This window comes from Podarcis gaigeae (assembly GCF_964106915.1).
Source record: "Podarcis gaigeae genome assembly, chromosome: 12".
NCBI lineage: Eukaryota > Metazoa > Chordata > Lepidosauria > Squamata > Lacertidae > Podarcis > Podarcis gaigeae.
The window spans coordinates 24,899,876-24,955,401 of NC_139688.1; the positions used below are offsets into that span (position 1 = coordinate 24,899,876).

Sequence of the window (55,526 nt, forward strand, 5' to 3'; positions counted from 1 at the left end):
GTGAGGGAGAGAGAAAGAACGCGCACTGGTGATCCATGCAGCGATTCCCGGACTGTCCACAGGCCAGTTCCAGAAGACAATTGGGCCTGATCTGGCCCGCGCACCTTAGTTTGCTGACCCATGGTGTGTAGATGGACAGGGTGTTCACACCAGCCCCGTCCCCAGTGTTCCATGTGCACAGGCTTTCCTCTCTGTTCTAGGGGTTCCTCTGATCCTCCAGAGCAGATCTGAAGAGGATGCAGGCAGAGGGAGGCAGGGAAGTTCCATTGCGCAAGCAGAAATCATGAAGCAGAATGAAGCAAGTTGCTTCCACTCACTTCCTTTCTCCATGGGTGGAGTTTGGTACAGTCGTAACTCAAGGTGAATGTGCTTCGGGTTGAGTGCATTCGAGTTGCGCTCCGTGGCAACCCGGAAGTAACGGAGCACGTTACTTCCAGGTTTCGCCGCTAAATCCACCTCTGTCCACTACACACCCCTTAGAATCATAGAATCATAGAGTTGGAAGAGACCACAAGGGCCATCGAGTCCAACCCCCTGCCAAGCAGGAAACACCATCAGAGCACTCCTGACATATGGTTGTCAAGCCTCTGCTTAAAGACCTCCAAAGAAGGAGACTCCACCACACTCCTTGGCAGCAAATTCCACTGTCGAACAGCTCTTACTGTCAGGAAGTTCTTCCTAATGTTTAGGTGGAACCTTCCACTCCTGCCTCCCACCCCACCCTGCCCATCAACCTCCGCTCTTGTTGCTGCATTTCCCTTTCTCAGGGAAGAGAGGTAGCTAATGGAAAGGGCACTCAAAACCACCAGCCTCCTCCTCCTCCTCTGCTGTGTGCCTGCTGCCCTGTTTCCTGTTACTGCAGCAGCCCATCAAGTGGTGAAGGAGCTGCAGCATCTTGTTCACATTATAACACGTATTCTTCCATGTGCTGGGGCGGTTGGGAAAGACATGGGAATATACTTTATCTTCTTATTATTTCTATTCTCTCCCCTCCTTATCTCTGACATAAATCAATTAAAATTGGTGGAGAGGTCAGGCACACACACACCACACACACACTGTCCTTTTTTTTTGGAAATGGGAGTCTTTGCTATGACTGCACAATTTAAATGGCAAGTTCACAAGATAAGCACTTTGAAGTATAGCTTGCTTATAACATGTTTCTATGTTTGCAAGAATGCATGTGCCTAAGGCTCGGGTCTAGAGGACAACATACATGTTTACGTCATGTGAATACATAAAGAGGACACTGCTGCATACAATCAGCTACAAAAACAGCTTTATGTTTATACTGAAAATGTCTGCACCCAATGAAGGCAATGATGAATACAAAACACTTTGTATTTATCCCTTATTTCAAAGGAAAATGTCACCAATCCACTTCAAATTCTTTAACTGCAATGGTTCAATATCCTGCATTTTTTTAATGGAGCATGTGGAGTGTTTATTCCTTTATTGCAAATTGATCCTTACACTGCCAGCCTCTCTGAGTTTAATGGAGCTTATTCCCATGTAACTGGGTAAAAAAAATGCAGCCTTACACAACAACCCTAAGCATTTTTGCTCAGAAATTACCGTATTTTTCTTACCATAGGGCGCACCTGACCATAGGGCGCACCTAGTTTTTAGAGGAGGAAAACACACAAAAAAATATTCTGAATCAAATGTTGCACTAAACTATTTAAAGCACAAAGCAGGCGGCTCCTGTCTGCTTTGCGCTTTGCTGCTTTAAATCGAGCCTCAGAGGAGGGTAGGAAGGGGAACCATGGCTTATCTAAGTCCAGTTAATAATGCTGAGCCTGACTTATGGCCATTGAGATTAGCCTGGCCGTCTCAGTGGAAATCTGGGGAAGCTGAGGCTTTCCAGTGGTCAAAGTGTGGTTGTGTCTTCCTGCCCGGCATCTATTTCCTGCCCTCTTTCCCCCCTGCACCCTCGCACCCTGCTTTGAGGGAAGGAAGCGGAGCCATGGATCCTCTGCTCACAACTGCAGTGGATTCTCTCCACTTTGTAAGCTGCTCCCCTCCCACTTTGCTGCTTCAAAGGGAGTCCAGGAGGAAGGAATCCATGGTCCCCTTCCTTCCCTCCTCCGTAGTTGCTTTGAAGCAGGAAAGTGGGAGAGGAGCTGCTTACAGGAGTGTAAGCTGCTCCCCTCCCACTTTGCTGCTTCAAAGGGAGCCGGGGAGGAGGGAATCCGCTGCAGCCACGAGCAGTGGAGGATCCATGGTCCCCATCCTTCCCTCTTCCGTGATTGCTTTGAAGCAGGAAAGTGGGAGAGGAGCTGCTTACACAAGTGAGCCGGGGAGGAGGGAATCCGCTGCAGCTTCCCCCACCTCCCGGAGAGCCCGCAGAAGCCGTGAGCCCTTTAAAGGGGCTGCGCGTCTTCTCCTGGCTTTTCTGGGACGTGGGGGGGATTCCCCCATCTCCCGCAAAACCGGCAGAAGCCACCAGTTCTTTAAAGGGGCTGCGCGGCTTCTCCTGGCTTTTCTGGGAGGTGGGAGAAGGGACTGATGCAGCTAGTCAGTCCCTTCTCTTTCCTGGGGAAAAGTCTGCAAGAGCGCACGAAGCTTATGTGCGGCTCTTGGGGGCTTTTCCCGCCTGCCTCCCCCCCCCCCTGCATTCGCTCCATAGGACACACACAAATTTTCCCTTGCTTTTTAGGAGGGAAAAAGTGCGTCCTATGGTGCGAAAAATACGGTAAGTCCCACTGAGTTCAGTAGGACTTATTTTTATTATTACTATGTTTACTTAGATTCCACCTTTTTCCCTGACAGGGATTCAACGTGGCTTGCAGCTAAAATAGAAATAGCTGGGTGGGGGGAGCAATCATTAAAGACGATCTATCTATCTATCTATCTATCTATCTCAACATACAAAGCATTGCAATAGAAATATCACAGCACCAGCCCTTTCTTTAATAAGTCAATTCTTAAAAGCCTGTTGGAACAAGAAAGTCTTTAACTGTTGGTGGAAAGATAGCAAGGAAGGAGGGAGTCAGTTTAATTTTAAGAGACTTAATTAGAAATGAAAAGTCACTGCGGTTTACAATACCCCGAAAGCAAGAAATCCTGCTATTAAAGATTTTTTTTTGTCCTTCAAGGGGGAAGTTCTGTGAAGATATTTCATAATAGCTGGTTCTCAATTTTTTAAAGAAATGGTGCAATAGCTCTATCTTTGGAAGAGACTGACTAATATTGTGTTGCAATTACATCTTTAAAAGATTTAATTTAAAAAATGTGCATTCATATTCACAGACTTGAATCTGAACATCAGGAATTGCAATTAGATCAGCTTTTGCCCAGATTTAGAGCTGAACTAATTCAGTAGACAATACTGGGCTGGTTTTCTATATGCTTAACTTGAACCCTTAGAAATCACTGAAACTTAGTGAATACCATGACCTATGGATAGCTCAGTTAGAGTGTGGTGCTGGTAATGCCAAGGTTGCAGGTTCAATCCCCGCATGGGACAGCTACATATTCCTGCATCACAGAGGGTAGGACTAGATGATCCTTAGAGTCCCTTCCAAATCTACAATTCTATGGTTCTGAGATTGATTTCAGTGGAACCCAAGTTCACTAACTTGATCTGGTTCTAGCTCATAGTATTTTACATTGGGTGGGGGCACTGCAAGCAAGATTTGTACATAAAGAAATGAGTTTTATTTCAAGAACAGGACTCCTGAATTATGCAATCCTGAATCCAATTCTACTTTAAAGCACTTAATCCCCTAATTGCCATTTATATGCTGCTGAAGACCACTAGCTAGATCTTCATCTGAAGATCACTGAATCACTACTCAACATCAATACTGACCATAGTTTTATTATGCAGTTTCAGAATAACAATAGCATTTTGCAAATGTGTTTAACATTTTGCATTTTAGACATTGGTTGTTGTTTAGTAAACTGCGATAGTAAACCCAAGTAAAAATGTTTTTATTATATATTGCAATAAATTGTCACTCCTGACAATTTGTACCATGCAAGACCAGTATTTCCTGCTCCAGATGGCAGTGGCTCAGAGGTCTCTGGTGCAAGTCTTTCCTAGCTCTTCTACTTGAGTTCCGTAGCCAAAAATGTTTACAAGTGATTTATGGGTCTTCCATCTTGCTGTATTTAGTAGATATTCTCCCAAGAGTCATCAGGCAGGTGTCCTCATCACTATTCTCCTCCAAGAGTCCTTGCCCACCTCAGGCAGAGCAGATGGTAGGGGTACTGCTAAGTTGTGGGTAGACTGAACACACAGGAAGACTATGTCATTGACAAAGGATCACGACTGCTGTTTTTCTGAGGATAAGAGACAATCCATGGGGTTTACTTGTTCCACATATAAACATAGACCATCACTGAGGAAAGATGAGTTAGACAACAGTTTGGCAGAAGCTCCAAAGCTCTATCTGAAGTGATATGATGGACCTAGAAGTTTATCATTAGTAATCCATTGAAAAACAGGCAGCAAGGAACTGTAAGTGAACATTTTTTGAAATGCAAGACAGACACATATGGACTTTCTAAAGATCTGTACTGGAATCAGTGCTAATTAACTTGTTCCTAAGTGAACTGGAATTAGGGGGGAAATAGACAAGCTTGCACATGACACCAGTTTAGAATGGTGAAAAACAAAGCTGACTGCACAGAGCTCCAAAAGGGCATCTCCAAAACGGGGAAATGGGCAGTAATAAGGCAAGTGAAGTTAAATATAAATGAAGTTGTGCATACTGCAGCAAACAAGCTGCATGTGGCTGTATGTACAGGCTAATAGGGTCTGAAAGATCTTTGGGTCATGATGAATAGCTCAATGAAAATAAGTGGGCAGCAACTGTAAGATTATTAAAATAAAACAGACCATATTGTAATGACCAGTGGTACAACTGCATTTGGAAAATGCGACCAAAAAAAGGCAACCAGAATGATCATACGATTGAAGCAGATTCCAGATGAAGCCAAAATGGTGTTTGGGGCTTTTCAGTTTTGAAAAATACACTGGGGAGGTTGAGATTATTATTTGCATGAGAAGAACATGATTATTTTTTTTTGTTCCTCGCTCGTAATACCAGGTGTTGGAAGTAATTGGCAGGATTCAGGATGGACAAAATAAAGCACATCACATAATTAAGGAACAGATTGTCCTAGATGTGATGACCACTAGGCTTAAAATAGCATAAAAGAGGGAAGACAAACTAATGGAGGATCATTTTATGAGCCATGCTCGCTACATCCAAACTCCAGGGGCAAGAGAATATGCCACTGAATATCAGTTGCTTGAGGATAGCAATGGGGAAAGGTTTTGCCTTCCCACCCTACTTTTCGCTTCTCTAGAGGCATCCGATTTGTGACTCTAAGAAACAGGTTATTTGACTAGATGGACCTTTGGTTCATTCAGCAAGGCTCTTAAGGTCTACCTAGTAATGGGAAGCTTGCAGTCCTCCAGTTGCTGCTAAACCACAGCTCCCGTCATTCCTGACCTCTGGCCATGCTGACTGAGGCTATTGTGAACTGGAGTCTGACAACATCTGGAGGGCCATAGGTTAGCCACCCCTGGCCTGCACTTATATGAGAATCGCACTTGGAGGGATAAGGTAACAGTCTACTTTAGAGCCAGTGTGGTGTAGTGGTTAAGAGCGGCAGTCACATAATCTGGGGAACCGGGTTTGTGTCTCCGCTCCTCCACATGCAGCTGCTGGGTGACTTTGGGCCAGTCACACTTCTGTGAAGTCTTTCAGCCCCACTCACCTCACAGAGTGTTTGTTGTGGGGGAGGAAGGGAAAGGAGGTTGTTAGCCACTTTGAGACTCCTGAAGGGGAGTGAAAGGCGGGATATCAAATCCAAACTCTTCTTCCTCTTCTTCTTTATTCAACGCTAGGACCATACAACACAGTGGAGGGTACACATCAAGAGCAGGAGTAAAGAGCTTTGGAACAAAAGAAGTGGGTATCATAGCAGTCAACAGTGACCTTGGAATCCCCACTGTAGATACCAAGAAAGAGCCAGCTGTTGGATCAGCCAGAATTGGAAGAAATGTTGTGCAATTCTATTATATAAAGGCAAGTCACTCAAGTTCAGTGTTGGTTATTCTCAATGCTGCATCTCTGCAAGGTAAGCAGGAAAATGGTGATGCTTTAGAGGACCAATCCTACTCAACATTTTTGGGATCTTGCTCTTCCCAAGCCACTAATGCTATTGCAGATGTGACAGAATGATCTGAATGCTGATTCAGCATTCCAATTGTGTCTGAAATTTGGATTTGTGGTCCCAAGAGCTAAGAGGAGTGGCAAAGCTCAGAGGTTCCCAAACTGTGGTCCACAAGCTTCATTCAGGTGGTCCGTGGCATGTCTATAATTAAAAATCACACAGCACTTAGCACAGCACATTCTAATTGCTAGAACAGACAGAAAATCCGCAAGGACTCTCAGCAATGTTCAAATGGTCAGAGTAGGTGGAAGAGTTTGGGAACCACTGACTTAAACAATATCAGGCAAAACAGAGTCATAGGTGTTGGGATACTGCCAGGGAGATATGGCCCATCATGGCCCCCACGTCGCCTCTGGACACCCATCGACCTCCCGTAGAAACGCAATATCAGCAATTAGCGACACTAGCTCCAGAAAATAGCTTGCCACATTCCAGAACTGATGCAAGCTCTATCAGCAGAATTCGCACAGCGAAAGTTGAACGCAGGAGAGCATTATTGAGAAGTTTATTCAGCGTTGGTCAGAACAAAAGAAAAATCATGACTGCCTGCTTGCGTGTTCAGGCACAGAGAGAGACGAAAGCATAGACACAACAGAAACATCCTGTGAACAGGAAATACGCAGACTCTGTGACTCACAAAGCCTGCTCCCTTTTAAGGTGGAACGGAAATATCCTAACAATAGGTGCCTCTGGCTGAGAGAAGGCAGAAGCATTCCCAGCATTCTCCTTGAAGACCAAGATGAGCACATGGACTTATCCAAAGTCATCCTGTGGTCCGGGGAGGAATTCAAAGAGGTATATAAGTTACTGTCCTCCATCCTGTGTGTAGGTTTCTGGTTAGTCTGAAGGTCATTAACAATCTTTATTTATCGCCTATTAGATATTGCTTTACTGAGGCAAACTTAGAAACCCAAACCCAAAGCAGCTATCATGCTGGCGTCAGAAGCAGATACAACAGCAAAAGGGATAGCAGAAACAGATGTGGTGGGTACCACAACAGGCACCAAATGAGCCAATAGTGGGCAGATTATCTCCTCTGTCCTCACAGATTGAAGATCCATTGTTTGATCTGATCTCATAATGCCCAATATTGTGTCCTGCAAGGTGGGAAATTCTTAAATGCATACCAGGCACTACTTCTAAAAAGCTATGCCCTAAGTGTGCAGTGAAAGACAGAGATAAATACCTGCAGGGAAATAGCAATACCTGCAGGTAGAAAGAAATAAGTGGAATTAAAAACAAAAGAAAACAGAGAAAGAGGTACCCACTATTCTATGTTCAGATAAATGCTAAAGTTCGCTGATGAATTCTACAGAAAATGTTTCCCAAGCTGCTGCGAAGAGAGAACTAAGCTTGCTCCACCGCTCAAGGCACGAACAGTTAATCAGAAGTCTCCCCATGAAAACAGAGGGCATAAACACCATTTCCATGGCTAGAGCTTCTGGATGTAGTTGGGAGATGATCTGCATTAGGTGCAGTAGACATACTCTGGAACTACACAGAGACTATGAAGAATAAAAAGGCTACCAATATTTTAACACCATACACATAACGAAGCAATCTGACAATTATGGCAGTCCTTAACAAGACTTTAATAAATGTAGTGTTTCTTCTTGTTCCAGTTTAAAAATGCCACTCACTCACATCCAAAGTGCCCCCTCTCTGTCTTTGGTGTGATCTCCACCAACGTACACAGAATATAACTATTCAGCATTCAGGTGACACAAAACTAGCATGAAAATGTAAGTTACATAATTTAAACAATAAAAGATAAAATGGTTCAGATGTGTTTCATGGTCCCATATGTTTAGCAGCTTGCAAGTTATTATTTTGAAACCATTATTCATAAAAGCAGAATCTTTTCTGAATGCAGAGTGACTGAAGTTCTAGACCCCTTACTTTGGTAGACAGTGTCATCTAGTAGCACCCAAAGGCTACAGGAAGGAAGGACACACTCACATTCAATGTACAATTAATGAAAAAACTAGGCAATTCAGTTTCAAGAGCATATCCATAGCCAGTAAGTATTTGTGATATGCAGGTTAGAGCCTTCTCCTACACTCTGAACAAACATCCTTATAAAATCCATGAACATGTTCCATCTGTTCATGATTAATAAAACAGTAAATTATTTTAACACTGTGTTATATATTCACATGATCACCATAGTAATTCAAAACGGCCACTAACACAAACACACTATATGTACATAAACATATATGCCACAACAGTTTGCCAAGTTGACTCGTCACAAACTAGCCAGTTTCAGCAGACATAAATAACCTTGTACCAATTTTAGGCATTTTTAAAGGAATTAAATGTCCTCTAAGTATTTTAATTCCTTTGCAAATTAAAAAAATAATAATCCTAAAAAGTCAGTGCAAATAGAATCATTATACTTGTTCACCAAGAAAGATTCCTATTAAGCCGAGGATAACCCACGTTTAAGATATTAAAGGAATAAACTCATAACATTGTAAACTGCCGTCAGCAGAGGTTAGAGTAGATTAGGAATCAGAAGTCCTCTATCCTATAGTAGTGCCTTCTGGGAATAAGTGTTTTGTTGTGATGATGGAGGTTGTTGCTGTGGTGGTGGTGGTTGGCTGCCTGGTGGCTGCGGCAGGGATGAGGCAACTAAGTTATAGTTTGGCACCTGAGATATAGTTCCAGAATTCTGGTAAGCAGCAACATCAGCAGTAGCAGCAGTTGGTGGTGGGCTGTAGACTGAAGCTTGGCTAGAATATGTGCTTCCTGGAACAGAACCAACCATTGTGCTAGAGGTAAGGGTGAGAGGGGGGAAAAAAGAGTAAGTAGACTGAAAAGAGGTACAAAACAAAACAAAATGGAAATTGGATCCTTCATCTTAAAAAACAAACAGGTCTCCCCACCCCACTGCATGCCTTGAGCCTGTTTTGCAAACCTAAGGAAAGCAGAGGTTTCTGTAACCTGATACAGAATGTCCAATCCAAACATACTGCAGGTGTCACAAAGATAGCTTTAGTGATCAAGTTGTCAATTATTATTTCCCTTAAGCATTTCTAGCTAACATTACATGCAAGTTTTGGATATTTGAAGTTTCACAATTACTTTGTGTAAGATGTCTGAACTGGCTGACTAGGTAATCCAGAGCTTGCTGCTGGAGTAATTGTGCCTTGATTCAGAGGTGGTAGCTGCTCGGATGGAAGACTGTAGCCTTGAAGATGGCCCATTGGTGCATTTCCTGCCACCAAATATGCATTGCTTTGAGGTTGTCCTGGATAAACCTAAACACACACATCGGGAAGAGATAAGCACAGGAATAAGCTAATGTCAACTGACGCTTATTATTTTGTTCCACTTAAAGCCATAAAAACAGGATTTGAAACCATCTTAATAGTCACCGCTTTAAAGGCTAGTTTATGTAAACTGTGCTAACCAATGACTCTGTCCCGCCCCCAATTGTGAGCACCCCCCCACCACTGTGCTTAACCCCACCCCTACAAACTCCAGAAGCCTGGATCAGTTCCTCCCAGAATGCATGGAAGTTGCAGTTTCTTGTGTCTCTTGATCATATACAATGAATTGGGAGGCATAGTAAATGATGTTTTGTGAAATCTGTTAAATAATATAACCTCATTATATTTGGGTGCAGGAGCCCTCACAAGTTATAGGCCTCACAAGTTACTAATTTATAAATGTTAATGTTGAAGGGTTCAACTATACGTAACTGGCTTTATCACTTGAATTATGCATTATCCACCAGTTTCTTGGATCAATGCCACAACACAATTATCTACCTCAGATCTTTACAGCCTCCAAATACATACCTGAGAGCCAGAAACACCGGACTGAGCCATATAATATTGTTGGTTTTGTATTTTTGAGTACATTGAATACATTGGATCCTCATTCATCAACTTGGTATATAATGAGAGTGCCTCCATCACTTTCACATTGAGCTCTGACAGCTCAGAATGTTTCCTGAATGAAACATTTCAATATCAATGAACATTATTTTACACAAAACAGATACTAGCTTTATAGTTTATCATAGGGTGGCTGGACCTCCAGATCCTTTTGGAATACAACTCCCATCAGCCCCAGACAGTCTAGCTAATGATCAGGGATGATGAAAACTGTAGCCCAACATTGGGATGGCCACAGGCTCCCCAATCTTGACTTATCCACTGAAAGAGGCATCATTTTACTGCAAATGGAGGAAGGGTAAAGTTGCAGTCAGAGTTTTTAAAAGAGAAAGAGCGCTCTCATGCTTTTTGACAGCAGCAACTAAGGGAACTTTCATCCTCTTCCTCCAACCTCCTAAAGAACCGAAGTGCTACACAGAGACAGCGGATGTTTCAATTTATGCAAGGGAACCTGCAAGGGAGCCTGCCCTAAAGTAGACACACACACTCAAAGGTAACTAACAGATAGCTGCCAGGGAAGCCATCCATACCTCCTACTATGAGAAAATGACCACAATTTTGGGGGGGGGGGGACAGGGGGGTTGGAGACAGGGAATTGTGATCCTTACCATGAAGAATTAGTACAGGATATAAAGAAAGTTGCCTATGTACAAATACTAGTCAAATGTCTGGTCCATAACTTTAAAAAGCTGCATTAGCTGTCATTACTGAAAATGCACAAGACCTTCTGTTTTGAAATAGCTACCCTCTCTATAAAGATAAACCCATCTCATTTTAAAGTTATTTATTTAATTTAAAGGGTTTTTTTATCCCATTGTTAATCCAAAAAGGATTCAAGAGTAGCTTACGAAGTTCAGAAGTAAGACACATAAGTGGTTAAAACAAAACAATTGCTGCTTTGCAATATCAGGTGTTTCTCTCTTGATATCTGTTCTTACCTGTCAATATCTTCTAGCTTTTCATCAATGAGAGGTCCCATTTGATGGCACATTGCTAGAAACACAATGAAAATAGAAAAACTATAAATCTCAAAAAAAAATAATAATAATGAACATCAAGCTAGCTAAGAAAAAGTTATACTAAAAGAGAAGACTTTCCACAAAACAAACAAGATGACTTGAGATAATCAAGTAGATATTTTAGAGAAATGATGAAGTTAGCATCCTGTAGCCCTTAGGTGGGAACTTGTTTGTGACTATGAGGACAGAACAGGGGGAAAGAAAGCTTACTTTCAAGGTGGATCAGCTCTGGGAGGTCTGGCTGATCATCACCTGGATCTGCACTTTGCAGCATCTGCAACAGTTGGTCCATTTTATCCTAGAATAGGACACACACATTATTTATTTGGGTTCAGATCTATGAGCAGCCCATAATTTATGTTTCAAAGAATTACTTTAGGCACTCCCAGCAACTTGAGCACACGCAATGACTTCAGCACAACCAATAGCATTAAAAAAAAAAATCCAACAGCAGACCTCCGTGACATATCAGAAAGTGCTTTCAAAAGATCAGAAACTTTTAATTCTAAAAGTTGTCTGGCATGTAGCATGTGGGTGGCTGCTGAATCGGAAATATTAAGTCCAGGGTCCACTTCAGCATGAGAAACTATTTGCATTTTTCTACGGGCACAGTTGAAGTGTTACAATAGTTCTAATAAAAACATTACATGCACCGTTTATTAGCTGTTAACGTTCTGTCGTTCTATGAGAGAAACAGTGCCAGCACTGACAATACATTCTACAAGCAGGTTTGACAATAGGCATGTTTTCCTCTCAAGGTCTTAACAATAAGGATGTCCCTTCTATGAACAGCCTTGCCTTAATGCACACCTGGTGGAAGTTTTAAACTAATTTTTTTATAATGCATATACTGTACTGTAGTCACCCAAACAAATAATCTAAAATTATACGGACCTCAAAAACTTTAATTCACTAAACTGCGTAGCATTATAGTTCTGAAGGGGCAAAAACACTTTATTTTTAAAATGCTGCAAGAAGCATTCCCTCTTCAAAGATGCTGCCTCTCATCCACGGTTTTTGTAAGTTCGTACAATAATAAATAAATGAGTCAATTAATTGGAGACTTTTCTAAATATTTTAAATTGATTAGTTAACTGGAATACAATAGAAATACCATTCTCTGGAAACTGCACATCTACTAACATGGTTATTAGCAACTTTTTATATGCAAGTCTTTTGATATACAAGTAAATAATAATACACCCACATGCACAACACACTGTGCAAGAAGTTTATCCTTCAAACACATAAGCTGTTTTCAACTGTCACTCTATAAGAATTTCTGAAATGGAATGCCAGTAGTTAATGTTACTCATACAGTACGAGCATCACTGCCACCTAGTGGTGCAACTGCAAATATTTATGAATGTGACAAGGATTTTTTTTCCCTGGCAGAAATATCCCAGGATATGATCTGAAGACACATGAAGCCACTACCTTGCTGAAACTAAGCAGATCTGGGTCTGGCCAATGCCTAGATGGGTGACCAAATGTGGGAACCAACTTGGCTTCCATGACAAAAGAGAGGCAGGATACAAAAATAAGAAAATAAAAATAGAAAATACACAAAACAGAACACAGCCATTCAAGCTCATAATCCAGAAGGCAAACACTTCACAAAAGACAAGAATTTGACATGAATACACTATGAGAGTAAGCTGGGCCTCATTTAATAAAACAAATACAGAAACACTGTTTTAAAAAAAAAGGTAAAGGTAAAGGACCCCTGGATGATTAAGTCCAGTCAAAGGCAACTATGGGGTTGTGGCGCTCATCTTGCTTTCAGGCCGAAGGAACCGGCGTTTGTCCATAAACAGCTTTCTGTGTCCTGTGGCCAGCATGACTAAACCGCTTCTGGCACAATGGAACACCGTGATAAAAACCAGTATCAGGTATTCAGCATGTAATATTTGGTGGTCTCTGCTAAGAAATGTTTCAACAGAGTTCAAGATATAGGTGTTTTCCTTTCTTTTTTCAAAAATATTTATGCAGAAAAGTAACACGCTGGACTTTTAAGATTTATAATCTTCCCTTTTTTTGTACTTCACCTGTGCAACACTACAAAGGTTTACCTGAAGTAAGTCTTGCCATTCAATGGGAATTGTTCAGAAATAAATGTGTTTAGTATTTCTAATAAAGGGTGTGTCTGTGTCCAACTAAGTTCTACTCAGAATGCACCCATGGAAATGTTAGCCATGACATCCATTTCAATGGGTCCACTGCAAGTATGACTAATGCTGAACACAATTCAGGAGAACTGGTTACTGAATACAGGAGAAGTCAGAACAAGACAGTTTAAGGAAGTCCAGACAGTAGTGTGGACTACTTCTTTAAATTAAGACAGAAAGTGAAGCACAAAGATGGGGAGACACAAGAAAGCCATTATATTCTGCTTCAAACTAAAAATATTTGAAGTTATTATAATAATCTAATCACATTTTAAAAATGAAGGAAAGCATTAGTATTTGTGTAAGTTGAAAAAGGTGCTTCCAAGTCTCAAACTGAAAAGTTTTATAAATATTATCATATACCCCTTGTTGGCCTACATTTTTGTACTTACTTCATCAATATAAACTGGTTCAGGCTCCGGTTCAATTGTTTCAACTTGAACTTCATCACTAAATTGCACGGTTTTCTTCTCGGTTTTTACTGCGGAAATATAAGTTGACAGAATACTGAACAGAAACACACAGTTTTAGACTGAGGAAAAAAAATGTAATCGAGGCATTTTGTTTATAAGGTAAAGGGTAAAGGGACCCCTGACCATTAGGTCCAGTCGTGGCCAACTCTGGGGTTGCGGTGCTCATCTCACATTATTGGCCAAGGGAGCTGGCGTACAGCTTCCGGGTCATGTGGCCAGCATGACTAAGCCGCTTCTGGCGAACCAGAGCAGCGCATGGAAACACCGTTTACCTTCCTGCCAGGCCGGTACCTATTTATCTACTTGCACTTTGACGTGCTTTCGAACTGCTAGGTGGGCAGGAGCAGGGACTGAGCAATGGGAGCTCTCCCCGTCTCGGGCAGATTCAAACGGGCAACCTTCTGATCGGCAAGTCCTAGGCTCTGTGGTTTAACCCACAGTGCCACCTGCGTCCCTATTTTGTTTATAGTTTATAAACTATTTGTTTATAGTTCATGACCTAAAGGTATTTGGTCTCAATATGATTCTGTGGGAAAGATCCTACATCATCACCAGCAAGTGGAAAACACTGTTCACACATGGTGGCAAGAACAACATTTATTTCTGACAGTCACCTCTTATGGTGCCACTCTGAAAGGACCTCAAACCCTGGGTGGGTGTGACTTTGGGAGTATAATAAATGGGACGAGTGCATGAGTGCAGCAGTCACTCAGGATCCAGATTCTAGTCTATAGATATTTGTTTATATGTTTCTGTGTTTTTTAACAAATTATCATCACCATCTTAACATTTGCAAGGTACTATCAAGTATTCGTAGCACTTCACATGCATTCTTATAATTGTCATAGCAGTCTTGTAACTTTAAATCGCTATTGCTATCTCCTGCATTGCAGATGGGGAGATAGGCTCAGAGGGAGTGTGCTGGGTTAACCAACTAGGGCATGGCAGATTTAAGATTCAGGCCAGTGAGTTGTAACTCAAATCTCTTCACCGTTATGCTAATATTGAAGTTTTCAATAACTGGAATCTTCCAAATGGAAAAAAAGAAGAATGAGGGGATCGTTTTCAAAAACGTATTTCATGTACAGATGTACAATATTGAAATTACATGCAGTACTGCCTCAACGCACATTTAAAATTAAACAAAGGAAAGTAGAAGTACCCACCTAACACACACACCAGTAAAGCCAATGGGGCAAAATAAGATTGAAGATAAAATGGGTCATCGTCACATAAGTTTAGACATTCATGTTTTATTCATATTATACTCAGACTAGGAAGGACTCATGTTTTGGATATCTAGGCATTCTAAACCAAGGGTTGTAGACAACTAAGTCCTACTCACAGCAGACCCAATGAAATTACTGGCCTTAAGTTTGTTGCGAATAATAATTTCCGTGGGTCTACCCAGAGTAAAACTTACACTGAATACAACCCTAACTTGCCTTTGGACTGGCTCTTGGGCAGAATGCTAATGTAATAAGATTAAGTGAATGGTGGAAGGAGGAGCCTTTTACAAAACCTGTCTGACTTTGCAAGATGGCAAATACGATCAGAGATTCCCACACTAAAAAAGTTACAGAATACTTTTCTTTGATACTTCCATTTCCCCCTGCATCAAGGGATCGGTAAAGGGAATAGGCCATATCTAGCATAACCCAGGGTATTCTCTTCGAGACAAAAGGCATCCTCTTTACCTATCTGCATTTGTAACAATAATAGAAAATACACAGAGGCGGGAATCAAGCTTTTTATTACATGAGTTAGCTTCAGAACTCTCACATAACTAGTCCTTCTGAGAGGGCTAAATTATGAAATTATAAATTATTCTAAGAGGACAAAATTATGAAAAGTTCCTATCAAATAATAAAGCTAACAATTCAAGAAATAACTATTAAGACTGTTTATAAAATGATATAATCTATGTAGAGGGGGTGTAAAACAGGGACTTGCATTTGATGTATTAAGCTTTAATGTGCTAAAATCCCTGCACTTTTCTATGTGAACATTACATTACTCACTCATTTCTGGTTCAGCAGTAAGATCAGCAGTTACAAAATTAGAAGGAAATAATCCTGTCCCTTGATGCGTTTCACCTTTCCACCAGTTTGGATCACTATAGGTTAGAAATAAAAGAATTAGACATGAAAGATCGGAAAACATGAGCCTCATAATCTCAGGGTTGTGGGTTCGAGCCCCACATTGGCCAAAAGGATTCCTGCATTGCAGGGGGTTGGACTAGATGATCTTCATGGTCTCTTCCAACTCTACAAGTCTATGAGTCTATGCATGTGAGAGGAAGAGTTCAATGGTCAAAAACATTAGGCCAATTCCATCTCTATCCACCCTGAAGGGCAAATTTCAAGAGGCCCTTTCATTATTCTAGCAACCATTTGGGCCTTTGATTTTTCTTCTGGTTCATTACAGTATGGAAAGAAAGACAAGACAGGATCCACTTTTATAGGAATGACAACATACTCTCGATCCAATCCAATGAAGTTAAGATCTAAAACTCCTGGGTCTCTTTGGAAGTAAGCATGCAAAAAGGGCTTCAAGATTTATATCACAATCCTGTACGGTTGACAAAATAGAAGCGCTAGTAAATGGAGCTTGCAAGTGTGTCAACTGTGAATTGCAGCTTCACAAGTCTGCCTGCCCCAAATGTCTACTGTGCAAATGTGATTTGTGGACTCCAGCAGATTTACCTGTCATCAAGTACAGTGATAAGTTCTCCAGCTTTAAATGTTAGTTCATTATCTTCGGCAGCTTCAAAGTCATAAATAGCCCGAACCTTTCGGCCCTCATGCTTGTGATTAGTTAAGAGGCTTGAGGTGCTTGGATAAAGAGTGGAAAGAGGCGTTTGTTGTTGTCTTTGTTCCTTAAGTGACAATTCAATAGCTGGAAAAAAGTAATAAATCCAACTTAAGTGTAAGCAAAACAAAATAAGGATTTCTCTCTGAATTTATTCACACGAGGGAAGCCTATGGAACAGCATTGAGGGGATGCTGAAAGCTGCAAAGGACAGGGGGAACCTGCCATAATACCTTCCTCTTCCGTCTCTATCAGAATGATACTGTTCTATTCACAGTATGTGGATCCAGCCCATGGGGAGAGGGGTTGAAATCTGGAGCCCCAATCATGAGCTGTGATCATCTGAAGATTCTGATCAAGCAATAACCAACCTTTAGCTAGATCCTCTTCCTCCTTCTTGTTGGCTACTATCCCAGGATCTTTGGCTACTAGAGCTGGGCTTGCTTTCGCTTGTTCTGCAGCCTTACAGGAGCAAAGAGGGTAGATGTTATTTGAAAATTCAATGCAATATATTAAATCCAGCATTTGTGGCCATATCAGAAATATATTAGTAAAAAAAAAATCAGCTTCTTTTGAGGAAGGGGCGGGGGAAGCTGACCTTTTAAGAGTTCACCTCGCAGTAATGCTTAGTGGTTGCATCAGCGCACGCAAATGAAAAACCTTCCTCAAAATGAGCCAGGTAACTCATCTCATGTTACATCTGAATTGGCAACTAGAAATCATAGGTAAATTACTGTTACAGCATTTTCTTGACAGGTCATAGAACATTTTGTGAATGGTCCGTTAAATTAGCAAGGTGGTATTAGGACAGGGAATGGGGAACCTCTGGCTTGTGGGTTCCCCATCTGGTTCAACAGCCTTTTCTGTGGCCCTTTTACTTCTCTCCTTGGACACATTGCTCCCAGATGCTGTAATCTCTGATCAGTGAAGACGTGGAGGGGGGCAATCATGGAGAAGCTTACTACACAAGTTTTAGACATCTGAAGGCAGCCCTGTGTCAGGAAGTTTTCAATGTTTGATATTTTATTATGTTTTTATATTCTGCTGGAAGCCGCCCAGAGTGGACAGGGTATTATTATTATTATTATTCCACATTCCTCTTCTCCCAGGTCTGTGGCTAATTAAACAATCTGTGGCCTTTTAAACTTAGAGGGGGGGGGGTCCTGTTTTGTCTGTTATCTATTTCTTTGTTTTTATATTGTGAATTATATTTTATATTCAGCCCTTGGCTGAATTCAATTATTTGGCAAGCAAGCAAGCAAACAAACAAACAAACAGATTTACTTACTTATTTTAAGCTGTAGTCCCCCAGATAGTGCCAGACTACAACTCCCCTACCATTGGATATACTGAATGGGGTTGATGGGAATTGCAGGCCAACGACATTGGAAGGCTACAAATTGCCTACCACTGCTTTACAAACACATCCCCTTGCCATGAAAATAAGCAAGAAAACATGGACTAGTAGCGTGCATCATTATTGCCTTCCAAGATGTAGGCTTGAGCCATTTTCAGATAACAATTTAAACAATTACAAAGGATATGAACTTGGAAGCCACGTGGATGTTCTTCATAATGACGGGTAGGGATGACATTTCCATCACTCAAAAATTGAGACTATATGTACTTTCAGAATCATGTTGCCCACCCATATATTAAATTAATGAGCTCAAACTTATTTCAGTGAAAGCCTTTGACATATCAAAGCTCTCATCTTCACTCATGTAAATTAAGGCTGTAATCTAGCAACACCATTTTGGCACACAAAAGTCTTTGGACCTTCTTCTCTAACTTTTGCATGGCCACCAAGTTGATCTGGCATTGTAAGGGTCTGCATCAGAAGGCGAAAGTTTTAAAATGAAAAAGAGATGCTTCATTGAGAGCAATGACTTGGTGTGCATTTTTATGAACAGTGACATGGGAAAGAATCAACAACAGCTATATTCAGGAAGCAAAACAGCAGACTGATAATTCGTAGACCTTCTTAGTATTACATCTCACATTAACTACAGTTTTTGCAAATTAGCACTTTACCTGTGAACCAATAACTGGAAACATAACACCCTGTTCCTTAAGGTTCTTTATCATTGCAGATATCAGACTAAGCTGGGGATCATTCTTGAATTCGTCTGTCCATTCCACCATGAGTGCTTTCAATTTTTCACAGACTTTTGGATGACCCTGTAAAGAGGATAATGCTAATATAGTTTACAAAAATATTTATCTGTAAGCAGTCATTTATTTATAAGCAGCCAGTCTGGACTATGTCCACTGAATGAGGTAAACAAAATACAAGTATAAAAATAATGTAATAAAATCTGAACATAAAAAATTGAAAAACCCCTCAAAAAATCAATCAGCAAAAAACCATTTCCAGAGCCATAGCAACAAAACTAGTCCATGTTAACTGCACTAGTCCATGTTAACTGCACTTGGGTCCCACTTAAATCAGTTTGATGTAACTTATAATGACTAACTTTTCACACTGATTTCAGTGCTGTTTACTATAACCCTCAAAAAGAAGCACAAACTGTTTTGCTATGTTTGTTCATATCAACCCCAAACCAGTTTAAAATTTATCCCCCACCTCAAATCATTAAGCACTCCTTTAAAATATAAATAGAGCCACCATGTGAAATCAATACTGGGATATGTATTTAAGTTAGCAGCTTTCAGGATGTTCAAAAGGCTTCCCATTTATTTACAGAACAAACTAGCTCTAGAATGGCTCAGATTTCCCAAGCCATAGGTGTGGCCTGCTTCCCTAAAATCTGAGAGTCCTCTTAGTCTTAATCCTCAGCCGTCTAAGCACTGTATTCAGATGAAAAGAGGAAAAAGAGATGTCCTGACAAGTATGAGATTCTGTCTCTGGGAGATCACTGAAAGCCCACCTAACACTAGTTTGGGCCAGCAATTGACAACAAGAAGTTAAATCAGAAGAAAGAAGGATCTTCTGATTATCTTGAGGCAGAGGAAGGGTTATAGATTAACAACTTTATCTCAGAATCCACTCTAAAGTTACAAGCAAGAGCCCTGTGGTAACTTAAAGGCTTAACAAATTTATGGCACAAGCTTTTGTGGACTGAAGGGCCACAAAATGCTTCTTGTTTTTGTAACAACAGACTAACAAGACTATCCCTCATTTCATCCACATGTATATGACTCCATTGCCCAAATGTATTTCACCCCACTTCAGGAATCATTTAACTTGACATAACCAAATTGAAGAGACTCAAAATAGAATACCTTATTTAGCACGTTGCTTACTTCACTAGCAAAATCTCTTGAACATACTTCTAAATGAAATATTTTACCGCAGTTTGAGACACATGCTCCTAAAAGCTAGAGAGAGAGAGAGAGAGAGAGAGAGAGAGAGAGAGAGATTAAAACTAAAGTATTTTATAGTAGAACATGAAAATTAAGCAAAGTTTTTTTTTCAAAGGCCACGTACGGTCAGCGCTTGCATAGCAACATGGGGATCCTTGTGGTTCACTCTCTTCATAATAGACCGAAGACAGTCCTTAGGCCTGATAAATAAGATAAGCAGTTTTTTAAATATACTGGCATAAACAACAATATGCATTACAACGAAAGGGATGGACACACACAACAAGAGAGCAAGAGCAAGCTTTTGATTCAGCTACTTGGGAGGTAGCAAACCCTCTCTTACAAGCTAGCAGCTAAGGAAAATGTGTTTGAAAATGACTGAGACACTCCATAACACAATTTGCCTGCTTTTCAGTGGCAAGAGTCCCTGTAGCACACCCTCAATGCAATGATCCCCTTTCTCAAGGGAAAAAAACAACAACTGTGCCAAGAAAATACAGTACTCATTTCTCTCAATGAGATTTTTCCGCTTCCTGACACAAGATTAACCCAGTGAAAAAGGCAACGGCAAGTAGCTAGTCTTGGTTGCTGGAGACCACAAATAATGACTGGTTCAATGCACTAAGCCAAAATTGGTGTACTTCTATCCTATGTATATCCACCTATGACATCTCAGTCCAGGGAATTTTTGTAGCGTGACTTTCCATAACAAATCCTTCAATTTTCTCTAGGCAAGATAAACAGTTCAATTCTGTATCAAAGTTAGCTCCCTGTAGAACTTGGGATGATTTGCTAGAATCTGGAGTTTCTCAGCACACATAGTGCACCACCTAACTGAAAAATAGCAAGAGATCAGTCGTTTACTGGCCCAACATCAACAGCAAAGGGCTTGAATGACAAACAACTCAAACCGAAGGATGGATAAACTTAAGATTCAGAGGTTAGGTACAAATGCCAATGTTCTAGCCATCCCAGACAGCAGCCTATTTACAGAGGTTTCAGCATCTGATAAAGTATGAGAAGACACAGGTCACTGGAGAAGACCAGAAGCTAACAGACTGCATTACTGTCAGTCAGAGTGTAACTAACTGCTACCAAGAGATATTTTGTATATGAAGGAAACAGATACTGTATTTCTTGAAGTATAGAGTTGCAATTATACATGCCATGTTTTAGTGAGAAACAGGAGAGTAAATGTGGCCCATCTTCGCTACATAATAGAATCTGCTTTATCAAAAGACTCCAGTGAGGAAATTTAGCTGTTTCACACAATATTGACTAATGTGACAAATAGCAGCTAACATTTAGATTTCTATCTTTAAGAGATTACTTTTTTAAAAAATGTTTGCAGCTTTTTTGGGGGTGAATTCATGATTTCATTTTAACATAAAGCACTGATACCCAGCCACATAAAGGAAGCTGTAGTTTAAGTTACACTGCAGCTTTGAGTAATCTATATTTGGTGGTGTCTGTTTTACAAACCACTGCTTCATACTTAACACTACTAATTATAGAAAATGCTGTGACATAGCATGGTCACTTCACTCTGTACAAAACTGTGAACTTGTCTTATTCCAAGAAGCAGCTGCTGTCAAGTTTTCTATCAAAATAATTAGGAGGAAACTTCAACAAAACTTAAAATACTTATCAATATAACCACAATCAATCAATCAGTTTATTAGGGCCATAGACCAGCAGTTTATAATCACAATCTGTTAAGGTAGCACTAAAAACTAGCATTTATGGTGATACTTTAATTAAAATATATGCTCTATTCCATAAGCAGCACATATTTCATTTTCTTGCAGTCAGCAAACCTGTTGAGTCTTCAGTTATAAAAATAATACGACATTCAAGGCCTTATATTTAAAGAGTTTATTATCAACCGGAGTCTCATATGGCTGTATTTATATGTTTGAAGCTGTCTTGCGTTTGACCCTAAAAGGCAATCTAATAATATATTAAATGAGATAAACTCTCATGCTGTAAGGCAAAGTTGATTCATGGAGTGACAAGATTTGAAGGGATCTGTTTGCCATCTGTCCAATCTGTAAGCTAAAGGATAATTCTCATCCGTCCTTCTTCCCCAACTCCCAGATTGATTCAAATTGCTCAGGTTTAAGTGCACTAAGTAGAACTAAGTCCACAGAACACTTGCAGATAAGAAAAAGTTGATAATTATTGGCTGAAGGGAAATTAGACAGATCATAAGTGTCAGGGGCTCACTAAAACTCCATATAGGGAGACAGTTGCACAGCATTTTAAGGGAGGAATTAGGCAAATCAATCTTCATTTTTAGCATTTGTTTCTTTGAATAAGGGAGACACTAGACTTAGAATTAATTAATTTAGGGCAATTTAATCATGTCAGTAATGATGGGTTTGAGTTACATCCCAAACATTTTGTTTAAAAACTCCTACAATACAGAACTGCAAAAAAGTTTCAGAACCAAGTTGTAAAGCGCACCTCACTCTTACACATGCCGATACTATGACACATTAGTATAGGGGAGAGGAAAATGAGTTGATAAACTACATCATTCAACCAAATGGTTCTGCTAAGATGAGGTGTGTGCTCTAAGCTCTCTTTCTAAAGTGCTTTTAAATGGTATGAGAAATTAATTTTTAAAAAAACACTTTATTCAACAGGTGACAGTATTTAGATAACTCAGAGGAAAAATTAGATGGTAGACTGCTTGATCATTTCAGAAAGAAGATTCAAGAAGAGGGAACTTAATTTCTCCCAAAAAAATGTGATGAAACAAGATTTCAATATCAAACTGATTTCAGCAGTGCATTACCCAAATACAGCAAAACACAACATAAAGTCTCTAACGATTTTTTTTTTAGAAAATACTATGCATTAGTCACATAAGCAATTCTGCTGAAAGCACTCTCCAAATTTCCAGTGCCTTTCAAAAATTCTAGGGCTATGAATGCAGTGTATGTACATAACTTGGCATTAACACATTTGGTTTTCTAGTTTTCCCAGCAGGTGTCATGCAGTTTGATCTTATCTAGTTTTATTTATGCTTCTTCCAAATATAATAACGAAGTGTTTCAAACAAGAAATGTATACTTACCCAGTTCGTGACTGTCCAACTTTATCACAAATATCTAAGATGAGCCCCCAGTCTTCAGCAGTATTCATTTCACTAGTTGCTTTTTCTAAGTGACACAAAAATGCTTGGAGTGAACTTTACCAAGTAAGTGAAACTTCAGTATCAACTCTAAATAGAAATGCATCAAAACGGATATGGTCATCCTACTCTGAATTATGTTGACACATTCCTAGATGCAGCCCTAATGTAGCATTGTATAAAATTCAGGATGAAACAAAGCAATATATGAACTCTGAAGAAAACATAGCACACTTGTAGTTCTGAGGGTGTGAACATGTTCAACAGCGGCATCTCATTACTCAAGACATTAGCACATTGGTTTGTCAAGTCAACACATTTCTGCTGCAGCCGCTCCAGTAGATCCTGCAAGCCAATAATAATCATCTACACTATCACGTACTTGCTTGAACTTTGCCTTGAAATGTAGCTCAAAAACACCATTCCTCTGACTTATAGTCAGACCCAAAGGTGGGGCTAGGAAGATTTGAAACAAGTTAGAACAGGCCAATTCAGATTGGGCTTTACCACCTCACCACCCACTGTGTAATACCTCTGCTGCTACCAGCCCTTCCTTCTTTCCAGATCTAACCTTTACAACAGAGTTGAAGGACCTGTGGCCCTCCAGATGTTGGGACTCCCACCATTTCTGGCTCAGGCTTATGAGAATTAAGTCGTCAACATCTTAATTAAGGGGTCTCCATCACTGCCTTACAAGCAGGGACAGAAATGGGGAGCAGCTCTCAGCATTGGAGGCCTCAGGCAAGGCTTGAAACTCTCTACTTCCAGGAGTCCTCCATACTGTCATTCTCTTTCCTAAGGATATGTTTGGAGAAAGGGGAAGGAGAATGACAAATCAATCATCTTTCATATCAGTCCTGCAATGGGGGAATGGACTTGGTTCCAGAGGCAGTAGCAATGAGCAAAACCTTCAGTTCACGGTTTCATTCCTGTTTCTGAAATTCAGTAGTATCACTACTCCCAGCTGCTTCAACATTTTATAACTGATTGGATAATCCCGTGCTATTGTTAGCTGGCCAGTTTGCTAATTCAGCCTCTAAATACATAGAGTTCTGGGGGGGGGGGGGGAGAAAACAGTTTTCCTCCAAGTCACAACACTTGGCTGTACATAATGAACTTAAGCCCTTAAAGATTCCTCAGGTGTTCTGCAATACATATGCTATGGCATCCCACATAGCTACAAGTGGAATGAAACTACCAAAAATAAACCATTTGCTGTATGTCCTGGGGTAGCGTTAAGTTGTAAAACCTAAGTTTGTTATATACCCAATATACAATCCTAAATATGCATTAAAAACAGAATTAAGGTGATAATAGCTAATGTAAAGGTTTGATTTGCATAATAAACTCAAGCTTTCATGTCTTTCTACAAAGAAATCAAAGATCTGGCATCAGTATAATGTTAGTGCTGCTTCTGCAATGAGCAATACTATTTTTATGAATTCATTGACAGATTTATTTTTTTGTAATGTCAGCTGGCTAGAATGCTTTCCAAACCATCTTGTACACAATCTTATATGGCTCTGGTTCTTCAAGAAACCTCTGGTTGACAGCTATGCACACACATAATATTTTCCTTTCCAAACCAATTCCTTCCTACTAGCACACAGCCAGATGAAGCTACATCTCTACTAAAAATTAGACTACACCCCCATCCACCCCACCCAAAAAAAAATCTGGGAAGAAGTCAGAAAGCTGTCTTAGAACTTCCAAGGCTGATAATCTGAAGAATGTATTACAGTTTGTCGCCTGCCTTATTTCCAAGATATAGAGCAGACTGAACAGTATTATAGGCACAAGAGACATGTGGGGTCTTGGCAGGGGCTGGGTTGAATTAGACTGCTTTCTTATCATTACTGTTCCTTCCCTTGAAAGTCTGCTGAGGCAGCTGAGACTGTTCTGCACATCCTGCTCTGCCAGGAAACCAGCAATTCAGCACTATGGCAGTTGGGCACATGCTTTCATTCTCATGTATCTTTCACAAGGTTACCATTCTTTTGCTTAATCTGTCAATATAATATTTCACACACAACAAAGTTAAAAATATTTTAAATAAATAATTATTAGTACAGGAATTATTAAAATAAACCATTTTGTACTGTGTGCTAGGGTCTTTGATAACTTTAATATCCAATACAGCTTTTGCATCTAAATATCATCATGGCTTGCCCAAAGACAGACATTATCGCCATTTAAGTTAAAGTAAATACTCACTAAACAAAAATGCTTACCTCCCTCAACCAGGACTAATGACAGAAAACAGCATTTCTGCCTTTGAAACTTTCCAGACTATAGTAAACCTGCAAGATGCTAATACTGCTATCAGCCCAGACCGGCTCACTCCTCTAGTAGGAGAGGAAGAACAAAGCACTGTCCTGTCTACCAACACTAATACATATCCAACAGTAATTAGGTCAAGCACCAGCTGTCCACAATAAACAAACCTGTAACAAAATAAATCTTTGCAATAAAAAGCCACCTTAAGTATTCTAACTGCAAGTTAAAACCTATACATTTTTTTAAAATGTAAGATAGCATTCAAGGACCCAGGAACAAGGCATGTGAGCCTTGTGGATTTAATAGCATTTGACTGCCATCGCAGGCCTGAAGTGCTTGAACACCAAAAAAGGCCAGAAGCCCAATGGTGGTATAACTAAAAATATGTAACACTGCATTATTTCTATAATCCCTGGTATTAGTAATTTAAAAAATAAGAAATGCTGTATAATATGGTAACACCAACACATTATTCAAAGCAGCACTAAATTAATTTGTGGCTTTATTTTATTTAATTAAAATAATTACATTTAAAAGCATCAAACTGCCCACAGGCTTGTGATGTAAACTAGAGCTGGCAAGACTTCAGGCCTGTTGGATCTACTTTGTTTGTTTTACTTCCACACAAGGATCTACCAGTGCCACATGCAAAATATATACAGTGATAATGAAATAACAGGGTGCATTTCTGAATACCTTTTGGGCTTTGAACTTTATTTTCACTACCAGAACTGAACTCCCAGTCCTTTCATATGAAACCCCAATCCCAGTCAACTTTCTTTATTAAAGCAGCCTAATATAGGTGGAAAAGACATTTTGTTGTTGCAGTTAACAACCAAGTATGGAATCCTTGCCAATCTATTGCAAATCCTGATCTACTTTCTGCCCTCTTCTAACCTAAACAACTGTATTTTATTCACTGATCAGATTTCCTGGTTTAGCCCAGTTCGCAAACAGCAACTTTCTCTGGTAAGAAAGCAATGGCTACCGCACGGCCACCACCACAATGCTATTTCAGTTGAAGAAAGAAAAAGATAGTCATATTGAAGCTACATGACTTCTCTTCGAGCTCCTCCATGGAATTCATTCTCAGGAATACAATCTGCAGTGTTGCTTCCCAAACAAAATTAAATACTTATTATTAATGAAAGATGCAGCCTTTTACCATGAATGTTTACTCAAAAGTAAGGTCCACCATGTGTACTAGAACACACACAAATGTGTGTGTATTCAGCTGCAACCCAAGTTTTGACAGTGCTGCAGTTAGCTTTTTAAGTTCAGTGACTGTGCTCGCAAAGTAATGTTAAAAACTATGGTGGAAATGAAGTATCCTTTTCAAAGAATGTTGGCTTGTCACGTTGTTTGAACAAGGAATGCTGACAGGTTAATTACATAAGTCACCTTTGCAACTAATGGTTTGAAGCTGGCTTGTTTTAGAAACTTACTAGAGTTTATCATAAACTGTGTTTTCTAGCATGTGTAACAGAACAAGCAAAAATTATCTGAAAGGGAAACAAATCTCTGAAAAGTGATATGAAAGCTTGTAGGCCCAGTGCTTTGCTTGGACACTGCAGTTCATCCATACAGCACTACACAGTGTGGGACAGAGGGAGAGAAGGAATTCAATGAAGCACTGTGTAAGCTCTGATAAAAACAAACATTATGTTTTTACATGTCATCAGTTTCTTCTACCTTCAATTCAAACATACTAGAGTGCTGGACAACTTCATTAGTGAGCTACATCAGATATACTAAACAAATCCAATGCATTTTATGGTAGTGCACAATCCTTCATTGCAATCCATGATGAATCAGACATTACATCCATCACACCTCATTTCTGAGGTTTGCAGCAGCATCTGGTTGACCACTTCTTGGGCCTATCTGGACATCCCTTTGACACATATTGTGAAACTAGAAGGTCTCAAGGCTTGTGCAAACATATTCACTCCCTCTACCTGCTTCTCTGTACTGTGGGAGAAATAAACATTTGAACCTTAAAATTCCAGTTCTTTTAACACAGGAGCTCCCTTGATGCTGGCACATTAATCTTCCCCTGTGGGAGGAAAGTGCAGGACAGGCAGGAAAGTTCTCCTATGAAAGTTCTCTATGAACTTGTCTGTTCCCAATCTTTCCCCGGGGAAATCTTGATACAAAAATAACATCTGAATAAGACTGTGTGCTCAGCTATCCAGTGGCCCCCTTTGGTGTGACAGAACAAGGAAGTTCTTATTTGCTGGACATTCAGTCTCTTCTGAAACAACCGTTTCCCCAGGATTTCTGCATCTAAAGACATAATACAAAAGCTGCATTTTGCATTCATACTTTGTTTCAGCTCCCCTCAGACTATCCCACATTAACAGGTGTGGCCTTGTGACAAATATCCACATGTTTTTTTATGAATCACTGATGACTCTACATAAATAATGAAGTCAGCCAGTCATGAGCTGAATGAATTCCAACTTACAACTGACAACAATCTTGCTAAAGCTCTGTTGTCATCAAACTACGACTGCTAAAGCTGCTACCTCTCTACATATTAATGTCAATAGTGTTAAGTTCTGTGTAGGATTGACCCTATCTATCCCAAGCCTTTTGATCTTTAGTTCCCCTTTCTCTTACCAAAAAGCAAAGATGTTTTAGAGATAAGCCAAATATGAATGGGTAACAATTCAGAGTATGTGGCTCATTTTAAACAATTCCTACAATGAAGACACTGTAGGAAAGATTATGAATGTACCATACAGACCATAACATACAATGATCCTGTGTATGTGGGAAAGGGAGCTGGCCATATATATACAGTATACACACTGGTAGGTCACAGATGGCTGTAACTTCCAGGTGCATAGCCAACCCTATCCATGACAAGTAATTTTAATCAGGTGGTAAGGATTTTATAACCCACAATACCTTCTACAAAACAGTTTACAAGAGCAAATACCACCTGGCAAACCACTAGAACTGGAAGCTGCACACAGTTAAAGCCCATTCCTTCCCCTTTGGCGGACCTTGGGAACCATGGTTTGTTGAGAATCCTGGGAACTGCACCTGTGAATGAAGAAAACTGCAGTTCCCAGGATTCTCCCCTCTCCCAGGAGGGGCATCAGGGCTTTAAATGTATGATGTGTATGCAGCCTATCTAAAAATCACATCTGTCTTATTACAGGAATTCTGCTTCAGGAACAACAACGAAAAGTTACTTGATAGGCACTCAATGAGGAATTATTTTAGTGTGAGATAGAAAGAGCTGACAGCTACCAAGTGTAACCAATTTATGTAAAGAAAGAACACGTAACTTGTGAATGTACTTATCTTTGGGCAAGTCACACTCTGTCAACGTAAGCTACCTCCTAAGATATGCTGCAGCGATAAAAAGAGAACCAACATACACATTTCCTGAGCTCTGGGGCGGATTTTAACATTAATTTTTTAAAAAAACAACACCTGGAAAATAAAGATGTGTGGCGTGGTGGGGTGGGGAAGAGACCCCCTGTCCTCTCTTAGCTCCTAACAGCTTTAAAAGATGGAAATAAAGGCGATGGAAAGACACATGACGCGCCCTTCAAGCCCCACCCCGCCTGACATATGGGAAAGGGAACTTGACAAAGGCGAGGCGGGACCCTCGTGCAGGGAGAAGAAAGGCAGGTGGGAGGCGGGCCGACCCCCGAGGGGAGATGGGGAGGGGGTCGCACCCAGGACGGAGGAGGGAAGGAAGGGCTGGCGATGGGGCAGGAGAGCGAGGGGGAATCTGTGGGTCGGGCCCAGACTGAGGCGGCTGACTGCCCGGGCCTCCTCCCTGACTCACCCACATCCTGGTCGAAGGGGTTGCTGGTGAAGAGCGGCATCTTCCCAGGGCGGCGCGGGGGGAGACCGGCGGCGGCGGCTGAGCGAGGCGAGCTTCCCTGCCGCCCCTCCTGGGCGGAAAACAACAAACAGCCACAGACGCCTCAGCGCAGCGACTGACGGAGCGAGGCCCCGCGGCGGCTTAGGCTCCGCCCCCCCCACTCCCCCTCCTCCTCTTCCTCGCGCTCCCTCTGTCCGCTTGGTTCTCCTCAGTCGCCGACGCTTCCGGGCGCGCGGTGCATGACGGGGAGCGGCGGAGAAAAAGAGGTGTCTACCACACTTGCCTGACGGCGAGGCGAGCACGGCGAGGCTTCCCGACGGGAAGCGCCTGGGGGAAGGCGGTCTTTTTTCTCTCTCCCCCCCCCCCGCCCCAAGTTTCCCAACCCTGCTTCTGATTGTCAGACAGGGTTGTGTGGATGTGTCAATGGAGTAAAAGGCCCTTCAGGCGCGCTTAGGAAAGCCCCTTGCGTCCCCCTCCAATGAGATCTCCTGGGTTCTAGGTGTGTAAGGATGCCTGGTCTGCCAGGTGAGGATGCGGAGGCTGGACGAGGCAAGTGGGACCTGAATCAATGCATAGCAAACCTGTATGCACACACGCTCTCTCTCAACAATCAGGAGAAACTATGACATCAGGGACAGCCATCACTCGCAAAGAAAATGGGCTAAATGAATATATGATATGATATTTCACTATTGGGCAAACTCTGGCTGGGCTAGGCAAGAAGGAAGCATGGAAACTCCATTTCCCGCCTCCGTCCCTGGCACAAGCTAGTGGCCAGCAGATTGAAAGCTGCAGCACCTGACATTTCTGGGAGCTGTCCAGCATGCCTGAGCTTCAGGGATATGGCCAGACAGCAGTTTACATTGTTGCCCACAGTGCTGCTGGATCATGGACCAAGTAACGGGTGAGAGACACTGTGGCCTTGCTGTTATAGGATATTGAGAGGGAGGGCATAACTCTCGCATGGAGGTCACAGCTGACTTGGGTTCAGCTTACTCAGGACGGAACAGGTATATCCTTCTCCTCCCTCTTTCTCTTTACTTTAGCAGTGGGTACTGTGGCAAATTGTCACACTCACTCTTCAGGCTTTGGCGTAGTTAGGGATCCTATACTCTCATAATTAAGGTGTGTGCTGAATGATTTGCTGTCTGCCCTTCTTATTGGGCATAAGCTTAAGGGCAGAAACACATGTTCAATGAGACAGAAGAGTGCCAATTTCATTTTTCAGCTAGGATGTCCTAATGTTCACTCCTGGAAATACTATAGGAAAGAAACTTTAGGATGAGCCAGAAACAAAATTTCATGAATCTGTTTTATATTAGAATTGCTTTGCACATTAAAAAAGAATATTTGACACATGTTCAGTCTCTCTGGGTGCACATGTATTCCCCAGCTGTGTTCCCTTATCTTAATTCATGTGGTCTGCAGCATGCTGATATTATATTAATTTATAAATGGATTTGTATTGCTTTTTTATTTCTCATATTGCATTTTATTGTATTACAATTTGAATTCTAATCTAAACCTGAGACAATAAAATGTAAGAAATAGAAGAAGCAACAAAAATACAGTTAAAAATCATACAGCACCTAGCCCAGCACATTACAATTGCAGAAGAACCAGTGAGTGGTCTGCCAAGACCATCAAGCAATTTTCAAGAGGTCCATGGGGGGAAATGGTTTGGCAACCATTGCATTAGGAATAGAGGAAGGGTCCTGCTGGTCCAACCAAAGGCCTGTCCTATATGTTGCATTCTCACAGTGGCCAACCATATGCATGTGAAAAACCTTGATATTTCATATGGGTTAATAATTTATAAATATTGTGTGTTTGGGAGATTCCATTGTTGAAGGAGCCAGGCAAGTTTCTTGGTGAGTTAATCACCCTAAGTAGTGGTCCTTAGTATAAGAAAGGAAGTTGCTTTCTACTGGGTGGCTGATGGGTGGCTGGTAGTGAGAAGGACAAAAGCCAGAGTTGAGTTCAGTGAGAAAGCTAGGCTATAGACAGGCCAGTGAGAGCCATGCCTGATTTCTGCTTGAATCCAAAGCTGTGACTATGGGAGAAGCAAGACCTTCTGGGATGTTAATGCTGTGAACCATGGCAAGTTGTATGCATGTGTAAATAAACCATATACCCTATACATGTGTAAATAAACCATATACCCTAAAGACAACACAGTCTCTACTGTCCCTCACTGCAAGGAAGCCAAACGCTGGGCGTGCAACAATATGTTTTATTTTAAAAAATAATTAAAAATAAAATAAATGCATATTTCCACCACACTTGTCAAGGAAGATGGTCCAAGAGGATGGTCCTGTTCGAGTGAAAGAGCAACGTGGCGCGGGAAGGGTGCGGACGAGTCCCAGGTTGAGAGGCGAGTCTCGTCATCCTGGCGCAGAGGCGGCCGGGTCTCTGGTATCCTCCGGAGCCCCTGCGCGGCCGGGAGGGGGCCGGGCGAAGCCTCCGAGCAGCTGTCCAAGCAGCAGCTGCCGCCGGGCTCAGCGAAGACGGATGGGGCGAGCGCCAGAGCCAGCTGCCTGCCTGCCTGCCTGCGCGCCCGACTCCGCCTCCGCCTCGCCTCCGCCTCCTCCGGCCGCCCCCCACGTGTGTCCGTCTGTCTCCGCCTGGCCTCCGGGGAGGGAAAGCATGGCGTCCAGCGAAGAGGACGGCGGAGCCGGCAACGGCTCGCTGGAGGAGAAGGAGAGCGGCAAGGCGGCCGCCCCTCGGCGCCGCGGCTCCGTCACCACCGCCTGGCTCATCTTCTACAACATCACCATGACGGCGGGGTGAGTGAGGGAGAGCGCGCGCCCGGCGGAGCTGGCCGAGCGGCGGGGCCGGGGCTCTGTCGCCGGCTGCTCTCTCGCCCACTCGCCCGGGGAGGAGAGAGGGGCAGCCGGGGAGCCCTCGGACCAGGGGGGCGGCGGGCGGCGCAGAAGGGCGGCGGCCGCGGGGGGCGAAGCTCTGGCTTGCCTGCATTTCCTAATACGGTGCAGCCTTCCAGCAAGGCGAGCACGTCATGCCTCTAACCCGCCGCAGAGGTTAAGTATAGCCCCAGCCCGGAATGCCGGGCGGGGGTGCACTGGGGCGGCTGCATGGGGCAGACTGCTTCCCTCGGCATAATTTACGGCGGCTGCCGCGCAAGACGCATCCCCGCTCGGCCACTGGCGGCCGCTTGCTTCCCCTGGCGAGCGAGCCGCGCTCCCCTCCCACTCCCGCAGGAGCGCAGGCTGCTGGGCCCTCCGGAGAACACCTGCCCGCCGTGCCAGAAGCTGAGCAGGGACAGACTGCGGGTTACGCCACAAGCCAGCCCCTCAGCCACCCTCCAAAACAGAAGAGCCTTGTGCCACCTTGAAGTGTGCTGCCCAGCTTTCGACGTGGACTCAAATCAAAGAGCAGAGAGGCGGCAAAGCTCTCTTGTTCTATGGGCAGCTTCTTCCCGAGCCAACTAGACGTGGCTGCTGCACTAAGGATTTTGTTGCACCCCCTCCCCCCATGCTGGCCGTGTTAAATGTAAAGATATACATTAACACCGTTGTGGTAGAGTGGTTAAGGATTGGGACCTTGGAGAGCCCGGTTCAACCACAAGCAGCGCACTGGGCGACCCTGAGTCCCTGTCCCTCAGTCTAACCTAACCTGCCTCACAAGGTTGTTGCAGTCATAAAATGGGAAGGGTGATCTCCTGGGAAGGAAAAGAGGGATATAAATAAGTGGAATAATAAATGCATGGCTGGTCTGGCACTTCCACAAGCCATGCATATGCTAAACGTGTCTTGCATGAGACACCAACACAGGGGTTCACAGTATGCATTTTTTTTCCTACTTGAAAGTGCTCTTAATATACTGTAGGAAATGTGGCATGAAATTATTGAAAGTGTGGTTTTTCAGTATGTGTGTATTGTGAGGAGTTTCAAAGGATCTGAGTGAATAGGCATTAAAATTGCAAATGTTGTTGTTTAGTCCTTTAGTCGTGTCCGACTCTTCGTGACCCCATGGACCAGAGCACGCCAGGCACTCCTGTCTTCCACTGCCTCCCGCAGTTTGGTCAGGCTCATGTTTGTAGCTTCGAGAACACTGTCCAACCATCTCATCCTCTGATGTCCCCTTGTGCCCTCCACCTTTCCCACATTAGGGTCTTTTCCAGGGAGTCTTCTCTTCTTATGAGGTGGCCAAAGTATTGGAACCTCAACTTCACGATCTGTCCTTCCAGTGAGCACTTAGGGCTGATTTCCTTAAGAATGGATACTTTTGATCTTCCTGCAGTCCATGGGACTCTCAAAATTGCACAAATTTGGACAAAATTGCAAATGTCCAAACAAATTTGGACAAAATTGCAAATGTGGCTTAATGCAAGTAAATGTAAAGTGATGCACGTAGGGACAAAAATAAACAAATCCGTACTTTGCATCATAATGGATTCTGAACTGGTGGTGACTAACCACCAGAAAAAAGAACCTGGGGTGGAGGGTTCTTAGCAAATAGTGTGATGAAAATGCCAGCCCTTTGCAGCTGTGAATAAGGTGAATTATGTGTTGCAGATCATTAGGAAAGCAATTGATAGGGGCAGTAGGAAACTACCAATAACATAATACTGTTATACAAATCTGTGGTGCAACTACACATGAAATACTTTATGCAGTTCTAATCCCTGCACCTCAGAAACAATAGAGTTGACCTGGGGAAGGTACGGAAAAAGGTAACCAAAATGACCAATGAAGAAATGTTATGACCTTTGGGGCTTTTTAAGTTTAAGGGGAAAACAGTGAGTGAATGAAAGGCTAGATAGAGGTGTTTAAAATTATGCATGGTATGGGGTGAACTAGACATAGTTTTTCTCTCACTTTCCCATTGGGCCATCCAATGAATCCGAATATTGGAATATTCAGGATAGACGAAAGGAGGTAAAATACCTAGTTAAACTATGGAATTCACTGACTGAGGGTGTAGTGATGGCCACCAACTTAGCTGGCTTTAAAAGGGATTAGACAAATTCATGAGTGATAAGGCTATCACTGACAACTAGTCATGATGGCTAAGGACCAACGTCAGTATCCAAGGTAGTATGCCTCTGAAAACCAGTTGCCAATGGTCACAAGTGGGAGAGGGCTCTAGTGCTCATGTCCTACTTCTTGGCTTCCTGTAGGCATCTGATTGTCCACTGTGAGACCAGAATGCAGGATGAGTCTCTCTGGGCTCTTCTTTCGTTCTTTTGTAACCAGGAGGACTAGGGGAACATGCTGGTGCCTTTCGCCTAGCACATCTTCAGTGTCTGTAGGAGCTGGTCCATCTGTGCTATGTCAGCTAGTAAGCAACAGCATTCTCAGAAGCGCCTCCCACATGCAGATCACAAGACCAAGAGGGCTGTGTATGTGAAATTTCAGCCTGAAGAGGAACTACAGGAGCTGCAGAATCCAGGGTAGTTGGTATAGAAGTGCCATAGACATTCATCATTATGGAACAAGGCATCTTGTATTTGCTTTTTGTTTTGATCATGGACCTTCTGAATGCACACCACAGTCCTGATAAACAACAGCTGCCTTAGCAGGATGGAACTTGAAATCCTATTGCATGCTTATCATAGGAAAGTTGAATTGGAAGAGTGGCTCTTTGTGTTGGATTGGCCATGGGAATTTGAGCAAACCCTGGCCTCAACATCTTGTATTCCAGAACTAGAGTAAAAAGCCCTGGTTGGACTTTGTCCTGGGGTTGAGACCATGGTTTCTAGATGTTTCGCAAGGAAACCTACATGTGGAATGAATGCCTTTTTTAAATGGTGGCAAATACGATAGCACTTTTTGGGTGTCCAGATGAGCACATTTAAGTCTAAAGGATGGGGAGTTACACTCACAAGCCTCACCGCTCAATGTCCACACATGTTCTAGCTCTGCTTTCAGTATGTGAAGGTCTGAAGGGGGATTTCAGATGCTTTGGGTGCTTAGAATCCTCATTGGGATCAGGAATTCTGCAGTCAGGCTTCCCCATTCAAGGGTGGGTTCTAACCATATTCAGCAAAGCACAGGTCAGGAGAGGTGTGGCCAGGGCTGGTACGCACATAGATGTCCAGCGCAGACCCAGTACAACCTCCTACATGTCTGAGCTCTCACACATTCCTTTGAACACCTAAGGGGTCTTATATCAGTTATGGAAGGAATTTCTAATTAAAGTATATATTGTTACATTTATATCCCACCTTTCATTCAGTAGTGCAAAGCAACATAAATTATTCAACAAACCTGTGAGATAGGTGAGCCTAGGGCTTTTTCCCCAGGACAAACTACAGGAACTCAGTTCCGGCACCTCTCAGGTGGGTGCCATTGCCATTCTAAGAGAATGAGAGAGGTGTTCATGGTGAGTTTTGGCACCTCTTTTTTCGAGAAAAATAGCACTGGGTGAGGCTAAGAGAGTATGTCCAGTGAGCTCTATAGCTGATCTCCCTTTCTGCAGCCCTCCTCTTCTGCAGCCCTCCTTTTCGCAGACGCCCTCCATGGTAACCTCTTACATTTCTGCAGCCCTCCTTTTCGCAGACGCCCTCCATGGTAACCTCTTACATTTTCCTCCTATGACACATTGCAACAACTAAACACCCTTTTCGTCTTCTGTCCAATTATAAAGCCACTGATCCCTCCTATTCTGCAGCCCCTTTTGTACCCCTGCTTTCATCTCTGCCTCCCTTTTCATGCTTCCTGCTCCCTCCTTTTTGCAGCTGCCTTTGCACCCCCCCATTTTCATTTTTACTTTCTGTTTTCTCCATCCTGCCTTTTCTCAACTCCCTCCCTCTTGCCTACAGACCACGCTCCCCGCTATTTCCATGCCTCTTCCTCTCTTCCATTATACAGTCTCCTTTGCATACCCACCCAGTGTTATGTTACTGTATCTTTAAGATGAATACAATCGTAAGAGCAAGAGTTAGAGATGGAGAAAGTTCAGTTTAGTTGACGGATGCTGTACATATACAGGTGCTTGCTTGGTAGTAATTTCTACATTGAATCTGGAACTTCCTGTTGGACAACACATGGTATTGGGTATGAAAGTACTATGGAATAGTTGAGGGTTCTTAATCCTTTATCTCCCTCATGTGACGCAACTGAGGAATGGAAGTTTGAGTACAGTAAAAAGGAAGTAACACTGAAATAATCCCCTTTATTTTTTTTCCAGTGTCCCCTTTCATTCCTACACAGCATTGCACATGTCCCTTTTAATTCAATTCACTTCCATCTGCCCCCTCTCCAATTTTGTGTCTCCCGTTTTCTTCCCCCCCCCATCACCAAAGCCTTAAAACTCTCTTCTCTCACACCTCCCTCCCCTATTATCCCACTTTCCTCCAAATGCCATGTTTACCTCCACTCTGTTCTACCTGCCCCTGCTCCAATTCCTCCTTTCTCTTCTCCCAGTGACCAGAGGTATAAAACTGCCACACACAGACACTCTTTCCCCCACAAGGCATTCTCTTCACCCCTGCATCAAACCATTTACTACAGACATGAGTACACACCTTTTTCTTCCTGCTGCTCCTTCTTCTCCTGCCTCTACTTTCGATCCTTGAGAAGCAGTGAATAAAAGCAGTGTGATGACAGACCAGTGTAAATACAGTATAGAAAGAAAGAATTTTGCTGAACAGAGTTCTTGAATCCACCCCCCCCCCCCAATTCTTCTGAGGCACATTGGGGTTCTAATCCTACCACAAACTATGCAGATGAGCCTAAGTATCTGTGAGGAAACTTTTGTAATTGCAGCAGTTCTATTAAATGTGGTAAATGTCAGCTGAGGTAGATGAGATTTTGTGTCAAGGGTGCAGTGAGGTAATTTACGCTCTGAGCTTAGTGGAGTTTATAGGGGAGCTGCTGTTTCGATGGCAACATATTTTATGTCATTTACTTCAAAATGCGGTAAGCCAAAAAGTTTGGGAGGCCATTCTGCTCATGTTTTGGAATGGGGTGCTGGACTCCTGCCTCAAGGGCCTGACTGGAAAGTAGTGCTGCTTGGTAGTAGGTCTGGTAAGAAATAAGTTAACTGCACGAATTCATTATTCCATTAAGAATACTGCTTCTCCTCTTTCTAGGTGGCTGGTTTTGGCTATTGCCATGGTGCGGTTTTACATGGAAAAAGGAACACACAAAGGCTTATACAAAAACATTCAAAAGACACTTAAATTTTTCCAGACTTTTGCTTTGCTTGAGGTAAGTTTTTTAAGCAATGCATTTTTTTTTTAATGGGACAGTGGTGGTCTGCGAAAATACTTTCAACGAAAAATTAACGGACCCAAAGAAGTTTAGTCTGTTAGCAAGCTAACAGAAGTTCCCATACCTTCAGCCAGGGGGAATGGTTCTCATAAATTAGGCAGCCTAAATTAACTATCTCTGGACTGCTGAGTTTGAGGTCAGAAGCTCCGTACACGGAGACGGGACCAGCCCCTATCCTGGCAGCTACCAGTCCGCGTGACATGCTGACTCTAGGCCTGTATGGAGGTGCTGTTTGCATCAATGGGTGCCTCTTCATGGAGGCTGTATTTTTAGCTTAAGGAGTATGATTTGTGTGGTTGCAGCGGTCCTTTATCTGAGCTGTCATCGTTATGTAACTTTGTTATTCATTTACAGTATTTCATACACACACACCGACACCACTTTTCTGCCACGACATCCAAGATGGCTTACAGTTTTAAGATATTAAAACATGCTCTGATGGCACTCAGTGTGGTTGGCTGCCAACTAGGATGAACCAGGTCATACAGATTTATTCTTGACACAAAGCTAGCATACAGATTTGCTAAACATTATTTAAACATAATGAATGTCTAAATAATTTAGAGTGATTATGAGCGCTTTGTGAAAGAGCTTGCAAACTATGCAGAATTTGGGAGAAAGGCACTTTAACTTGGGCTTTTTGTAAATCACCAGTCTTTTGTGTTTCCCACTGATTTGAAATTGAATTCTAAGTTTCTCACCCTCTTTTCCACATAGTTTGCTGCCAATTATTCATGGAACCCCTGCTGTTTTTCTATATCTGTTGCCAACACTTTGTGTGTGACTTCAGCTCCATGAGTTCCCAAGGTGGTGTTGGGGTTGCCTCCCCATGCTGTGATTCTGTCCCTTAGTATGATCCTGGGCATGAATATGCTTTACAGGCCCAATGCTGTGTTCATCAGCTAGCTGAGAGGGAGGGCATTAAAGTGCACCACACAATGGCATTTGTCTCCAATAGGGGTGGGTAGCTACACCCACCTGCACTTCTCCTGACATTATATATGGCATCAGGTGTGGGACAGTTAAAGCGGGGCTTTGCAGGCACCGCTGATTGGCACTGCCTGCAAAGCCCCATGCACAGCACTTCCAAAGTGTCTACTATCAGCTGATCGTTGGCGGTTGGAAAGCACTGCACACAGTTTTTTGCCTGCATAGACTGATTCCAAACTGTGCAGGACAGAAGGAGCCACCTTACATTACAGTCATACCTCGGGTTACAGGCGCTTCAGGTTGTGGGTTTTTGGGTTGCACACCGTGCTGAACCTGGAAGTACTGGAATGGGTTACTTCTGGGTTTCGGCGCATGCGCAGAAGCACTGAATTGCGACCCGTGCATGCACAGACGCGGCGCTGCGGGTTGTGAATGCTGCGGGTTGCGAACATGCCTCCCACACGGATCATGTTCGCAACCCGAGCGTGCACTGTATTGTGATGAATGATTGGCAGGTGAGTGACACCACTCACCTGTCAAACATGGCTCAGTGTGTGTGTGTGTGGACATAAGAATCTGCCCCACTGGCCAGAACCAGTTTTCTTCCTCAGGTGTACAACATTGTACAGTATAGGCAATGTATGTCGTACAGCTTGTATGCATTTGATCTCAGACTTGCTCCAGCCCTCCTAACCTCCCTGGAGCTTGGAGGATGGCAATTTTTTAGGAATCCTCATAGACCCAGATGTGGCCCACCAGCCATTCACTGTTAGTCCCATGTACAATGTTTATTTAGCTGTACCATTATTTTCAGAGACACTCTCTTGTGTTTTTGAAACCATAGAATTTTTATTTTATTTTTTAAAATCTCACTTCCTCATTTGGAAATCCTATCTCCAAAAGAGGACACCAAAATAAAAATCTGAAATAGTCCCACAGGGTTCCATTTTGTCCTCCATGCTATTTAACATCTATACGAAGCCCCTGTGAGCTGTCATCAGGAGATTTCAGGTGAAGTGTCATTCATATGCAGATGACATCCAGCTCTATCTCTTTTCCATCTGAAGCAGGAGAGGTGAGAGTTGAGGTTTTAGTCAGGGGCTTGGAGGCAGTGATGGGTCAGATGTGGGCCAACAAACAGAAGCTGAATCCCCAAAAGACAGAGGTGGTGTATGTCTAAAGCAGGCTTCCTCAACCTCGGCCCTCCAGATGTTTTTGGCCTACAACTCCCATGATCCCTAGCTAGCAGGACCAGTGGTCAGGGATGATGGGAATTGTAGTCTCAAAACATCTGGAGGGCCAAGGTTGAGGAACCCTGGTCTAAAGTCTTCATAGGCAGGAGGTAGGAAGATGGTCTGCCCTGGACAGGGTTGAACTTCATTGGAAAGAGCAGGTCTGCAGTTTGGAGGTGCTCCTGGATTCAGTACTGTCACTAGAGGCTCAGGTGGCCTTAGTGGCTTGGGGTGCTTTTTTCCAACTCTGGCTGGCTTGCCAGATGTGGCAGCGGTTCAAATCCCCGCGATGGGGTGAGCTCCCGTTGCTCGGTCCCTGCTCCTGCCAACCTAGTAGTTCAAAAGCATGTCAAAATGCAAGTAGATAAATAGGTACCACTCGGGCAGGAAGGTAAACGGCGTTTCCATGCGCTGCTCTGGTTCACCAGAAGCGGTTTAGTCATGCTGGCCACATGACCCGGAAACTGTATGCTGGCTCCCTCGGCCAGTAAAGCGAGATGAGTGCCGCAACCCCAGAGTCGTCCGCGACTGGACCTAATGGTCAGGGGTCCCTTTACCTAATATTGTAATATCCTCTGTGTGGGGCTGCCCTTGAAGAAGAAGCTTCAACTGGTCCAAAATGCGGCAGCCAGATTACTGGCTGGGGATCCATTTAGATCTCACATAACCCCCCCTGCTTTAAAACAACTGCACTGGTTGCAAGTTTCCGACCATTAATTTCAGTGACTCTATTGAGAATATGACTTGTATTGCATATACAACCCAATTTAAGCAACTTAAGGCAGCAATCAAAATTTGAAATTGAGTTACAAGCCCCTTTAACATTGCAAATGTCGTGAGCTGTTTGGCTTCTGGGTTCTAGTGCCATGGCTGGTCAAGGGATGCATGACTGTACACCTAACAGCAGCCAGTTCGCGGTCATAGAAATATATTGAGATAAATAGCAGAACATTGTACAACCTAAATTGTGCAGCTAACAATTCTAGTATTTTTTATTTTATTTTTATGCTCGTTGTATTCCAGTGGAATGGTTGAAACTTTTGCCAGATGTTTTACCTTTCCTGCCCCTACATGTGCAACTTAAAAAAAAAATATTTTTATTGTTTTGCTGTTTATGAAGTGCCTAGTTTTGCAACAGGGTGGTGGTATTCTCCATGCTGTCATGTGCCCTCCTGCCAGTAGAGTCATCTCCTGATGCTCATTTCTCCATGATTGCTGTGAGTCTTCTATAGTTTGCATTTTCCATGTTAAATTCTACCCCAGCCTAGAAGTTCCATTTCTGTGTTTTATTTCTCACGTGACTATGATGAGAATAGACCAGTTATGGTTTTGCTTTTGAAATACTCAGTTGTTCATCCTCCCCATCTCTCTCTCTTTAAATTTACAGATAATCCACTGTGCATTTGGTGAGTCATGGTTTCAGTTTCTCAGTTAACTAAACAAAATCCTGCCCTGTGAGACAAAGGTGACCTATTTCTCTTTTTAAGGAGTAGTGCACACTTCTATGCTTGTGACCGGGGTCCAAGTGAGTTCCAGAATCTTCATGGTGTGGTTTATTACACATAGTGTAAAGCAGGTAAGTGTCATGAAACTGTTTGTCTCTTCAACTCTGCGTGTTTTTTGTGACAATTCGCAGTCTTCTAAAAGTCAGCAGAGAAGTGTCTTCAGCAAGGCTGAAGGAACCTTCAGAGGGCTGAGGCTGACTTGTAACAGCACACAGCTCTGCAGGCAGAACTTAAAAGTTCCTCATTTGTGTCTGCCTTACGCTTGGGAGATGAGGACTTAAAGGCCATTGGAGATGGATATCTGAGCTAGGTTGGCCTCCTGCCTGGTTTGCTCTCTCTATGAAACAAGATCAAAGGCTGACACATCTCTTTGGCAACCGATTCACCAAGCTGTCGGGCTGTCCCTGTTTCAGAGAGGACTTAAAATTAGCACATGTTGAATGGACTAAGTGAAAGTAAGCCTTAAGCTAAATGCAAGTGAATTAATCTTTCATGCAGGTGTTTTCCTAGTTAGCATTAATGTCATTGTTCTTAGGTATGTGCAGTAAGTGCTTATAATAGGAATAAGGAAAGACTCCTACCATTCCTTTATAAGCTCCCAGGGGAAATTAGCTGAGGCTGGTGAGGTGTATATTACAAAGTTAAATTGGACCAGAGTGATTTTATGTGAAAGCCTAGTGCTTGATGTTAATTACCACTAAATAACATCATACTGATCTCCATTGGGGTAAATGTTAAGGATGTGCTTCCATTGGAAATTTGTGCAGGAATCCTAAGCATTCCTACTAGGAAGGCAAATCACACTCAACCAAACTCAGACTTCTGCTTAGGATTACCCTGGAAAGTGTGGCATTTTGGCTGGACGATGCCCAATCTTTCACGGAGTGTAGAATGTGCTTTACAATAGTTCATAATTTCAGGCTGTGATAGTTGCTCCGCAATTCAATTTTGTTTTGAATATCTTAACGGTTACAACCAAAATTAACCCTAGCTTTTTTCCCATTTCATTTCTATATTCATTTGCTGAAAAGGGCCCAGCCATTAAACTGTATCACCAGCAGGTGGCAGTTTTGACTATCTGCTAACAGTCATGAACAATTTCTTCATTCCTTTTTATGTTTGTTTTAAACAGGCTTGCAGGTGAGAACTCTTGGGCTGATTATTATTTTTAAAAATTGGTATCCCAAACTGTGTGCAGTTTGCTCAGAACCTCAACAGCTTGTTTTTAAATGACAGAACAGGTTTAACATTCAAATTCATTTTTCTTTATTTTCATGCCTTGGTACAAATATTTTGTATTATTTCCTAAGATGCCATGTCTGCATTTGAGGAGAAGGAGGAACTAGATTCATGCAGTCACTGGCATATATCAGTGAGTTTGGGAAGAGGCCCCACCTAGTAGGAAGTTCCCCCTAAGTAAAGGTAAAAGTAAAGGGACCCCTGACCATTAGGTCCAGTCGTGGCCGACTCTGGGGTTGCGGCGCTCATGTGGCTTTATTGGCCGAGGGAGCCGGTGTACAGCTTCTGGGTCATGTGGCCAGCATGACTAAGCTGCTTCAGGAGAACCAGAGCAGCGCACGGAAACACTGTTTACCTTGACGCCGGAGTGGTACCTATTTATCTACTTGCACTTGACGTGCTTTCAAACTGCTAGGTTGGCAGGAGCTGCGTCTGAGCAATGGGAGCTCACCCCATCGCGGGGATTTGAACTGCCAACCTTCTGATCGGCAAGTCCTAGGCTCTGTGTTTTAACCCACAGCGCCACCTGCATCCCATCCCCCTAAGAAACAGTCATATAATACATTTACTAGCACAACTGAAAAGCAGCCTTTTGAGATAATTTAAACCTGTGGTGGAGAACCTCTAGGCCACAAACCAAATAGGGTCTGCGGGGACTCAGAGGTTTGGTCCATCAGGCCATTTGTGGCCAACCACGCCAACCCTTCCTCGGTCTCACATCCTATTTGAACTCAAGCCAGGGATGCAAAGGATTCTCCTTTGCAGATGTGACTTGTACTCTAGCAGGGGATGCAAACAAAGAATCTCCCTTTTCAGCCCTTTGCAGCCATCTTGAATTTTGAATCACCTAGTGTCATGTGACATCAGGTGACTGACAGGTGGGCAACTCAGCCCACCCGTCAGAGTGGTCTGTGGAGGGTGGCCAAGTTTGAGGTACGGCCAGCATCAGAATCTACTTCCACACTCCTGATCTAAGCTCTTAAGAGGCTGGATTTTAAAGCAAAAATAAACCACGATTAAGGTCTAACATAAAATAAAGAAAACAAGGTCAGATAAATAATAATAATGTCGCTAGGTATGATGAATAAGTCCCAGTCTGCAACTGATAATTAAAATGAAGGAGGGAAGGTGCTATTCAAACGCAATTAACTTAGATTGGGCAAGGTGTAAAAATGGATTTTTGATTCTACCAAGAGCAACATAAAAGACATGAAACATAAAATACAAGGCAATTCTGTTCTGCATCTTGCACTAATCAAAACGCAGGGGTCTCTTGTAGGGCAGGGCACAGCACAGAAGCTGCTTTTTCGCTCACAGGGAACTGCATTTTTCCTCTTGCAGGAGGGAAACCAGCCAGTCTTTCCAAAATAAGCTGATAACATTGGCATTGTAGAAAGAAGTGTACTGTATCTGCATTTCTGCATCTTTGCCATGTTTTGTATTTTTCTAGGATATTGGTCTACATGCTTTATGCTAAGCCATTAATTTTCTGGTGCACAGAGTTGTGGGATATGGTTACATAGGAGCTTAAGCTCAAATGCTTAACTGTAACTGGATTGCGAACAGAACTATTATCAAGCTCATCATCCATATAAACTGTCAGCTTGCTCTCTTTTTGTAAAAGAATGGATAAAATCCAAAAGATTAGATCCCCACACATAAATGGGCCTTATTACCTGCTGTGGATAAGACATTGCAAAGAATCCTCCTGAAAACCCATGCTCATCAATTTGCTGAGAATGGAAACTCTTTGAAGAAGCTCGAAGTTTGATCAGTCAAGGTTTTAATTCAATTTTTGTATATATTAGCTTGTTAAGGCTTCTCTTTCTTCAGAATTTCAGGTGGGCAGCAGCACATTAAAAATAGAAAGCTGTGTATAAACTGTTAAAAAACAACAACACTAGACTGCAATTTTGTTCACACTTACCTGGAAGTAAACCCTTTACTGAGCAGAGTAGGAGTTGCTGCTGAGTAAGCATGCATCATACATTTTTCTTTTATTTTGTTTTAGGGATTTACAAAGTACAGCCACCTCTTAATCAAGTTTGCATTAGAGGCATTGCCATTTCTCTTATAAACCAAATTAATTTGTCAATTTCTGCTAATTCTAAGCATTTCAGAAACCATTCCCATGTAGATAGAACATAAGGATATTTCCATTTTCTGGCCTGCACTACTCTGGCTGTGATTAACAAGATTTTCACTAAAGAATCTGTTCTGCAGACACATCAGCCCCAATCTTACCAACATTGGAGAAAGACTAAAATCTGCTCCTGTCGTCAATGTAATCTGTTGCATAATATGTTTCCAAAACCCATTGGCAAGTTGACATTCCCACCAGTATGTTGGGTGAACATTAATACAAAACATTTGAAGAGCAATAGTAAACACTTGACCTCATGTGGTACTTGAGATGCTCACCTATCTGAAAACTTCACTGTCTTTGGATTTTGTCAAGTAGTTGAGCATGGGATCCCCTTCTGGTCTTGTAACAAAATCTGTGTTGCTTTATCTTATTTCACAGATACCCACGGAGCTTTTATTAGTTTTCAGGCACTTTAACGAAAAAGAAAATTATTTATCTGTAATTCCTCTTCTCAGAATGCAGTAAAAGAGATCCCTGCCCCTCCTTTGCAGAGATAGAAATTAATCTGTTGTTGCTAGTTTCAACAGCTCTGGGTAGCCTCTGATATCTTGAAGTGGTTGGTAGATGTCCAGCACCTGCAAAGACAGTATTATGACTTGGTTGTTGACCAAGCTGCAGATGAGCATGTGGTCAGCTACAGTGCGTAGTTCATTTGGAGATCTTACTGCCTAAGTGATCCTCTTGCAGAAATGATTCCAGCCAGCATTCTGGCATTGGGTTCTTTTTGCAGCCTGTAGCCTCCTTTTGGTTGCACAAGACAAAGTGAAATTATCTTAATTTATTGGAAAATGTGGAGAGGAAAAATCTGCAACGGCCTGTTGAAGAGGACAGGCCTGGCACCAGATAATGGGAATAATAGGCCTGGAAAGGCCAGGGCTCCAGAACCAGCAGAGGGCTTATCATGGGCACAGTGGTACCACCTCTACTCATCCAAGAAGGTCAGATGCAGCCTAAGAGTGTTCTCACTTTGTATGTCCAGCCCCTTTTTCTGATTAGGGTCGCCCAAGGGCCCCCGCCCCCAACTCTTAGATCAAGCACTGTAAAGAGGAGACTATAGAAGGTTTACTATACTAGACGAGGCATGAAGGCCAAAAAGGATGTGCAAGCAAAAAAGTAGCTGGGTTGAAAACTGATGTGTTTTGACAGTGATTTAAATCGGGGGTGCCCCTTCAGATGTTGTCGGATTCCATCTTCCATCTTTCCCAGCCAGATGGCCAATGGTTCTGAGTTATCAGAAAAGTAGTTCAGCAACATTTGAAGAATAACAGGCCAAAGAAGAATTATTTGGGAAGGTAACTAAAAAGGTTGTGGGGGAAGGGGGAAGAGAACCATGTGCATATGTGAATTTGCTATATTTAGTTATTGCTCTGTTCCATAGGCAATCTCTCAGTTTGGTGCGGGATGTTTAGCATAATATGCATTCTTCTTAAAAACATTGATTTGGGTGTACTGCCTTGCCATTCTGTTGCCAGCTTTCTTTACAATTTAAGGATGCAGAAAATGTTGGTTCTTTATACTTCTACAGATCCAGAATGAGGACAGCGTTATTCTTTTTCTGGTCGTATGGACTGTGACAGAGATTACTCGATATTCCTTCTACACATTCAATATGCTCAACCACTTGCCATACTTCATAAAATGGGCCAGGTGGAGAATGCCTTGCAGTTTAGTCTCTTATTGTTCTGTGCATGCGAATTTTCAAGCATGCTGAATCGGCAAGGGAATAAACAGTGTGTGGTTTGTTTTTAAAGCTGAGAAGTTGCGTTTGTACTTTTGGGTCTGCTTTTAATGAAGAGTTTGCTGGTTTTAAAAAATTAACCTGTCCTGTGTTCATGCCATTAATATTTCTAGAGGGTTCTTGCGTGTCCTTTGAAAATTGCATATTGAATAAGATAGGAAAAAAATGTTTGTTCACAGGTGCTTTGCTTTTGCTTGGATAATATGCTATTTTGGGATTCCCTATAGATAAGCAAGGCCTTTTATAAGTGAAAGTGCAAAAGCTTGCAAAATGCAACACCTGTGCGAGTCTTTCTGTTATGTGGGGATATAATTCTGCTGCAATTCGATGCAAAAGTAGACTAGGTAAAAGAAATACAAGGGATGCAGTTTGGGGGAAGGCAGCTGCAACCTTAACTGAAAATCTTCCTACCCCGGGGTTGAGGAACCAGTGGCCTTCCCAGTATTGGTGGACCAACTCCCTCCCCGATACATTGGACATGCGAGCTGAAGAGCTGGAATCTGTTGGCAACTGCGGTTCTAGCCTTTTGCCATGTTGCTGCTGTTGGCCAGTGTGCTTGTATTGTAAATATTGACCCAAGTATTTTGGGTCAATCATAGACATGTTTACTTGGAAGTAAGGCTCGTGTGTGTGTTCAGTGGGCTTCTCCCTGGTAAATGCATATATTGGCAGTTTCGGTGGCTGGTGCTGTCGCCATTTTGTTTAACAGCTTGCGTCAACTGAAGCAGACACTTTCAACTGCACTCTGGTGGTGAGCATGTGGTAGTTTAGAGACCCAGTCATATTCACAAACATGGCAAAAGCTTCTGTAGTTGCAACACCTGCAGCTCTTTCCTCTCAGGTTAGAAATTTTTCCTTTAAAAAAAAAATACAGCTGGATAAGTGACCGGATTTCACTGATCTAGAGTTCTTTTCTAAACTGAGCATTCAGTTTCAAACATGTCATGTTTAATGTTACGCAATGTGTATGCCAAATCATAACAAACTAATGTTAGGACTGTATATTTCTCCTTTTAGCATCATATACTCTTGACTAGCAGTCACTATCCAGTGTCTTGCTAGAGCTCCTTCCCATCACTTGCTACTTTTAAAGTGGAGATGCTAGGGCTTGATCCAGGATTTTCTGCATACAAAGCATGAGCTCCATCACTGAGTTTTGGTTTCTCCCCCCCCCCCCACACACACACATACCTGCTGAGAAAACACTACAAAGCAAAGCAGACAACCATATTCTGATTCCACCGCCCCCTCCATTGTGTATTATCTCTTAAATGAGATTTCAGAATTCAAAGGAACTCATTTAGCACCCTGCCTTTCAGCGCATTAAAAAAATGTGACAAACTATTATTCCATACTTCTTTGTAATAGTTCGGGATTTTCTAATCCTCTTGTGTTTGCTGCCAGAGGAGCTTTGCCGCTTTGTGCATAGGAGAATATGTGCAGCTTAGCTATATGAAAACTCTCCTTTCATTAATTGGCTTCTGATGTGCCTAGGCAGTATTATTGAGTTCTCTTTCTTTCTTTTTGCATGCCGCTAATGTGTTTGGTTCTCTTGTGCACCCCATACAGTCTACTCAAGTTGAGTTCTTTTGAGGGTTTCGGGTTCCCTGGCTGCACAAGTTTTGGTCATGGAATGCACATGGTGCATTTCCTTCTGACCTTGGGAGCAAAGCATCTTTGCCTTTTCCAGCCTGAGTTCAAGAGGCTGGTTCTTTATGAATGGCTGCATTTGTATGCTTTTAACTTGTGCAAAAAAACCCTCTGTCAAAGTATTTATAGCTTTAAGTGTCCGGCATGTAAGGTGACAAATATAAAAAAAGATAATATCATGTTTATTAAAGCCAGTACTTTTTTGGGTGTGTGTAAAAAATTGATATATATATATATATATATTGATAAAAGTGCCAAAGGTAAAAGTGCTCAAAATTGCTTCCATGGCTAGCAGGAAAAAAGAGGTTCCAGTATTTTGTACCAGTGAATACTCCCCCCCCCCCAATGCTCTGAATAAAGCAGTTGCACCTTTCAAGACCAGTGTTTTTTATATTTTGGAATTGAGCATGGGCTCTGCCAAATGTCCATAGTACACTCACATATTTCAAAAGGATAGTTCCCAACTTCATTATTTTTCAGTTATTTTCGAACACAGTTGTACTATTAACTATAAAGCAAGCCAGATGAGTACACTAGGGTAGAGTCTAGTTAGCTAAGGTTGCCTTCTCAAGAGGTTTTTTTTTACCAATTCACCCTTCCCCTTGCATCCCTCAGTGACTTCCAAAAACCAGTCCCAGAGACTTGGGAGACCCTCCAGAACAGGGTGGAAGGTGGCTGGGGGCTTGAAAGACTGCAGGGGGAATAGGCAAAAAAATCACTTTGCCCCCTTTTCCATTTTGGAGGCATCTACTTGATCAAAAGCTCTTTCGTGAGCACAAGCACACCAGTTGAATCCCACCACTGTTTGCTGCTACTTTAGTGGTGCTCCGTTGTCCACACAGCAGCAGCAGTTGTATACACAAGTGCATTGGCTGATATTTCTCTACTTAGGATGTGTGTGTTTTTAGTATCTTCAGGGTAAACGTTTAAAGTCTGATCTTCAGGGCCAAAGTTTAAATTCAGATCTTGATCGAACATTTCCATGTTCCATAAATAAAAGTTCTGAATCTGCCAATGAAACAATATATTAGGCAAATCAAACCATCTTTCCCAATTGCAGGCTTAGGTAAACCTGATTGCAAGGGGAGACATAATATATTAATAATGCCCCCACCAAGGAATTCTTCATGGGGATTAAAAACTCCATCCCAAAATGGAGTTGTTCCATTGGTCCCTGGCGATTGCTGACAGCCAACACAATTGAGGAAGGCAGTAGGGAGACCCTTGGCTGCCCACAGTTGTCTGAGGTGTGTATTCAGTTGGCTGGCTCATTCAGCCGAGTTTACAGCTTTTGAGGAATTTACAGCATTTTGCTCAACCAGAACACATGGGCAGCAAGGATGGTAAGTTCCATTGCATCTAGGGGAGCTTACTCCCGGGTAAGTGTTGTAATCCAAAGCAGAAAATCAGAAAGATAATGGTTGGAATGATTTGTTTAGTTACATTGTTTTTTCCAGGTACAATTTTTTCATCATCTTATATCCCGTGGGAGTCATCGGTGAGCTTTTAACCATTTATGCTGCCTTACCTTACGTGAAGAGATCGGGGATGTTTTCAGTGAGACTTCCCAACAAGTATAATGTCTCTTTTGACTACTACTATTTCCTCCTCATCGTCATGGCATCCTACGTACCATGTAGGTATCGATAGATGCATGTGGAAACATTTGTCTTTTAAAAGTGCCATTCAAAAGATTATCCTATCTTCTTTTATTACTCAGCTACCATACCTTTCATCTTTCCATAATGAAGTAATACGTGATAAACCCAAGCCATCCCCATTCTCCCGAATTCGATCACGCAAACCACCCCGTGCTTTCTACCTTCATCTTGTGCCCTGCTTAGCAACATTCCCAAACAATGAATTGCTCAGGATGAAACACGGCTTTGGGCTACATGTTCTTTTGGCTTATTTTCATTGAGAATTGCTCTCTTTATGATTGCTCTTTTTAGAAATTGTTTCCATCATTCTCTGGTGGAGGTTTTAAGACTGCTGCTTTAGGACTTGGCTGATGTATGCATTTAAAAATTATTGCATGATTGTTTGTAAGCTGTCTTGAATCCTTAAAAAAGAAGAAGCTGGGGCATATATGGCTGAAATTCAAACTTTGACTGGGGTGGAGCCGTTCCTCCACCCAGCCCAACTCCACCCCATGGAGCAATGCCACAATCCCTCTGTGATTCCCTGTTCTGTCCCTATAAGAAATGCTGTGGTTGGATCCCTGAAACTGGGCATTCCAGGTGTGGGGCCAGACTGAGCCAGCCCCACTACTATCAGGCTCAGTTTGGGCCTGATCACCACCCCACCACTGATTTGCCTGGCCCCTCCCTGCCTTGCTTCCTGACCAATGTGAACAGCAAGGCAATGGTGACCCTCCTGCAGCCATGGTGGGGGGTTTGGATGACATAAAAGACCCAATTCCGTTTGCTACAATTACACATCTCTGCTCTTTCTTTTCTTCCCTAACAGTGTTTCCGCAACTGTACTTCCACATGCTTCGTCAAAGAAGAAAAGTGCTTCATGGCGAAGTGATTGTAGAAAAGGACGATTAAAAACAAGCCCTTTTAACCATGGTGCTTTTTCAGAGTAACAAACCAAAATCCAGAACGTGTTGCACGAGTCCAAGTGTGAAATCATGGAACAAAAATAACCAGTGCACAAAACCAACATAGATCATATTATGTAGTAACGCTAATATTTTTCGGACTTCGCTATTTCAAGTCTGCATTAATTTTTGGTACTGCCTCCACCCCCCTCGTCAAATTTAGGGGCCTTTTCATATGTTCAAAACACTGCATGTACTTGGAGGGGGCTCCTTTCTTCTGCGGAAGGGTCCTCCTAGTCATTAGGAGAGCTTTTCAGGGGAATGCAGGGATGCTGTTGGGAGGGGAGCTGTAGAAAACCACACACATCCCTTGGGATCCTGGCCTGCGTCTTCCTTTAAATGTCATCATAGGCCTATCAGATTTCTCACCTGTTAATATCTAATAAGGAGAATTAATAAAATGTACCTTTTATCTGTGTACATATAATAAAGTAGAAACTTAAGACCATTTCAATGGCTGCAAAAACAAAAACCTGAATGGTTTTCAGAAGCATCTCCTTGAAACTGATTCCACTGTAAATGGAGATGGGAATGAGCTCAGTCTTAAATGCTGCAATATTATTTTTTTTAAAGCTCCTGGAAGGCAGTTGTCTTATTTAAAGGAATTCACTACTAGATACCTGCAATATGTTCTACACAAAAAAGATCAGATCAAAAATTCAGCTGTCCAGATAATTTAGGGACAAGGGATATTTTTGTTCATTTTGAGAAATGTTTATGTGCCAAAATACAATCAAAAAGAGAAAAGTGTATGTTTGCCCTCTGCACATTGGCAATCTGTGATACATGAAATTTTGGTTTACTTTGGTTTACATGACAGTTTAGCAGTTTGCTCAGTAGACAGGATCCAAAGAACTGCGCAACTAATATACCCATGGGACCTTTGGGCTTTTATTTTTCAAAAGGCAGTCCTCTATGTAATATAGAAAACCAGTTTTGAAGCTGAAGGTTTTCTGCTCAAAAACTGGTGGGGTGGAGTCAAATGATTGCATGTGCATTATGCAGATCTTTAGATCCCAGCCTTTGTGCCTTATTGTAAAAGAATGTAAAATCATGATAAATAAAGTACAGTGGTATCTCGGGTTAAGTACTTAATTTGTTCCGGAGGTCCGTTCTTAACCTGAAACTGTTCTTAACCTGAAGCACCACTTTAGCTAATGGGGCCTCCCGCTGCTGCCGCGCAATTTCTGTTCTCATCCTGAAGCAAAGTTCTTAACCCGAGGTACTATTTCTGGGTTAGCAGAGTCTGTAACGTAAAGCGTATGTAACCCGAGGTACCACTGTATAAGTAAAGGAAATTCAGGGAAAGAAAAACACTGGATATCTCCACCCAGCACCTGCAGTCTAGTTTCACACATCCTGAAATCTGACTCAAGGGTCAGGGGATTCTACAGAGCACCTGACCTTGGGAAGCTGCCAATAGGGGTGTGTGATCCCTTTCTGCTTTCTGCTTGTGCTGTAGGATATTTGGATCCAAGCCGTGATGTGATTAGAGCTTGTGGTGAACTCTTTCTTCAAATATACTTGAGTTTATGTGTCTAGTCCTTTCAAATTGTGTATTAGCAAGGTTTTAGCTGAGGGGAGGGGGGTGCAGCTCTTTACTGTACACTTTTTACTGTAAGTGCTTTTCCAGCAATATAACAATTTTATTTTGGGGGTGGGGCCTCTGCAATTTAAAAAAACACACAAAGGTGCTCTAACCATTTTTCATGTTATGTAAAGTTTTTAAAATATAGTATCACACAAAATCATTCAGTTGTGTTTAGATTAAAGGGTTTCAAGTTGCATCAATTATATTTTTGCAGTTACTGTTTAAGCCTGATTTTTTTTTTCCTTTTAAGAACGTCAAACTATTTCTTACAAAATATCCAGGCAGCTCTTTGGTACATGTTTCTGAATTAGTACGGAGAAGAACTATGTGAGAAGATCTACTATTTTTTCAATGGTTAATACGGTTACCTTTTCTAGCATTTTAACTTCTTAATGCCTAAGTATATTATGTGCCTCATCCTGTAATTCTTGCTGATCTAAATTGGAATTTCTGCAGCTGTTCTTTAAGTAGAAATATTTGGTTCTCATGTATGCTGTCGTTAAACCTGAGGATGTTGTCATACAGTAAACAAGGAAATATTGTAGGTATTTTTTTTACCATTTTGTACATCCAATATTAAAATAATACATTTTCTTGCAATCATGATTTCTGATTTTCCACAGAGGAGCCATGTAGTATCCCTGGGTTATATTTTAAGGAAGAAAACATTTTAAGGTGATTTTACTCTGCTAATACTCTGCAAAATTGCACTTCAAATAAACTATTAAATCTACACCCAAATGTTTTTATAGTTCTGCAGTTTCCAGATGTATAGAACATAAAGGTTTTTCAGTGCAGGACTGATGTGATATTGTCACTAATATGTTATTAGCTTCAAACATAATAATAATATTTCTAACACCCCACACATCTGACTGGGTTGCCCCAGCCACTCTGGGTAGCTTCCAGCAAAAATACAGGAAAAACAGCAACACTTTGTGTCTCCAGATCTGTAAATAGTTCCATTTACATAGAATGTATTGCTTCATTTTGGCAACAGATCCCACCAAAAAAAGATGATAAATGTAAACAATGTTTGGTTGCATTCACACAATATTCTTCTCATAACTGTCTCATTGTCTTAGTTCTGAGCAGTGAATGTATGTGGGGTTACTCTAGTTATAGAATCCCTTTAGGCTGTGGTTGTTCACCATCTGTGAGAATCAGGTCCCCAAGTTAAGTGGCAGGGCTGTGAACTTGAATAAAATATGGGGGGGCAGATAAGCCCTGATCCGCATAACCGATCACAAGACACGGCACGCGCGCACTGTTTCAATGGCAATGCCCATCAACTTTGCCCCCCCCCCATATTTTATTGGGTGGGGGTGAAGGGACCTTAGCCCCTAGGAGTTGGCTCCTATGCTAAGTGTCCTGTATTGAGTATATTTTGTGGCTTGATAACAAGTGATTTTCCCCTTTCTTTCAGAGGTCTTCTGCTTAGATGTAATCCAATCATTTCATGTACAGGTATTTCATGCTGTAAACATAGCCTATAAACTTGAAGTTCACCAAGGTGTATTTCCCCAAATACTGTTGTACAATGTCAGTTCTCAAAATGGGGTGGTTTTTTTTTGAGAAAAGCAGAAAATCTGAACTTTTAAGCAAGTTAATTTCACAATGTTTACATAGCACCATTTTTGGGATTTGGCTGCATACTAGCCTGCAAACTAAAGCATATTGTTTCTGGTACTGTGGCTAATTAACTTAACAATTCAGTTAATATTTGTGCTTCCTGTTAATTTGGATATATCTGCTTTTATCAAGCATTGACCAAAGGGCACCGGTTGGTTTATGCAGCTGAAATTTTTCAGAAGGTTATAGCAGTCATTGCATGGATACAAATATTATGTTTCCATAACCAGGATTACTGCACACTCAAGTTCACCTTGAGATCCTAACTGTAATAAATTACAGCACACTTTTTGGCACATATCCATCTTAAATCCTTCCTCCAATATCCTTCCCCTTTAAATTCAGATATTACCTTATTTAGCAAGTAGATCTTATATTTGTGTAGCCTTTAAAAACACACACACAAACTTGGAAAGACTGGTTTGCTGCTAAACCTTGTTGATAGCCATTTTGTTTACTAACTACCTAGGGACTTACACATGAGTCCAATCCTGCAATGTGCTGCTGCGTGTGTTAAATACCAAGCACATTCCAGTGCTACAGATTTCAGGAGCTCTTGAGAACGATCCCTTCCTCCAATAGTAACTTTTGCATGTTTGATACAACCTTCACTTAATGGGCCATGAATACAGTATTTATCTTCCTTTCCTCAAATAAAGCTCTCTCATGTGTTTTGATCTGTAAATTAGTCTTCAACCAGTCATTTTGCTGTGTATGTATCTAAGTCTGTCTCTCTCCCATTCCTGTTTTGTAACTAAACATAGGTCCAAGTCTTTTTCAGCATAATCCTATACATGTTTTGGTTCAGTGGGTTTGCTCTCAGGAATTGAGTAGAGCATTGGAGCCTCAGTTTCTCTACACTTAAAGGTAAAGGGACCCCTGACCATTAGGTCCAGTTGTGATCAACTCTGGGGTTGCGGTGCTCATCTCGCTTTATTGGCTGAGGAAGCCGGCATACAGCTTCCGGGTCATGCGGCCAGCATGACTAAGCCGCTTCTGGCGAACCAGAGCAGTGCACGGAAACACCGTTTACCTTCCTGCCGGAGCGGTACCTATTTATCTACTTGCACTTTGACGTGCTTTCGAACTGCTAGGTTGGCAGGAGCAGGGACCGAGCAACGGGAGCTCACCCCGTCACGGGGATTTGAACCACCGACCTTCTGATCGGCAAGTCTACACTTATATAGTGACTATTCCCCCATTTCTTAGAATGTATCCAATCATACTTGATAATATATTCTGCATAGGTTGAATCCCTCTACAGTCATATGTAAGATTTCTATCCAACTCACTTTTCAAGTTGTTCTTCCAATGTTTCATCTAGGCCTTTGCTTGTTGGAGTCCCAAAGAATAAGTTGAAATCTGATAAATCAGCTGTAGGAACCTGTGCTATACCACAGAGGATGCTAAACCCTTTCCCACCCCGAAGAATAGGTTTATAGCAACTCCTAAGATACAGTCCTCTGGTTATGGACTACTGCTGCTTGGGGTAACAAAAGGATGTGGCTGAACCTCAGAGGTGGAAGACTGTACCTAGGAGGAGGAAAGACACTGCATCTTGAGATCCTTCTGATTCAAAGTACAGGCAAGGTGGGCAACCACCACAAGCACCTACCTTCAGCAGCAGCATCTGTGAACTTTAATGTGGCCGTTGGGAGGCCACTCAAGGAGCCCAGATGGGTGTAGAGAAGGGAGCTAGGGACTACATTTCTGAGAACATAGATGAGGTCACATGGTGTTTACACCAGCAGGAAAGCAGGATGGCTGGAATCCAGATTCTACTGAAACCCACAGCAGAGCTTGGAAGGGGTCTGATGTCATGATGGGTGTTCTTTTCCCATATAGGTTCTAATCTATAGAGCA

At 42.2% G+C, this 55,526-nt stretch overlaps 2 protein-coding genes and 2 long non-coding RNA genes across 8 annotated transcripts; 3 read left to right on the top strand and 1 right to left on the bottom strand.

Annotated features, from left to right (window-relative positions):
• The first annotated feature begins 1,241 nt into the window (after window positions 1–1,241).
• LOC310828561 lies at window positions 1,242–4,830 on the top strand. The gene is made up of 2 exons (XR_014557024.1): window positions 1,242–1,576; window positions 2,701–4,830. It is a non-coding gene; the product is annotated as an uncharacterized lncRNA (long non-coding RNA).
• Window positions 4,831–5,852: 1,022 nt separating this feature from the next.
• Window positions 5,853–7,685, top strand: LOC310828563. The gene is made up of 2 exons (XR_014557025.1): window positions 5,853–6,492; window positions 6,876–7,685. It is a non-coding gene; the product is annotated as an uncharacterized lncRNA (long non-coding RNA).
• A 75-nt stretch (window positions 7,686–7,760) lies between these two features.
• Window positions 7,761–29,395, bottom strand: STAM (signal transducing adaptor molecule). Its single transcript, XM_083706184.1, has 14 exons — window positions 29,120–29,395; window positions 22,978–23,062; window positions 20,020–20,095; window positions 19,815–19,910; window positions 18,603–18,749; window positions 16,940–17,030; window positions 16,463–16,655; window positions 15,779–15,873; window positions 13,677–13,765; window positions 11,327–11,414; window positions 11,036–11,090; window positions 9,999–10,152; window positions 9,280–9,455; window positions 7,761–8,966 (listed from the first exon to the last, which is right to left on the bottom strand). Exons 1-14 carry the CDS (start codon window positions 29,157–29,159, stop codon window positions 8,723–8,725), a joined length of 1,629 nt encoding a protein of 542 aa, XP_083562310.1. The 5' UTR covers window positions 29,160–29,395; the 3' UTR covers window positions 7,761–8,722.
• A 2,117-nt stretch (window positions 29,396–31,512) lies between these two features.
• Window positions 31,513–52,766, top strand: HACD1 (3-hydroxyacyl-CoA dehydratase 1). Of its 5 annotated transcripts, none has more exons than XR_014556597.1 (8): window positions 31,514–31,944; window positions 37,215–37,332; window positions 40,945–40,963; window positions 41,051–41,133; window positions 45,973–46,094; window positions 49,293–49,471; window positions 50,305–51,662; window positions 51,715–52,766. XR_014556597.1 is itself a non-coding variant. In XM_083705134.1 (7 exons), the coding sequence occupies exons 1-7, from the start codon at window positions 31,670–31,672 to the stop codon at window positions 50,385–50,387; spliced, it is 882 nt and encodes a 293-aa protein (XP_083561260.1). In that variant the 5' UTR covers window positions 31,513–31,669; the 3' UTR covers window positions 50,388–52,766. The 5 variants fall into 5 exon arrangements, 3 of the variants coding, with proteins under 3 accessions (XP_083561260.1, XP_083561261.1, XP_083561259.1); XR_014556598.1 differs by having other exon boundaries at window positions 31,517–31,944; window positions 41,045–41,133; window positions 50,305–51,513; window positions 51,730–52,766; XM_083705134.1 differs by having other exon boundaries at window positions 31,513–31,944; window positions 41,048–41,133; window positions 50,305–52,766.
• Window positions 52,767–55,526: the final 2,760 nt, after the last annotated feature.

What these genes read in the sequence shown, in the direction of transcription:
- STAM (XM_083706184.1), bottom strand. Translation starts at nt 29,159, where the DNA reads ATGCCGCTCTTCACCAGCAACCCCTTCGACCAGGATGTGG. An exon ending in TAAGCAACGTGCTAAATAAG is followed by an intron (nt 18,750 to 19,814) that starts GTATTCTATTTT and finishes TCCTCTTTACAG; the next exon opens with GGTCATCCAAAAGTCTGTGA. An exon ending in TACTGCTGAACCAGAAATGA is followed by an intron (nt 13,766 to 15,778) that starts GTGAGTAATGTA and finishes ATATTTCCGCAG; the next exon opens with TAAAAACCGAGAAGAAAACC.
- HACD1 (XM_083705133.1), top strand. Translation starts at nt 31,670, where the DNA reads ATGGGGCGAGCGCCAGAGCCAGCTGCCTGCCTGCCTGCCTGCGCGCCC. An exon ending in TTACACATAGTGTAAAGCAG is followed by an intron (nt 41,134 to 45,972) that starts GTAAGTGTCATG and finishes ATACTTCTACAG; the next exon opens with ATCCAGAATGAGGACAGCGT. An exon ending in CATGGCATCCTACGTACCAT is followed by an intron (nt 49,472 to 50,304) that starts GTAGGTATCGAT and finishes CTTCCCTAACAG; the next exon opens with TGTTTCCGCAACTGTACTTC.